Source organism: Ursus arctos, unplaced genomic scaffold, assembly GCF_023065955.2.
Source record: "Ursus arctos isolate Adak ecotype North America unplaced genomic scaffold, UrsArc2.0 scaffold_14, whole genome shotgun sequence".
Classification (NCBI taxonomy): Eukaryota; Metazoa; Chordata; class Mammalia; order Carnivora; family Ursidae; genus Ursus; species Ursus arctos.
The window spans coordinates 11,554,895-11,622,719 of record NW_026622808.1 but is presented as its reverse complement, the minus strand read 5'-3'; the positions used below and the strand labels follow the sequence as shown (position 1 = coordinate 11,622,719).

Below are 67,825 nucleotides of genomic sequence, written 5' to 3'. Positions count from 1 at the left end.
CTTCAGCGGCCCCATTGGTAGACGAGGTGAATGAAGCTGGCTCGGAAGCCTGTGTTCTAAGGGGACACGGTAGGGTTGGCCACAGCAGTCGTGCGTGGTGTCCGTGGCATTGGCGCGTACCCTTGCTGCTTAAAGAAGGACATGTCTTATTACTCGGTAAGATGGGCCAAAACAAAACATGACTGAAATAACGAGCTGCTGCAAACACAGGTGGAATCACACCTCAGCAAGATCCCACCTTCAGTTCTTCAGCCGACAGCCGACAGCGGGCGGGTGTGCTTGTGCCCAGGCTGTGTTTTCTCCAACCTGTACTTTGGCAAATGTGGAGGAGCGGGAATCAGATTAATGATCCAGGCACCACCCAGGCAAGCCGGGCCGGTTTCTCACACCGCGATGTTCGGCCAGGGAGCAGAAGTTTCCGAGTGCCCTCTCTGGGGGTGGGGGGAGTGGGCAGGAAGCAGGAAGGGGGAAGTATCCACCGAGAGGGGTGTTGTGTGTTTATGCAAGATTGTTTCTGTCCCGTTACAGCGGGGTACAGTGACATCCGTCATTCTAACATCTACCACCGACATGTATTCGTATCTATCTTAGGCAGAAAGCTTGGCTCTTGAGAACTCGGCCTCACGCAGCCGCGTCTCTAAGCTACACAGTGAACGGAGGTTTTCACTGATTCTTCCCAGCTCTCTGCTTCACACACTTGTAGGGTCGACTGCAATCTCCTTGCCGCGGGAGATGGTCAGCGGAGATGACGAGAGCGGCTGTGGACTCAGGCTGGCTTTGACACGCTTGCTTCCCGCACTTCTGAGCCACTGACCTTGGGCGGGTTCACCTTGCTAAGCCCCGTTTGCTTAGCGCTGAAAGAGGGGTGACAGTCTCCACCTGCCAGAGCCGATGTGAGCTTTCAGGGAGGCTGTGCCCAACACCCCGCACGCACGGAGCGCTCAGCCAGCCGCCACTTCCGTGGACCCTGCCACGAACCCTGCCACGTCAGCGCTGGGGCAGGAGGAAGGGTCCCACGTGCTGAACCAGGGACTGTGGCGTGGGCTCTGCTAACCCGCGGAAAGCCGCCCGCTTTTCTGAGTCTGTTTCCTCATTAAACAACACAAAAGCCAACATCTATGAAACACCCAGGGAAGGTTTATGCACAGAGGAACACATATTAAATTCCCATTCCCCACGACGGACTCCGTGGGGCCTGTGGTCCCTTCTCCACGTGCAACAGAGAAGCTGGCGCCCAGGGAGGCGGAGACGCGCCCAAGTGACAAATGCGGTCGTGGACACTTAGGTTTAGGGTCTGGGACCCTGTCCCAGCTTTATTTGTGTGTTAGGGACCTTAGCAACTAAGTCCTGAATGGGGTGCAGAACTCGGGGTCACAGCAGTCGGCGTGGTTTCTGGACCCTTCAGACCAGAGAGTTGAAGGCCCCTCTCTGACAGTCTTTTGAAAAACAAAAACTGCCCGTTGGTTGTAACCTTGCCTGTGGGCAGTGGTGTGGCGCCTCCGGGAACCGCGGCCCCGCTCTCCTCACCCGGCTGGAAATTCAGAGGCAGTGGCCCCCATCACTGTCCCCAGGGCTGCTTCCCCTCCCCCAGCAGCCGAGAGGAGGCACCAGTGCGTCAGAACGCGTGTCCCGCTCATCCACAGGGTCAAGGGCATGCCGAGGTTCTGTGTGTTTCCGCGCAGAACCGGGTGCTCTTTGCAGACCCACAGCCGGGCGGGGCTCCTGGGAGACGGACGGGCATGGACAAGAGTCTGTGGCCCACGGAGGTCACAAGTCTGGCCATCTTCATCTACCACTGGGTTTACAGACCTCGTGTGTACGGCGTTTTCCCAGGGGATTCGCCTGCACTGGGTCCTGCTTCCGCTCCCCTGTTGGGGGAGTCTCCGTGTCCTCCAGACCTGTGGTCAGGGGATCCACGAGTCAAACTATTTTAACAATACCAAGACATCACGTGGGTTTTCACTCCTCTGGAGTTTTCCGGAGGCTACACGGTGTGCGACCCTGGAACGGACCACAGAAGCACGGAGTTCCGCTATCCAGCCAGACCTGAGGTTGTCAACACCAAACACTGAGCCCACACTTTTACGGAAAGCACATCGGTAAAATGTTGACATGCTTTCTGTGAGAGAGTCTGCTACACTCAGATTCCGCGTTTGGAGATGAAACTAACCAGAACTGGTCCACGCCAAGAAGAAATCCTACCAATCAGTCCATCAGCCAACCAACCAGTGTCCCAGGTGGTCTGCATTCCAGCTGAGGCTCCCCCTCCCCTCAGCGGGCACATGCCTCTCTGGCTGCCGAGGCCCTTACCACGCCTGCGCACCACCTGGGAGCTCCCCACGGGGGGACCCCATCCCCTCACCCATGTTGGTCTGTCCTGAATGCCAGTGAGACAGGAACCACAGGCCCCGACAGTGTGCAGGGCGTTCCCATGAGGCCGTGCACGTGCTGGGAGCTGGGAGCACTGGCTGAACAGAGACTCCGATGGAGGCCCAAAGCACTGAGCGTAAGCGCGGACGCAGCATACAAACCAAGTCTGCAATGAGACGCTTGTCAAAGGTATTCTGAAGTTTCGTTCATTTAGGTCTATTGAAAAACCCCTGTTTGCAACTATGTGCACCGAACTCTCCAAAGACCCCGAGCGACCCACGTGCTCTGTGGGCGCGGGCCCGAAAATTCGTAATTACCTCTCATTTAAAGCAGGGGATTCCCTCCCCACCCTGATGATAAAAACAACACATAAAGCGTAAACAGGAAAGGAGAAACCGTCACCCGGAGACAAGGGTTAGCGTGTTTGGTGGAGCCCTTTGTGCTTCCAGACAAGCCCACAAATGTGTTCTACGTGGTTGATGTCACGCCAGCTACGTGGTTTTGTGTCCTGCTCTCTTCACTGAACGCTGCTTTAGGGACACGTCCCCAGCACGCTGATTCTTCCTAAACGGGAGCGGAGGGCTCAGGGCAGGCAGAGCACAGCACCCACCATGGGGACGGGGAAGGGAGGGGCATGAGAAAAGCAGGTGTGCGCGCTGGGCGACCACCTCGCGGTAGATGGGCGCTCCTTCCAGCTGGGAGCAGGCTGTGTTCACCGCGGGAGCGTCCCGCCTCCTGGAGGACCCGTGGGCATGCTTCCACCTGGGAGCGGAGCGGGCGGGTGGGCGACACCAGCGCCGGGGGCTCCCGCGGGTCACCAGGCTGTGTGCCAGGAGTCGGGGTGGGTGAGGGATGACTCCCAGCGCCTGCAGGAGGCTGTCAAAGAGCAAAGCCACGCGACAAAGGAGAGACCAGCCCGGGGTCGTTGGTAAAGATAGCACTTTAAAGTCCCACCACCAGCGGTCCTGCCTTTGCGGGACGTCAGCTGGGGTGGCACTGGCAAAAAGGAGCCGGGAGGACGGGGGAGGGGTGGGGCGCCGGGGGCTCCCTCGGAGAGCGCTGCTACATCATGGGGTACGCGATGACGAAGTAGTTGAGCTCTGCGTCGATGAGCTTTCTGTATTTCCTGTGAATCTCGCGCAGAGTCCTGTCCTCGTCGTTGGTCTCATATCTGTTCGTGTAAATTCTCACCTGCACCGGCACAGAGATACGCCGCGCGTTAGGCAGGGCAACACCGCGCCCATCCCTGCCTGGTACACGCTTGGCCCGGCAAAGCCCAAATCCAGCTGCTGAAGAAAGCAGCTCCGGGTTCCCATCCATGAAGCAAACCCCCAGGGGATGCGCCGCCCGCCTGCCCGCCCAGCCGCACGCCTGACCCCGGCGGGAGCGCACACACCGCCGGCCACCTGCCCCAAGCCCGGGAGCCGGGGGCCCTACCTTGAGAGTGCGCAGGGAGCACTGCCCCTCCTCCTGACTCTTCAGGATCCGCTCCACAAACTTCACGTCCAGGAAAGCCCAGATCTTGAAGTAGAACAGCTTCCTGCAGGACAAGACGAGGAGGTGCAGCTCCTCGTCCAGGGACTCGTGGTTGTTGTTGAACTCAAACGTCAGTTTCTGGAAAAGCACCAGAGGGGAGACGGAGGTAGGCGGAGATGCTGGGACCGGCTGGTCATTCCGCCCCAGCCCCAGGGCCTGGCTGACGGTGGCCCCAAGGCCGCAGGGAAGAGACGGGGACATGCGGGTGAGTTCACCCGACTTTGCAAGATGCATCTGGGGTTCAGAGACCCAGCCCCGCGGCCAACTGGCCAGCCACCACCCCTCCAGCCCCTCGGTAGCACAGAAGGACAGCAAGGGCCGAGGTGAGGAGCCCTTGTGCTGCCGGTGGAATTTATACCCATTGATATCATGCAGCCTTCTGTGCGGCCCTTGCGAGGGACAAATGATCCTGATTTTACAGCTGGGGAGGCTGGCGGGTTAGAGAACAGCCCAGTGACTCAGTGAGTCGGTCTGGTTTGGACCCACTGTTTCCTGTGCTGCTGGGAGGTGGGGAGGACCAGCCGTCCCCCGTGGAGGCCCCTTCTTGCTCAGAGAGGGCACAGACGGGCTTGGCAGCCAGCCAGAGAATCCCTTGTGTTCCACGTGGACAAGTGAGCCGCTGTCCCCCGCTGTGATCTTGGGAGGCCAGGGGCTGGTCGTGAGTCTGGTAGCATTTCCCGGGACCTCCGTCTGAGACCAGCGCGTGCCAGCCCCCGCCGGGAGCAGGCCGAAGTGGCCTCTCCGCTGGGGAAGCCGGTGACCTGAGCAGCCCTCGAGTCCCACCCACCTGCAGAGTGTGCCGGAAGGTGGGTAGGAGATCCGTGAGCGTGGGCCTCATGGACCAGTCGGGGTCGCTGAAGTAGCAGCTCCGCAGACTGAGGCTCCGGACCGGGACCTCCTGCAGGAGGATCCGGGCCAGGCGCTCGTACTTCATGACCCGCTCGAAGAAGAAGTTCACTTTCAGGTTGGTGGCGTGCCTGGCCAGCTTGGCCCAGGACATGCCCCAGATGACCTGCCCGTGGGGGTCGTGGGTGTGGCACTTGATGTTCATGGTCCAGAGGGTCCCGGCGTTGTTCTCGCACAGGTTCTCGAGCAGCTCGTCCGAGAGGCAGTTGTAGTTGAGGGTCAGGGAGGCCAGGCTGCGGAACGTGGCCATGGTCTTGTTGAACTGGGCGCTGCTGTACACGGCGAGGTGGTGGCTGAAGTAGTCCTCGATGTTGAGCTGCGACACCACGCTCTCGCTCCGCAGGTGGCTCAGCGAGTTGAGCACCGCGCAGCCCTGCTCCACGGTCAGCCTGGCCCCCTTCAGGTTCAGGTAGTCCAGGCGCCTGCCCACCTTCTTCAAGAAGAAGCTCAGGCTTCTGATGAAGGAGCTGCGGATGCTCTTCCTCCAGACCAGGCGGTCCAGCTCCAGGTGCTGGATGGACAGAGATCTTAGACGGTGGTTGCTCTTGCCCAGACAGGACAGGAGGCCGCGCATGGTGACCTGGAACTTCTTGGTCAGAACGGCGTTGTAAGGGTTCAGGAATTTGATCTCCAGGTGCTCCAGATAACGACCAAACTTCTTGACGTACCAAAGAGCGGACTCGAATTCGGACGCATGCACCCTGGAGGGCCTGCCGCTGAACGTGATGGTCCTGTATCGCCAGAGGTCAGCCGAGAACATCATCTCGTTCCACTTTCTGCAGACCAGTGCGGCTCTGGACCTGTCCCTGTCTCCCAGCCACCAGAAAACACGACGCAGGCACACATCGGGCAGACTGGCCCAGCAGCTCTGCTCTTGGGGCTGGATCGGTTGGCTGTCTTCGTCCATTGAGGAACCGCGATGTCCAGAGCAGCTGGGTGGTAGGCAGGGCTTCCAAAAATGAGGAGAGAAAAGCAGTCGCTCGTTTTCTGTGGGGAGTAGAAAGGAAGAACTGTTACCTACCAGACGGAAATGAGACCCAGTTGAAAGAACTCGCCCTCCGCGTGGGTAGCTGGCCCTGTACTGGAGCGGGCGGGGACAGGCACAGATCTGCCTTGCGGGCACGCCTGCCAGGACTCTGTCCGCCGGGGCCTCCCGGGGTCACACCCAGGACTCAGTTACAGCACAGCGGGTGGAGTGAGAAGGCTTGGGCATGTGTGCGGTGCTGGGAGCACAAACGGGGTGATTCTGACTGGGGAAGGAGGAGGTAGATGGGGCTGCTCAGAGGAGGTGGCCCCCGAGTGGGGCTTTGCAGGGTGAGTAAGAGCTGCGAGGACGGCCAGCTTGGCCTGGTGGTGGTGGAGGAGGAACCCGTGCACTGTGGACAGAGGGAACCATAGGCACAAAGCCGCGGAACTGGGGCCATTTGGGGTGTGTGCACATGCAGGGAGCTAGAAATTGTTTGGGGCTTAACTTGTAAGGGTCAGGAGTTTGGGAGCTGGAGCAGGGGGAGGTGCCGGGTCAAGGGGCACCAGGGGTTCCCCAAGACTTTGAAATTCTGACACATGGGCCCCCCTCTCTGGATGGGAATCACTGGTTCCCCGATGGCTGTGTTTGTGTTCAAAAGGGCAGTGGCAGGTCTAGGATCAAGGCTGGAGAGCCTCAGCTGAGGCCACCAGGGGCCAGGCAAGGTCAAAGGGTCACCTGTCCGGAAGCGATGTGGTCAGTCTTGAGGCATAGAAAGGGCCTTCCAGGGAAGAGGAAGAAGGATGGCCCAGAGCCGAGTTCAGGCTCTGAGCCTGGGGCTAGGGCAGTGTGACTAAGGGAATGGGTGGGGTTGTGAGTTCTTCGAAGGACACGATTTGGTAACTGGATAACGAGCTGGGGAGCACCAGAAGGTCTCTGAGCTGGCTGCTGGACTGCACGTGGGCCTCTACCAGGCTAGGGAGGCCCGGGCAGAGCCAGGTCACAGCCTGCCTGAAGCACCGAGCCCTCGCACTTTCTGTAGCCATAGCTGGTCTTCACGAGCTGCCTTCAGTGTGCCCCTGGCCTGAAAACTCTCCTCCTTCCCTTTACCGCTCCCAAAGCACCGTCTTCAAGGTGCAAGCCCTACCACTCCATAATGCTTTTAGGGGCTGTTTTACCAAGTGGCCCAAGATTATCGTAGCTCATAAAAACGCAGGGCTGAAGAAGCCCCGAGAATCATTTCTTTACAGATGGAAACCGAGGCCCAGAGAGCTGAAGGGGCTTGCCTATGGTCACATGGCAAGTTGGTGACAGGCCTCAGGAGCTGAGGGACACGTTAAGCATAGTTCTCAGCTCAGGACAGACATTTGTGTAAGCGCGCTCTTGGGTTTTACTCCCTTGGTGCCCTTGCCCACATGCACCGACCCATTCCGACGTGCTGATGTGGGTCTGTGCCCGTCCTGGCCAAACGTGTGCTTAATGCTGGTAAGCATCAGCTTGTTGCCGGTCTCCCCGTGACGGACTCCCCGACGCCCCCAGCTCCCACCACCACCTCAGGGGCCATGAAAGCCCTCAAGCTCCTGTGTGGTGGTGGGGTGGTTCTCTGGGGTCTTTGCCAGTGCCTCGTCCTCACCACCCCACACTTCCCCTCCATGCCCGCAAGACAGTCACCAGCCTCCAGCTGGCTCTCTCACCTCCAGATCCAGACAGACTTCCCCGCGGGCTGTGGCAGCGGCCTGTCCCCCCAACCAGGACACGGCGTCCACGGGGTCCCAGAGCCACTGCCTGCCCTGCCGCCTTCCCCTTCCCCTCGCGCCCATCCCTCAGCATAATCTTCGTCCCAGTCTGTGTCACCCCTGAGACGAGGGACAGCCTCATTCTTCTCCTGAGCAGTCCTTCCACATTTAACAAAGGAAGAGGTAGGGTTGTGGCTTCATCCACAGAAGCCGCCCACGGCTAGGGGCCCCTCAGCGCCTCGTGTGAAGCAAGGTGCTCAAGAGAAGCCAAACCGATTCCCCAGCTCAACAGAAGACTTTGCCTGGCTGTCACTGGTTGGAGGAATCCTCGGACATGATAAGCCACAGGGTGGTGTCAGAAGAACATATTTGGTAGGCTGGGGAAGCTGTGGCCGGCGGTTCACAAGTCCCAGCCCTTTCTGGCCACGTCGCCGCTCCCCACCTAAACCACCTGGCCAGCCAGAGCGCCAGAGCCTAGCGGGCTGGACCCCACTTCTGTCAGCTGCTATGTATGACCTTAGGCAAGTTAATTTTCCTTGTGCCTCAGTTCCCACACCTGCAAACCAGGGATGAAAATGGTGCCCCTGTCAGTGTTGGGAGGCGTAAATGAGCCTGATATGTGGAAAGTGCCAGAATAGCACCTGGTTCATAGCAGATGTTGCACCAGTGCTCGCTGCCCCGGGGTAAGCTGATGCCAAGGTGCTCTGCAAGGCGCGCCCAGTTTGCAAATGGGGAAACAAAGAAAGTGAGGAAGGCTCCCAGCCAACCCCTGATAAGTGGGGAAGTGGGATTCAGACCCACCCCGAGAGTGCGCAGGCCGAGTCCTGTCCACCTGCCCCAGAGCCCCAACCCGGGAAGGAAATCTAACGGAGTCCCACCACCCACAGCCCAGAGGTGCCTGAGGACGCGTCCTTCCAGGAGAAGGCGAAGGGGCCCATTACCCGCTCGCCGCGCCCCGCTCGCTGCGCCCCGTTTGGGCTGCGGGGACCGCGAGCCGCCTGCCTGCTCCACCCGCGCCGCCTGCGCTCCGACGCCGACTCCGCGCCCTCCGGGACGCGCGCCCTCGCGGGGCATGAGCTCCAAGGGCGGCCGCCTTTGTGACGCGCCGCCATCCGCCATCCGCCGGGCTCCGCTCATCCTCCCGCGGCGCGGGGCGCGGGGTCCCAAACCTGGGGTCGTCAGAGCCAGCGACCTTGCGCGGAGAGGGCAGGACCGACCCGGCGCGGAGTCTCCCAGAAGGCTCGTGGGCCAGGGGCCGAGGAGCGGAGTGTCGGGGCACCTGGTCCCGGGGTCCCAGGAGGTTGGGGTGTCGGGGGGCCGGGGGCCCATGAAGGATCTGGACACCAGTGTGTGTGCCTGTGCGTGCGCGCGCTCGCGCGCGCCCGAGTATCTGAATATAGGAAAGGAGGTTCCGGCATAGCAGGGCGCTGGGGGGTTGGGGTGGGGGGTGACTTGGGTCCGGATGTCCAGAATCCAGGGGTCCGTGGAGGGGGGGCACTGGGGATGGGGAGGAGTAGGTTCGGGCACCAGGGAGAGTGGGGAGACCAAGGACGACGGGGTGGGTGGAGCTAGGGAGGGGACGGAGGCCAGGGTCCAGGGGGCTGGGGCTGGGGAGCCAGGACACCAGGGCTACCGTGGCGGGATGCAGGGTCTGGGACTCTGGAGCCGGGGTTCTGGAGGGCCGGGGGTCTGGCGGGCGGTAGGCAGGGGTGCTTCTGGACCTGGGTGCAGGGGTCCGTGGTACCGTAGGCAGGGGTGCCTGGGGCCAGGCGCTGGGGGTCCATGGGGGATCCCGGCACGGGGGCAAGCGTGTCCGGGGATGGGGGGAGGATGGGGCACGGGGTGGGGGGCTGGGGTGGGTATGACTGGGGGCCGAGAGTCCAGGGTCCCCGGGGTGGGAGCGGGGATGGAGGTAGGAGTGCAGTTCCGGGAAGCCGGGAGACAGGATGGGGCACCAGGGGGAGCAGGGGGGAGTGTGTGATAGGGCCTGGGGCAGCTGGGGTTTGGTGTCCAGGGAGCCAGGAGATGGGTAAGGGGGGGCTGGGGTGAGAGTGCGGCTGGGCTGGGGGCTGCAGCCGGGGGGTGTGGGATCCCGGAGGGCCGGAGGTCGGAGGTCGGGGGCAGAGAGTGGGGGCTGGGCAGGGGCAGGTGGTATGGGCGGGGTCTGGGGCAAGGGGTCTGCTCAGGTGGGGCTGGGGACCGCCTTGACCCTCCCCCCTCCCCTCCCCCGCAGCCCTAAGGGGTCTCCACAAAGGGCAGGCAGGAGGGGGGGATGCGGGGTTGCCCAGTGGGGAGCCTGCATCCTGGGCGCGCAGGCCTCTGGCCGACAGCTCCAGGTCTCCCTCTGCGCCTGTAGTGAGCGGGCAGCCTCCTCTGTCCCCCTCTCTGTTTCTGCCTTTCTGTGGCCCAGTTTCCCTGTGTCCTGCCTTGACCTCTGCCTCACCTGCTGCAGTCTCTAACAGGGAAAGACCAGCGAGGAATCTAAAGAAAGGTGGACAGCCTTCAGGGAGGGTATTTTTATTCCCCAGGGACAAGCCTGGGTCCCCCAAGGTGTCCAGACTGGGGGGCCCAGATGTTTGATCCAAGTGCCCGACGACTGGGGTTCTCCTGCAGAAGGGCTAGAGCCCTTTCTTCTCCTGGTTTGTCCGTAGTTTTGGACATACCTACATCTCTGTTCAAAAGAAGGAAAGTAGTTAAAATCCAACCTTCTAAAAGGAAGACACCTGAAGTAAGAAAACCCGTCTCTTCTCACGAGTGAAGACTGCTGCAGAGAGATGCAGGAAGACCCGTGTAACGTGACATCTTCTCATCGGTAGTACCTGTCTGTTCCAGGTTAGCTGGAGTTTCTCGTGTGGTTTCCTTTCCGGGAAGCTAGCCACCAGCATCTCTCCTAAAGAAATGGGTATAGAAAAGTCTGGTGTGTTTAGAGTGAAGGAGATAGTTCCTGGGCGGTCTCTGCACATCGCTGTCCCCAGCTCCCAGAGCACAAACCCTGAGCCACAGATGGCACCCATGAGGCACCGGGGGGGGGGGGTTCTTCTGGGGGCTTGGGACGGTGTTAGAGGCCTGTCTTCATGGGGGGGGGGCAGATTAGAGAACACCCACGCCATATGCCCTGTTGAAGAGCCCATCATTTGGCTTGGAGACTTGTCCCTGGGTATTTTGGACCAGAACATTAAGGTACCAAGAAATGTGTATAATCAGACTCCCAGTGTGTATGTTTGTGTTTGTATAATAGGGCTGCCGGATGAAATGGGGACGCCCAGTTAAAGTTCAGTTTCAGAGAAACTTTTTTTTAGCATAAGTATATCCCATGCAATTATTTTGTTAACTGTTGTTGTCCCAAGTAATGCATTTTTTTTTTGCTAAATCTGGCAACCTCGTTATATAAGGGCAGAGGAAAGTATGGAAAGAAATGACGAATTGTGGATGGGAAGGGTGTGTGGCACCAATACCCCCAAGGTGAAGCTCGCCCATCTGTGTAAAGTGGTAGGCTCGTGTGCCTTTGGAGACACCTACAGAGAGTAGACAAAAAGATTTAGGTCTGCTCCTTCGTGAGGGATGCGTGTCATATACTAACGGCAGCGTAACGAGCACAGTAAGATAGTATATGGGGAATGAGAAACAATTTCACCCCCCATAAACTCGTTCAGCTCTGTGTTAGCAAGTGCCGCGCTGCGAGAGGACACCCCCCACCTGCTGGCCCTGGCGCCTTGGGGCCCGGGGTGGTGGAGGGGGAGGGTTAGCTTCTGTTGCTGTGTACGGTGTTCTATCAGCTGATGGCCACCAAGTCTAGCACTTCTATATTTTGAAAAACAACAAAGAACGTTTGGGTTTTTTGTTTTTTAAATGAGACATCCCTGTGGAGCTGCATAAGCTTTGGAGCTCAGTTCCTGCTGGATTCCACCGCTCTCTCATTGTGTCATCCCGCGGAAGCTCCTTGTCCACGCTGCCTAGTCTCCCGGTCTGTGAGACAGGAGTAAGACACCTGCCTGTTGTTCCATAAGGAAGAGTAACCGGTGCTGTCCCCACGCACTACGGTTAGGGACCTCTAACGCCAGTGCGTATTATTACTAGCAAATACTTGAGGTTGTAAAAGGTCGGGTATTGAGGGAAATGGCTATAAACCCTGGTCTGCTGGAGGCAGGCCACCGATCGCTCAGGATCTCGACCAAGACTCTCCTGATGTCTGGGCTGCCGTGGCTTTATCTACCGCGGGAGGGCTGCGCTGGGGACCCTGCTCCCCTCCTTCAACTCCACAGTTTTCTAGCACTCGTGGCGTCATTCCCCACGCTGGGAGCTGGAGGCACGAAGCTGAGAGAGCCAGCTCTGCCTCCAAGGTGGCCCAGTCTCTGCGAGACTGTGCAAATAAACCAGGCCTCACGTAAGGGGAGTTCGTTTGGGCGCACAGAGAAAGAGGAGCTGGAGAAGGGCCTAGTGGCAGTGTCTGCAAACGTCCTGTAAGTCTTGAGTTTTTAAAAGCACTGGCTGAGTAAGGAGAGAACAGAGGCTGGGTACCTGGTGTTGATTTAAGATGGGCAGGGGAAGCAGGATACCACACAGAGAACACCGCCTCAGAACGTCATAGGCCGCCTCGTGTCGGGCAGCGGAGGGGCCCCTCCGCTTGTGCTCAGGCTTCAAAGGCAGAGTCAAGGTTGGGTTTGTGCCGCATGCTGCTTGCTTGGTTGAATTTTCTGAAGGCGGAGGAAATCTGTGTCTATTGTTCATCTTTGGGCGGATGTCCTTTGTGTAGCAGGTCTGATCGCTAGTGGTTGGAGTGGGGAGGGGCGCAGGAGGGGTTCTTGGCTTTCCAGTTGGAAAACGTTTCACGGGCTCTGGGACTGAGCAGCATTTGTCCTGCGGTTGTGAGTAAAGTGGCAAATCAAAAAAATAACTTTGGCTTTCATGGCTGGACAATACAGTAAACCAGAGAACCTGAAAGCCCCCACTACACACACGGAGAAATGTTGAATAAAAGATGACAAGCATTCATTTGAGTCGACGGCTGACTTTGCAAGAAACTTTAAGTCTCCATGTTCCAGGAATGAAAGCCTAACCTTACGGACACTTTGGGAGGAGACGTGGGGTCGGTCTTGTAACTGAGGGCTTGGAAGAGAGAAAAGTCCCATCCACACAAAGTGTGTGTGTGTATTCGGGAAAGGGGGTTGGAAGTAAGCTTTCCCTCCCCCTGCGTAAAGCTGGGAACTTGAAGGTAAACTGGTGGCTGAGAGAAAAGAACCAGCTCCCCAGAAAAGGAAAGTGGCCAGTCAGCGTGTCTACCTTGGGCTGGGATCTGAGCACGGGGAACAGAAACTCCATCTCCTGAGAACTCAAAATCACAGGCCCAGGCCATTCTTATCCTTGGTGTTCAGATTTGCATTAGCCTCGTGGTCGGGAACCACCCAATCATAAACATTAACATAAAAATTGGGAAGTCTGGCAGAAGCAATCACAAAATCCCTCTGGAGGGCGTACAACCTCAAACTGGGTCATTCTCACAGGTGGAGACCTACCAAATGGAAACGCGTGGTTCAGACTTACACCCGAGGAAGCACTCTCCCTTGAGTAAGACAAGAGGCATAAGCAATAGCAGGAGGGCCAGTCTCCAGAAACTTCAGAAAAATAGAAATATAGGAGAGAGACTGTAAACTAAACTAATTGGAAATGATTAAAACAAGAGAAAAGAATAAGATCCTATGGAAAAAGAATGGGCAAGTTGGAAAGAGAGATAAAAAGAATTTCGAGAAGTGAAAAACACAGACATTGAACCTTGGTGGATGGGTCAAACCCAGCAGATTAGATTTGATTAAGAAAGAATGAACTTGCAGGTAGATTTGAAGAAATTACCCAGAACATAGGAGAGGAAAATGGAAAATGTTAAAGACGTGAACTAGAATGGGAAGGCTTAAATTGTATCCCACGTGCTCCACAGAAGAGTCTGGAGAACATGTGAGAGGGAGGGAGGATTGGGTATTTAAGGAGATTATCGATGAGGATTTCCTAGGACTGATTAAAGACATAAATCTTTAGATTTGGGCAGGAGAAATCCTGAGGGAGAGAGAGAAACAGGTTTGAGCTCATTGTTCTGAGCAGGGTGAGTAAAACATAAATCTTTTAGTTACGTACAGTGAAACCACAGATCAAAAGCAAAGAGGATCTTGAAATCAAAGAAAAAAAGCATCTACACAGGGTGACAGTAACGTGGAGAGGGGACTGGTCAGCAGCGATGGCGGAGGAGGGAAGTGGGGGCAGCCTTCAACATGCCCGGAGAGAATAATGGGTAACCCAACTACCACTCAAGATTGCAGGAAAAAGGGGCACCTGTGTGGCTCAGTCGGTTAAGCATCTGACTCATGATTTCGGCCCAGGTCATGATCTCGGGGTTGTGAGATTGAGCCCAATCAGGCTCCATGCTCAGTGGGGAATCTGCTTGAGATTCTCTCTCTCCAGCTCCCTCTGCTCCTCCCCCACTCTCTCTCTCTCAAATAAATAAATCTTTTTAAAATTTTTGCCTTTTGTGCTTTCTTTCTTAAGAAACTATTTGAAGATATGCTCTCCCAAAGAAGGGGTAAAACAAGAAAGAGATGACCTGAACCTGAAATTTGGGAAAAGAACTCCAACTCTGGAGAGAGTAGAGGAAATTCCCAGAATGACAGCTATTCACCATGTCTGAGGAGCACTGTGTCCCCAAAATGAAATGCATAGAATACTACTCTGTTTGATTATACCAAGGGAAAAAATTTCAGGTCCAGTAGAAAATTTTAGGAATGATTTAATGATAGGTACCTAGAAAGTGAAGCAAATGAAAAATTGAAGCAATGATTAACTCCAGGGAAAACCAAAAGTTATAGAAGAAAGTAAATGTAATCATAATTTGTGTGGCATAGTCATTCATAATATTTACATGGTCATATTAATGTAATGTTGAATATTGATTTAACCAAAATAGGAGGGTAGAGAGAAGGAGGTGTGTATAGAATAGGAAGTGTAAGAAAGAGAAATCCATATCCCTAAATCCTCATGGATTAATAGATAATATCTAAAATTTTTAAAAAATAGCAGAATAAGAAGGTGCTTGAGAAATATGGAACTAAATACCAGAAGAAGCAGCTAAAAGGGTGAGAAAGTAGAGTATTTCTCTCTGGGGAGAGGGTAGCATTAAGGGAGTGGTGGAGTTTGTTTAACTGGGCCACAATACGTAAGTAAATTACATAAAGTTAGAAGTTGATAAATGCCATAGAAAAGAAAACAGTAGAGAAAGGTAAGAGGTGGGGAATGTGGGGTGGAGAAGGGAGCTGCAATTTTAAATGTGTTGTTAATGGTCGTCTCCACAAGGAGTTGCCATTTGAGCAAAGACTTGAAGGAGGCCAGCGTTAGCTTTGGGAATGTAGTGGTGGGGGGTGGCTTCCAGGCAGAGGGAGCAGCCAGTGAAAAGGCCCCAGGGCACAGTGTGCTCAAGGAACAACCAGAAGCCTGGGGAGCTGGAGCAGCCAATGAGATCAGAGAGGTGACAGGTGGGAGGGGAGGCACAGATGATGTTGGTTCAAAGGCCATTGTAAGCATCCTGACTCTGATGAAACGGGGCAGGAGCCAGTGCAGAGTTGAGAGCAGAGCAGAGCACAATCTGACCTCTGTTTTTAAAGGGTCATGTTGAGGGCTATGGTGCGAACAGACCATCGGGGCAAGGTTCGAAGCTGGGGACGCGTTAGGAGGCCACAGAGACGGGGGCTGGAGGTGACAGTAACTGTGCAGGGTGTGAACAGTGGAGGCAGGAAAGAGTGTTTCCTAATGGACTGGATGTGGCGTTTGAGGGAGAGAAGAGTCAGGATGAACTTGAGGTTTTGGCCTGAACGACTAGAAGGGCAGAGTTGCCATCAACTGAGCTGGGAAAAGCTGTGGCAGAGAGGATCCCAGTTGTTGCATTTAAGGTGTTTATAAAACATTGGGTGACGATGCTGAGTAAGCGGTGACATTACGAGCCTGGAGATGGGGAGGAAAGTCCAGAAAGAGGTATAAATTTGGGAGTGTCTGCCTACACAAGGCATTTTTTTAAGTCATAAGAGTGGATGAAATTATTGAGACAAGGCTCCCCAAAATTTAGAGGTTGGGGAGCCAGAGAGGGAGAGATCAGTAAGGAAATTGGAAGCCAGGGAGAGTATGGATTTCTGGAAGCCAAGAAAGTGAGCTGAGGAAAGGAGGCGATGAGGACCTCCCAAACGGAGGACTGAGAACTGACTGTTGAATTTAGCAAAGTGAAGGCCGTCGATGACTTTGACAAGGGCAGCTGTGCACATGGATGCTGGTACCGCGGCGCGTCTGGTGGCAAGTGCTCACTTCTCACCAAGACAGATCATCAACCCCGTTTTCCTCAAAAGAAGAGAGAGGCTCCGGGAAGCGACACGGCCAGTAAATATCAGAGCAAAACCGAAACCACAGAGTTCCCTGTTGATGAGAGCCCCCCCCCCCCCCGCCCAAGCAAGTGTGTGGGTGACCTCGACTGCCAGAGTGGACGTTTTGACCCGGAGGAGTCAGCTACACTTTTGTGTTCGTGCTCACCACGTATCTTCTGATTCCAACACAAGACCACATACGGGATGGAGTAAGGATCGGTAGTGAGGGGAACAAATCCATAGGCGAACCGATGAGCGCCGAGCCCGGCACCTGCGTGGCCAGGGCGGCGCTTCTCAGGCTTGCAACGCCAGGGATCTCATGGACCTGAGAGTCTCGGGGGGCCTCTCCTGGAGGAAGGCCTGAGCGTCTGCATTTCCAACGAACCCCCGAGTGATCCCACGATGCTGGTCCACGGACCACGCCCCAGAAAGCCAGCGCTGAAGGGCAACAGCAGCGCAAATGCCGGTCGACAGATGAACGGACAGTGTGGTAAGACTGTAACAAGGCCACAAAAGGGATGAAGTCCTGACACGGGCCACGGCGTGGGCGAACCTGGAAAGCGTTCCGCTCCACGAAAGAAGCTGGTCACGTAAGACTGCGAATCCGACGATTCCGTTCGGACAAAGTGTCCAGAACGGGCAAATGCACAGAAACAGCAGATCCATGGTCATCACGGGCTGGGGAGGGAGGCGATGGGAGTGTCCCTTGAGCGTGGGGTTCCTTTGTGGGGACCCCTCAATAGAAATGTTCTGGAACAGATAGCAGCGATTTTGTATTTTACCGCAGTAAGAAGAGACCTCGACCACCGTACGGTCTCTTCAGCTCCGGTATTCTCCAAAGTGAAGGTGACGAGAGGATGAACTGCTCTCCACACAAGACAGAAGCCTTAGAAAATTTCCCCAGAGGAAAAGTGCCCCATTCTGCAGGAGAGGTGAGTGACGCGCACAGCTGATGTGTGAAGACGGCTCAGAGCCAAAGAGGGAGGAGAGCGAGAGTGCTCCCTGCCCACTGCTCCATCCCATCAGGGAACCTCTCCTGAGCCCCCTTTTTTGCACGGGGCCCTGGTAACAGCTTCCCTGTGGGAAGATGGAGAAAATTGCTCATCTCTGCCCGGGAGCGCACAGTCTAACAGACAAGACCGACCCGGAACCCAGAACCGAAAAGGCTAAGACAGGTCCTACTGGGGACAAAGCGCCACGTCTGGGTGGTGAAGGCTGAGGGTGTCCCCAGGAGGTCGGGGGCTCCGGGAGGGACCGGTACCAGCCCTGTATGCTCAATCAGCCGAGAGCGACCCTCGGACACCCTCTTGGAGCAAAGCAGAAGGAAGTATGGGAACCTCTAATATCCACGCTCTGTAGCACTGGGCCCCGGATCGGCCTTTCATAACGCATTTCTGGCGTACAGACTAGCGACTGGTACTGCAGGAAGTGACTAGCTGCTACTCACCATGTGATGGAAAAACTGCTTTTGGGGGATCATCTGGTTGCAATAAAGACAGTAGATTCTGCTTTTAGGAGCTGGAAACTTCTTCCCTGCATAAGCACAGAAGCAAGACCGTGAGTGACTTCCCATGGCAGTGGCTAGGCCAGCTCCCCTGCAGCTCCGTCCATGGCCTTTGTCCACGGCGGCCATGAGTACAAACAGTCCCAGGCCTGCCCCACACTGCTGGCGACCTCGGCCACAAGGTAACCCTTGGCCGAATCGCCCATGGGATCCCCTCTATGGCCACAGACACACGATGGTGACGAGGAGACAGTTTCCTGGAGCGGGACTGGCTTCTGAGGAGGCCATGGTGCCCGCTGTGCAGCCTCTGGCTGCTCTCTGTCCCGGGACTTCTGAGCTCTGGCAGCAAGCTGGGGGTGCTGTGCGTGTCTGCGCCGGGGGTGTGGAAGCTCTGCTCAAGGATGCGGGACATGGACCCGAGTCTCAAGCATTCCGGTTTTCCACTTGCCGGGTTTGACCTTGGCCAGATCGTTTAGCAGGAAAGGCTTAGGGCACCGGGGGTTTTAGGCTCCACACGTGTTCCCCTGTGACCACGCAGCCGGTGAGGTCAACAGGAGATCTGTCCTCGGTGGCTGGTGTCCTCCGCAAGCACACCTCATAAGGAGCCCGCCGGGTCCGGGGAGCCCGCATGCTGGCAAAGGTTGGGAGTTGCAGCTAGTTCCCTCTGACCGCTGCTGATGGGGGGACTGGCTTGGGAGTCTTGCCTGTCCAGTCTTATTTCTGTCTCTAGCAAGCCCCGGCTGGCTCTGTGCACCCGTGAAGGGTGCAGGTGCATCTCTATCCGGTTGGGGTTGTCCTGGAGGAGCTCGAGTGAAGCCTCCCAGTCTGTAGGGCCCTGCCGCCTCTGCACCCGTCTGCCGGCTCCCGGGCTCCACCCCCGGCTTCTCGGTCTCCCTGGACGAGTCCCGTGAAGACTGCGATAGACAACACGGGGGGCCTCTCTAGGATGTGGTTGAGAGCTAGAACAGCCAGACAGATCAGAGACAGGTGCCCCTGTCACCTGTCCTGCTGAGACCCCACCTGCCTCGTGTCCCACCCAGGAGAGGCTCCCTTTCCCGGAAGCCCCCCTTTCCTCCCCAGCCTGTGCTGCTCACCTGTCCTGCGCTGGGCCGGTTCGCCCTCACATACTTCTCTGTGCTGGGCCAGCACCTGGCGCCTGACGGGCTGGCTGTGGTCTGGGCGGAGCCCCGTCCGGCCTCCACAGCGGTGCCCGTGCACCTCCAGCTGGTTGAGGCGCACGGCCAGCTCACAGAACTCATGCTCGGCAGGGCGCTCCTGCTGTTCTGTGGCCTGCGGGGAGACAGGGAGAGTGGGCACGGTCGCCAGCGTACGGGCACTGCAGCCTGGCTGGGGATATGGGCTGGTTTCCCTGGGGGACTGAAGCCCCGAAGAAACCAGGCAGGAAGGGCCAGAGGGGGCCTCTCCCTGGGCACGCTGGCCGTGCTGGGCTCAGGGGCCTCGGCAGGCCCTTCTGACCAGCATCTGGGGCCCCGCGTCCCTGTGGTGAGCTAGTTCTCCGCTGTCGCTCAAGCCGACGTCGGGGAGGAGGCAGAGGTGTCAGCCTGCCCTGTGCCCCTGTCCCCCCGGGTTGGTGGTAAAGAAGTCACACTTGACTCTGATGTCCTGGAAGTGAGTCTGGCGCACACACACACACACACACACACACACACACACACACACGAGGGTCCCACCCAACCCCCGCAGCCTTTCCCTGCATCTGCCTTGGCTGATGTGTGTTAGGCTTGGGTCTGGGGGCCCCGGGGGCCGGGAACAAGGTGGGGCTGCAGGTCTCCCTACAACACCAGCCCCGTGCTCAAGAAATTCGTGTGGGACCCACCGAGTTAAAGGAAAGGCCAGAGCCTGAGGGTCTGGAGGGAGGTGGAGCAGGAGGGACTGACGTGAAGAAGAAGGAAAGAAAGTTAGCCTTCAGCCTTGGCCCCGCTATTTTCTAGAACTTTCCTTGCTGACTTCTCCTCTTCGGCAGTCTCAGATCCTCCAACCTTTGCTGAGACAGGGACTCCTTGCCTCGGACTGTGGGGACATGGTGGGGAAGGGGAACCATCTCACAGCTGCGCTGGCCGCCCCGCCCCTCCCCCTTCTGCCTCTGCACCTGCTGGCGCCCGTCCTGCCACCACTCTTCCATCCTCGCCTGCGGACGGGCTCCCTGCCCTCGGGCTCGGGACTGGGACAGCCCGCGTTGGGCCTCACGGTCGGACAGGTGGGCAGAGGCCATGCTTCTTTTGCTGCAGGATCAAGGGGGAGAAAAATGGGCTGTTTTGGTGGCATAATATGCGGAGCCATATTTCACACCCAGGGCCAGGGCATTAAGACCTTTCTGGGCCTCAAGCGCGGCGCATGACGGTGACACCACCTGCGTCCCTACCGGTGTTGGCCCCAAGTCAGAACAAAGCAAAATCATCAAATACGTGTGAGTTTGCTCTGCAAGAAGGGGAGAGTGAGGCCCCGAGGAGCCGGGGGTGGGAATGGTCCTGGGGGGATCTCCGTGGGGCTCGCTCTTTCCAAGGCTGCTGTGAGGACCACATGATCAGAGCAGCGCTACAGGACATTCGGCCGGGCTACGGGCTTTGGGACCATCCCAGAGAGTCAAAACGGCCCTGGGGGTGGGTGGCTGACCCCCTCCCCGCTCCTCCTCCTCTGGGCTTCCACGGAGTTGCACCCTTCCTGCCGTTCCAGGTGCTCTCACGCCCTGGCCTTCCTTGCTCCTGAGTCAGCCTTGCCCGCGCCCCTCCAGCCAGCCCCAGAGGGAGCCCCATCTCACCCGCACACCTCCGCAGCCTTTCCTCTGTGAGTTTCATTTCTTGCGGACAGAGAAACAAAACCGAAAGAGTCCCAGCAACCAGATCCTCTGCTCCGGGGCGGGAGGAGGTTCCCCAAATCTCAGCCTGGGCTGCTCCAAGGTTGCTGGGTGGGCGCCCCCAGGACGCCCCTCGTCACTGGCTTCTGACCTAGGCCAGGCCTGCCCCGTAGCAGCCCCGCCCCTGCTCAGGCCAGCTTCACCACCCCTGGGCCTCATGTCCCCTCTGCAGGGGACAGCGGCCTGGGCCCCGGCGCTTCCTGCCCCTGCACTGGTCCCGAATGGACTTGGAGAGCAGGGTGGTGTGTGCCAAGATGCAGGGCTCAGAAGCACGTTCCTGAGGGCTTGCTGATGAAGGGCGACATCAGGCCCTTCTCCCCCCGTGGCTCTTTCCTCACTTGGGAATCACGACAGGTGCGCCTGCTTCCCTGAGCTTCGCGGTTGCTGTGCTGTTTATAGAGCTGTTCACAGCACGTCTGCCCGCACTGTGTATCCAGCCGCGTTTGCTCAGTGCCTGCCTCTGGGTCACATTTCGGTAATTCCCTCACTCTTTCAGACTTTTCATTCTTATGTTTTTGAAGTGATGGGGTCTGTGACCAGTGATCAGGACTTGGTAAACCTCGGAGGATGGCCAGCGGGTTTCAGCTAGCTTCACCCGGAGAGAAGGGGAGGCGGCCTGCGGGACGGGGTCCTCGGGGAGGCAGGTGGGCAGGACGTGAGGCTGCCCACATTCCCCCACGCTCACTCGGGAGACCTCTCCTCGTGCGTACCCCTGGGATCTCAGAGCTGTCCCCAGCCCCGAGCAATGGCACCAGCGGGCCAGGAGGGGTCTGATGGGTCTGCAGACGGGCCGGGAGCGGCCGCTGTGAGGAGGGTGACCGGATGGGACTCCAGCCTCCTGCCAGCCTCTTCAATCCGGGCACCAGACCAGCCACGAACACCGGCATGTCTTCCACGGCCCCGGCTCAACCATGCATCTGTCATCCAGCTGCTCTGCCGTAAGGGTGAAAGCCCATTTCGCAGCTGCAGAAACCGAGACACAGAGAGGTTGTGCAATTTACCCGAGGTCTCCCAGTGACTGTCAGAGCTGGCGTTCAAACAAGGTCGATGGGACTCCGGGGCCTAGGTGCCTAAGCAAGACACGACCTGCCTTACTGGACACAGGGCAGGGGCTCCGGGCCAGGAGAGACCGGTTGGCCTCCTGGTTCCTTCCACGTCAGTCCCTTTGACCATGCAGCTCACTCCCGTCTGTCTCTGGGCCACTGGTGGAGACCGACGATAGGAAGAAGCTGGGCTTTCACACCGTCTCGGGTCTCCTGCTGGGACCTCTGCAGTAGAGGGGCGTCTGGGATGGAAACGAGGGAGACCCGGGGAGGCCTCCGGAGGGCAAGGGTCAGTGGGGCTGGGCTGACCTGGAAAGGACCACGAGCTTTCTGGTCTACATCCTCATTTTCTTCCAGGATGTTCCCTCTTTGCAGACTGTCCCACCCCCGCACCGTCCCTTCCCTTCCGGAACGACTCTATGTTAACAGCTGGTTGAGCACCGACGTCCTTTGCCCCTAGCTGCTGGTCTGTCTGCGCGAGCAGCTGGGGGTTCACCGCCTCTTCCATCGGGCTGCCCATCAGTCCCTTCTGCCAGAGGGACCCGCGTGCGGGGCCCGGGAGGCCGTGGAGCCATCGTGGTGCGGTGGCAGCCGGTCAGGCATTGGCCAGCCTGAACGGACACGCAGGGTCCATGTCCAAGGTAATTAGAGCAGAAGTTAGGAGCCCCTCCTGGAACCCAGCAGCAGCGCCGTTTTCCTCTGATTTTAAACAAAACTGATAATTCTATCACTAAGGCACAAACATGCCAAGTTTGTTTTTGGCCACCGTGCCATCGCTGTTTTTACGCTGAGCGTGGAAGGGGGCGCACTCTGGTCGGCACCGGAGCTTGTCCCCCCTCCCACCACGACGGGAGCCCGTGCTGTGGGCACACATGATTTCATCGTTCCGCCAGCCGCCCTTGGCTGGGCCCCAACCCTCCGCAGTCCCATCCCATAAAACCCTCGATGAGAAATGCCCTATGTGAGCTCAGAACTCCTCTCCAGGCCACTGTGGCTACCCGCTTGGCCGCTGTCCCGCCGCCCGGGATTGGAGGGGGTCGGGGCTGTCCCGGGAGCCAGGCCTTGGAGACGTACCTTTCCCTGGGAGGAGGGAAAGGGGGAGCGCAAACTCGGGGCTGGTCTGCGGATGGGAATGACAACACGTACCCTGATGCCTGGTTTTGAGGGTGAAACAAGACTGCGTGTGAAAGGTGTCCAAGGTCCCGGAGAAGGGAGGGGACGCCCTGAGGAGAGGACTGTCTCAGCCGGGCGTTGTCCTCTCAAGGGATGGCTTCGCTCAGGACAATGATGTCACGGCAGAGGTATTTCTCTTCCCAGACAGAAATTACACGGTGCAGTTGTGCATACTTCTCGGTGGTGCCTTTGGAAGGATCCTGTGGTCACAGTGGACCTGAGCCCTGGGAGACATGATCATTGAGATTGCTGTGTGTTTGGGTGGGAGTTTGTTGTTCAGAGACCACATGCAACTGCTTCAAATGAGTAGTCTCTGGATGGAATTCAAGGCCCGGAATATCTGTGTTTGTGTTTGGGGCAGACTCTGGGCCCGGCTGGGCGGCAAAGTCGGGGGATGCCCCGCTGGCTCCTGCTTGGCTGGCGTGCACAGGAGGGCAAGCTTGTCATTAAGCTCCCGGGTGAGAGGCAGTGGCTCCAGGCCCTGTCTGCACGGTGGCCCCCGCACCTTCCCCTTCCCGTCCTTCCGTCTGAGGTCCGTTTTCACACACTCATTAAAGCACCTGCTTGCCCGCCTCCCCCGGCCCAATCAGCAATCACAGCTCCCCTCCTTGTCCCCAGACGGACGTTTTCCCGGAGCCCCAAAGGGGGCATCTCAGGGTCAGTGTCCGGGGGCCTTTGATCTCAATCACAGAATGGCCACTTTAGCGGCTGCCAAATGCTGGGTCACGGGACACGGGACAAATGACCACACACATCAAATCTTTTGTTGTCACTTGTCTGGGGGTGAAAGAGGAAAAATTCGTATCCTGAGCATCTCTCAACCCTCCGAAGTAGGGCTCCCTTACTGTGCATGAGCTCAACGTCGGGAGGAAAACAAGGGGCCCCACGCCGCGGTGCCAGGACGTTACTTCCAGAGCAGAGGGCCCAGTCGGCGGTGAGTTATTCCCCAGCCCAGTTTGCTCTACAAGATAGAGTAGACAAGGGATAGGCCACTGTATTCCCCACGTTATTTTACTTCCTAATTCCTTTGACAGCCAAATGGCCTATCAGCTCGCGGTGCAGGACGATTCTCTCAGGGAAAACCGGTCTCTGCTCTGAGCGCGCAGGCTACAGACGCGAACCTAAAGGAAAGGAACGCGCTTTGTGAATAGCAAGATATGATCTCACCGTGGACGTGAGCAGGGGTGTGACCCGCGTCAACGGGGTGTCAGGTCAGACTGACCCGGTCAGGTGTGTGCGCATGTGCACACGGGCACACTGGGGGGTGCTGGGTGGCCGCAGGCTGGAGGCGGGGTGTGTGGGGAGGGGAAGGGGACAGGGCGCTCGGGCAGACCCACGCCAGCTGGGAAACACCGCCCGTGGCAGGTGGGTCTGTGTCGGGGACGAGAGTGAGGCTCGCACAGGTGCGAGGGCTTTTGCAAATGTGAAGGACAAGAGCTCGGAGATAGCAGATGGTCCTGGGTCCGGGGAGGGACGTGGCTACAGGCAGTCACAGGTGTTCCTGAGAGATTCGGTGAGATGGCGGGAGAGGGGAAGGTGACGTGCTGACCAAGGAGAGAGATTCGGAGGTGCCGCTGCTGGAGCTCGGTGCAGCTCTGGGGACAGGGCGAGGCGGGGACAGGACGAGGCAGGGACACGGCCCCCCGGAGCCCCCAGGGGAGCAGCCCGCTCACACTTCTGCCTCCGGAATGGAGGAGAACAAGTGTTATGTCATTTGCAGGACGAATTCTCCCGTGACTCGTTGCAGCACCTACAGGGAACTGATACGGTATAATACAGATTTTTGATTCTCCTTGGACTAGTTACGGTTGACACTGTGTCACCTCACGTAAAAAGCAGAAACCGTGCAGCACGGTGGGACCGTGCGCTGTCCCTGCCTCCTGTCCTGCGTCCCCAACTTGTCACAGCATCACACCTACAGACGCCGTGAACCCTACCTGGCTCGGTGTACGTGGGCTGCCGTGACAAGTACCAGACAGGCGGCTGGAGCAACGGAAATTTGTTTTCTCAGCGGTGTGGAGGGTGGAATGCCGGCTCAGTGGGGTCCTTGCTGGGGGCTCGGGTGGCCTTTTCTCAGTGTGTGTGGGGAGAGAGCTCGCTCTTCCTCTTCTTAAGAGGCCGCGGTGCTGGATTAGGACCCCACCCGCACGACCTCATGTAACCTTAATTATCTCCTAAAATCCCCTTCTCCGAATACTGCCTCATCGGGGGCTAGGGCTTCAACCCACGAATTTGGGAGGACACAGTCCAATGCAGAGCCCCACCTGACGGCGTCGTAAATTCTGCTTCGATGGCCGTATGAAATTGGCATTTATCACACGCGGCGTGACCCTGGCACTAACGTCTGGGGCTGCATCAGATCTCGCGGGTTAAAGGCACCACCCCACAAGACTGACCCCACCCCAGGCAGCAGCTGCAAGTCAGGGACTCCCAAACCACCCCGCTTCTGACTCGCTAAAGCACCGGGGTTCCAACAAGCCCCGAGGACACCAGCCACATGCTTGGGGGTCCCCGGGGTCCCCACATTCTGATCAGCTGGCTACAGACCTGGGGGCTCCCACGACCCCCTTAGGTACCGGAGCTCAGTGGGGTGACTCGGGATTCAGGAAAGTTCTGTGCTTGTGGGACTCCCGGGGCGAGTCCTCAGGGATGTGCCACTGTCCTGCATGCGGATGTCCCGCCACCGACCAGGGAGACCATCCCAGGCTCAGCGCCCAAAGTTCTTAACTGAAGATCTGACTTTCCACTGTGACCATTCCCTTCAACCTAGAGCATTTTATGTATTTCGTAGTGCTTGTCTCGTAGCGCGAACTCCTTCAGTTTTCTTTTATCTGAAAGTGTCTTCACTTTGTCTCAATTCTTTTTTTTAAAGATTTATTTATTTGAGAGAGAGAGAGTGGGCGGGGGGAGAGAAGCTCCAGCAGACTCCCTGCTGAGTGCAGAGCCATACATGGGGCTCGATCCTACGACCCTGAGATCATAACCTGAGCTGAAATCGAGAGTCGGACCTTCCACCGACTGTGCTGCCTCGGTGCCCTATCTTGATTCTCGAAGGATATTTCCATCGCACGTTGACTTCTGGGTTGACGGGTGTTTTTTCTTGCAGTGCATTGAAAATGATGTCTTCCCTGCACAGAATCTGGTAAGAGGTACAAGGTCATTTGCGTTGTTGATCCCCGTCTGCCGTCTGCCACTTCCCTCTGACTCCTAGCCGGAGTTTTTCCTTATCTGTGTTTTCAGCTATTTGAGCATTATGCCCAGGTATCGTTTTCTTCATATTTATCCTGTTTGGGGTTTGCCGAGCTTCTCGTATCTTTACATCTATGTGTTTTGCCAGTTCTGGAACCTTTCAGTCATTTTTGACAATTTTTTTCCTACCCCATTCTTTCTTCTTTAAGTTCTCTGATTAAATGTTTGTTAGCTACACCCCCACCCCCCGCCAAGTCCCCGGGCTTCTGTTCTCCCCTCTCCCCCTCTGGTTTTCAGATTGGATGATTTCTATGCTCTGGCTTCAAGTTCTCGGACTACTCCCTCTGCATCTTCTGTCTGCTGTTAATTTTTAATTTCAGACATTGAATTTCTCGATTTTTAGAATTTTCACTTATTTTAAAATAGTTTTTATTTATCTGCTGAGATTTCCTATCTGTTTTTCCATTACGTACATTTTTCCTTTATGTGGTTAAGCATGGCTGCAATAGCCGTTTTCAAATCCTCTACTGGTTATGTTTGGGTCGTCTTGCTGTTGGACTCTACTGATGTGCTTTCCTCGGAGAGCAGGTCCCACCTGCCAGCGTCTCCGCTCATCGAGCAACTTGGGATTCAATCTAGGTTTGGAGATTCTGGATTCGGTGATATTGTCTGAAAAGCACACGTGGTGGTGGTGGTGGTTTTTTTTTTTTTAAAGCAGGCAATTAACTGATTGGCTTCGAACGCAGACTGTGAATCTCAAATCCCAGTTCAGATGTTCACGTGTGGTCGTTTAAATGCCCCTCATGTGGGCAGCTCAGGGCCATCCAGGGATCTGGGCAGAGTTTATCTGAAGAACGTAAGGCTCCCTCGCCCACACTCTGCTCTCAAAGAGTCCCCGTCACCTTCCAGCTGGAGTGGCTGTTCTCGGGTCCCTTGGGCCAGAACGCTGTGAACATGGAAACCCCCTCATTCTCTTCTGCCGGGGCTCACGGATGTCGGGCTCCATCTGAGTGTTGGGTGGTGCTACTGTTCCTTTCCCTTCAGTGCCTTCAGGTAGGCTTTCAAACAATTATTATTTTTTGTTTTCCCCAGAATCTGTAGTTAATACATGTGGGAACGGCCATCCCATTGATCACTCGGCCGCATTGGATGTGGGAATTCCCTTGCTTCTGTCTTGAGGTCTCCACAAGTGTTGTCTCGTTCCCTTTTAAAATTAATAATTTCATGTGTTTATTATTATTTTTTGTTTGTTTTCGTTGAAGTGTAGTTGACACACGGCGTGACGCACAATTAGTATCAGACGCACAACATGGTGACGGGACCCGTCTGTAGGTTATACCACACGCGCCCCAGCTTGGCTGACACCTGCCGTCACGCGACGCTGTTACCATACCGTCGGCTGTAATCCCTACGCTGTGCCTTTCACTCCCACAACGTATTCGTTCCATAACGGGAAGCCTGGACCCCCCATCTACTCCCCCCCCTCCCGGCAACCAGCAGTTTGTTCTCTGTATTTACAAGTCTGATTCTGCTTTTTGTTTGTTTGTTCATTTGTTTTGTGTTTGAGATTCCACATGAGTGAAATCCTACGGTATTTGCTCTCTGATGACTTACTCACTCAGCACCGTACCCTCGAGCTCCATCCGCGTTGCTGCAAATGGCAAATCCGTTCCGTTTTGTGGCTGCGTGGTACCCCCTGTGTCTATGCCCCGCCATGTCTTTTTCATCCACTCAACTATCCACGGACCCTGGGGTCACGTCCATATCTTGGCTGATGTAGTTAACGCCCCAGTAAACACAGGGCTGCAGATATTTTTTTCGAGTTAGCGTTTTGTTTCCTTTCGGTGAATACCCAGGAGTGGGGTTGCTGGATCACGAGGCAGCTCTATTTTTAAGTTTTTGAGGAACCTCCGTGCCATTGTCTGCAGCGGCTGGGGCAGTGTGCATCCCCACCGACGGTGCACAAGGCTTCCTTTTTCTCCGCGTCCTCGCCCGAGTGCTGTTCCTTGTTCATAGCCCACGGCTGCCCCGCTCCCCGCCACTGCTCCAGCCGCACAGACCTGCCGGCTGTTGGGTGAAGGATTGACGCTGCTGCCGTGACAGGAGGCCGCTCACTCTGCCTGGAAGCCGCCTTCCCCCGGAATTTGCACGGCCGGCTCCTTCAATCTGTCATCAAGCAGACTGCAGCTCCACGAGCGAAGGTATTTTCTCTGTCTCTCCCTCTTAGTCCGCAGCGACGGGGGCATCACGTGCGACGTATCAGGCTCTCGGTAAAAACTGACAGCGTGAACGCACGTTCCCACCCGCACCCCACACGCAAGCACGTCTGTCTCTGGCGAGTCAGCTACGCCTCTGACGTTCGAAACTGCCTTGTGTTCTCGTCTCCTCCCCTCTTGGCACTTGTGGGCTCGTACTATCTTTTTAATCTTATTTCTATCACTTTAATAGGATTTGAGGAGGGTGCAGAATTAAACGCCTGTAGTTCAAGCCACCATATTGAACAAGAAATCCAAGTGATTCACCCCATTTCTTTTACATAGTGTTTTTCTTAGCTCATGTGGAAACATTGCATTCTCCTAATAATTAGAATATGATTTAACCGAAATGCTGACGTACTGTATCGACAAGATACGGGGAAGGAGAAGAGGAATGGTGGGCGCAACGTGGCAGGGCTGGTGTTGGGCTGAACACTCCTTTATGACAGAAAGCCAGTAAATAGTTCCTGGAACCGGGAAGTCACAAAGGGAAATACGGAGGGAAAGACTGGGGGAAAGTTCTGGAACGGCCGTCGTGCATGCCGCTGGGGAGCGGGCAGAGGCTCATGGAGGGCGCTGGCTTGTTGTGTGGAAATCACCAACTTTGTGCTGGTGAGCGTGTGCCTCTAGTTCCTTCCTGGGGGTCTCTCTGCCCTCCGTGGTGGTACGAGGGCCCGGGAGAGCAGGAGAGGCGGCCCGCAGCTGCAGGGACGGCCACGAGGATGCCCGGGAATGGCCAGTGTGGAAATGTCAGTAGGAGAGTAAACTCTGTCATCTTGCGTTCTGGGGACACTTGCAGGGCCGTTGGGCCGATGACGGGGAAAGTAAGGCAATGCAGATCAGACCACCCTGCCTTGGTTTCCCTCAACAGTGGCCTCGTGGGTGGGAAGGAAAACCAGATGTTCAGAGGGACCAAGAAATCCGGGGGTGTGTGGTGAGACCACACTCACGCTGTTACACCGCGAGCTCCAGCGCGCTGCTGTGTCTCCCTCTAGCCACACTCCCCGCACAGGCGGACGGTACCACACAGCCGGCTTCCAGATGGGGTCCCTACACCCGCCCTCGTGTTAGCGTGCTAGGAACACTGCCCCTGCCAGCTCCCCTTCCTTTGCTGTTCCTTTCTCATTGTATTTTTTATGATTATGTTCTGGGCACTGTCCCTTTTTGGTTAAAATTAAGCAAAACTAAATTATTTAATTACTCACATCCTGTGAATGACAGCTTGGGTTTTGTTGATATCTTCTCTGCTGTCCTTATATTTTATTTTATTTTATTTTATTTTATTTTATTTTATTTTATTTTATTTTATTTTATTTTATTTTATTTTACTAACTTCTCTAAGCAGAGGCTTGACCTTCCAGGTTACCTTTTGATTTTAAATAAAATACGGTCTTTCTAGGGGCACCTGGCTCCCTCAGTTGGTGGGACATGTGACTCTTTTAAATAAATTTTTTATTTAAATTCAATTAAGTAACATATAATATTTATTATTTTCAGAGGTAGAGGTCAGTGACTCATCAGCCATAGTATATAACGCCAGTATATTACATCAAGTCCCCTCATTAATGCCCATCACCCAGTTACCCCATCCCTCCACCACCCTCCCTTCCAGCAGCCCTCAGTTTGTTCCCTGTGATTAAGAGCCTCTTATGGTTTGTCTCCCTCCCTGATTTTGTCTAATTTTATTTTTCCCTCCTTTCCTCCATGGTCCTCTGTTTTGTTTCTTAAATTCCACATATGAGAGAGATCATATGATAATGGTCTTTCTGATGGACTTATTTCACTCAGCATAATACCCTCTAGTTCCATCCATGTCATTGCAAATGGCAAGATTTCATTCTTTTTGATGGCTGCATAATATTCCACGACAGATATACTCACATCTTCTTTATCCATTCATCTGTCCATGGACATCCAGGCTCCCTCCACAGTTTGGCTGTTGTGGACTTTGCTGCTATGAACCCTGGGGTGCAGGTGCCCCTTCTGATCACTATGTTTGCATCCTTTAGGTAAACACCCAGTAGTGCAATTGCTGGGTCATAGGGCAGCTCTATTTTTAACGTCTTGAGGAACCTCCATACTGTTCTCCACAGTGGCTGCACCAGCTCGCACTCCCACCAACAGTAGGAGGGTCCCCTTTCTCCACATCCGCACCAACATCTGTTGTTTCCTGACTTGTTAATTTTAGCCATTCTGACCGGTGTGAGGTGTATCTCGTGGTTTTGATTTGTATTCCCCTGATGCCGAGTGATGTGGAGCATTTTTTCACGTGACTGTTGGCCATTTGTATGTCTTCTTGGGAGAAGTGTCTGTTCGTGAGTCTGCTCATTTCTTAACTGGATTATTTGTTCTTTGGGTTCACTCCCTTTAATTTCTGAAAGATACCTAATTGTATGGCTATGCCTCAAGCTGTTAATTCATTCTCCGGGGAATTAGGATTTAGGACTTCCCTTTTTTTTTGTCATGGGAAACAGTGTCATAATGAAACGTCTTCAAAAGAACGAGATTTTTGCAAAGATACTTTCTGAAACAAGAAGGGAACACTATAACAAAAGACTATTTCCAGAATAGAAACGCATTCTTGGAAATTAAAAATGTGATAGTAGAAATAAAAAACTACTCAATAGAAAACTTGGAAGGTAAAGCGGAGGAAAGCACAAAGGAAGAAACAATCAAAGAAATAATGTTTTTAAATTTTTAAAACCTTTTATTTATTTTTTAAAGATTTTATTTATTTATTTATTCGACAGAGATAGAGACAGCCAGCGAGAGAGGGAACACAAGCAGGGGGAGTGGGAGAGGAAGAAGCAGGCTCATAGCGGAAGAGCCTGATGTGGGGCTCGATCCCGTACCGCCGGGATCATGCCCTGAGCCGAAGGCAGACGCCCAACCGCTGTGCCACCCAGGCGCCCCTAAAACCTTTTATTTATTAATTTATTTATTTGAGAGAGAGAGAGAGAGAGCACAACTGGGGGGAGAGGGAGAAGCAGACTCCCAGCTGAGCAGGGAGCCCAACGCAGGGCTCGATCCCAGGATCCTGAGATCATGACCTGAGCTGAAGGCAGACGCTTAACTGACTGAGCCACCCAAGTGCCCTTCAAAGGAATAATTTAACGAAAACTTGCAGAACAGAAGGACATCAGTTTGCCAAGCTTCCGAGTGCTCAACACACACACACTACAGACCAGAAGGCATTTGGTGTGAGACTTCAGAGCACCGGGGACGGGAAGAAGCTCCTGTTGGTTTCCAGAGAGGAAAAATACAGCAGGTTTCCTAAAAATAATCAAGAGCAAGAATGTTTTTAGACTTTTTGGTAAAAACACTGGAAATTAAAAGGCAGAGGAGAAAATTCTTTAGCATTTCCGAGGGAAAGTGGCTTTTGGCGTGGAATTCTTCGTTGGCCCGAACTGCTCATTAAGGCTGGGTGTCGCCCAAAGACGTTGGATTTGGCATTAAGTTCACCTGCGTGCCCGGCCTGCGCTCCTCCTTTTACGGACCGCCCTTGTCTGGACTTGGCCTTGACGTTAGGTCAGCCTCCTGTTTTCAGGAGCGATGTATGCAAGACGGGGCTCACCTCTTCTTCCCACTTTGGACCATCTGTGGGGTCAGAGGTCAGAGCAGCAGTTACCTCAGGTGGGAGAGGTTCACACCCCCCACCGTGACCCCCCGTCTCAGCAGCTGACACTGCCACCCACCAGTCACCCACGCCGGAAAGCTGGAAGTCACACTGGCTTTTCCCTCCCCCTCCCTCCTTCATTCATTCAGCCGAGGTTGGTTGAGCACCTACTATGTGCGAGGCAACGGTGGGCACAGCAGTTGCGTTCTAGTCAGGGAGGGAGGGCGACCCCGTCCAGAGTAAAGCCATACCTTGTCTGGTGGTGGGAAGAGTTGTGAAAATAAACCAAGCACAGAGGGGGTTGTGAATGTGCCTGGAGATGCTATTTGATGGAGGGTGGAGGGGAAAGGTCCTCTTACGGGGCGTGGGGCGGGGGCATGGATCCAGGGTCTGGAGGAAGGAAGGAGCCGCTCCGTGGATCGACACGCAGGGAAGTGTTCCAGGATGAAGGAGCAGCGTATGCAAAGATCTTGAGGTGGGAGCAGGTGCATTCTGCTGGAGGGACAGGAAGGGGAGCCACTGGGAGAGGCAGAGCAGGGTCACGGAGAGGACCTAGGAGCTGGACACCAGGTCACAGGACGCCGTGAGCATTTCCAGGCGTTGACTTCACAGTGAGCTAGGTGGAAAGTTGAGGGATTTTCATCAGAGGAGTGAGCTGGCTTACGTTGTCTAGGGGCCGTGCTGGGGATGCACGCAGGAGAGGGGGGAGGGGAGCAGGGAGCCTGGTGCACATCTGGGGCTGGGGGCTGGCGGCTGGGATGGATCGTGCCCGTGCACGTGAGAACAGGGAGGCCCTCCAGCTACAGTTAGAAGGTAGAGCCCGCGGGACTCCATGCACTAAGATGGGAACACCCAGAAGAGTTTGTGCCAGGAAGGGAATTCCGGAGTTACCTGCACATTTCACGGGTGGGATGCCAGTAAGGAATTCCAACAGGGCCACCCAGTAGGTGACTGGAGATGTGAACCTGGAGCTCAGGAGGGGCTGGGTGAACTGGGGAAGGAATTCAGTCCTGGGGCTCCTGGAAGGTCGCAGCTTCCCAAGAATTAGCAGCAGAGCCCAAGGACAAGCCACCAGGGGGGTGAGAGGAAGGCCAGAGAATGGGGCATCCCGGAGGTGGGGAGATGGTCTGTAGGACAGACCGGTAATGTCAGGTGCTACCAGGAGCGTGTCGAGCCCCGGGCGGAGGGCTGGCCACCGGAGCGGGCGACGTGAGGTTACTGGTCACTTTGTCTCAGCGTAGTTATGGCAACAGGAGCTGCACTGGCCTGGGTCTGAGAGTGGGAGGGGAGCCTGCAGGCAGCAAGTGTAGACGGCTGGGTCTAGTTCTGTGTTCCGAGGAGGCAGGAGTGCAGCAGTCCCTCTTGGAAGGTGGAGAAAAGCAGGCTCTTTGCAGGGACAGGGGTGGTACCCAGCACACTGGAGAGGGAAAGTTTGTCCTGGGCAGCGTCCAAATATCTCACACTCCTCCAGTCCCACTATGCATGTCCCACTTGGGATCCTAAACGGCTTTCTTTATGGAGAGAACTCTGTATGGCGTCTTCAGCCCTGAAATGCAACACAGACATGTTCACATTTTCCGATGAAAGGTACTGCCCCCCTCACATCTTTCCCATTGCCTGCCATATCTGAAAGAGAAGAAGACGACGACTCAGGAAAAGAATTATACGCCATTCAGCAAGAAAGGAACTGACTAATTAGAGCAAAGGGGACATTTTGACCTCACGGAGCCCAGCGGGAGCTGTGATTTCAGGCTTGCCCGCCGGTCAAGGCAGCGTTTACTATTTCATGGGGCAAAACTTTGGACCCAGCATCCGTTTGGAAGAGGGATCAAAGTTCACATTTTAATTCAAACGTCACTGATGTACACAGTGATAAAAACAAAACAAAGCTTGCCTTGCTTAAAAACACACAGCCGGGCTTTTCCACCCGGAGCCGCTCTCCGCCCCCAGCAAGGCAAAGCCGGCTTCTGGGGCGGGGGGTGGGGGGGGTGGGGAGGGGGTGGGCGGGCGGTAAACTTTCAGTAAGGGAGATGGTAGCTGCCGTAGTTCTCGGAATTATCGCTTCCTTTACCTTACTCCGGGAGCCTCGCTCACGCTTTTCCAGTGCGTGTATGCAGGCCGCTTTCAAAACGTTATAAACATTTATTTTGCAACATTTAAGATTTGTGAACAAGGGCAAAGGATATTATGATAAACATCCCTGTATCCACACCCAGTGAAATAAGGAGACGTTTCAGACACAGCGGAGGCCCCTCTGAACACCGGCTGCCTTCCCACCAGGTTAGAACTCGACTCGGTTTGACGGTTACTTATCCCCGTATTCCTCATGCGTTCACTGCTTCTGCCTGGATCCCAGAGCAAACCGCAGTACGATACTGCATGTTTTAAAGGCAGTGAAGGCTATCGTGCGGTTAGAACTCTTCTGTAACTTACTGATTTCACCGAATGGTGTAAGCTCTCACCAGGTGTCTGTAAGCTTCCTTCGTATGTATGTATGTATACGTAAACCTCTAATCCCTTCTTTTTTTTTTTTTTATTACTGCATGAAGATTTGTCATGAAAATACCCCAATTTGGGGGCATCTGGGGTGCTCAGTCGGTTGAGCGTCCGACGCTTGGTTTCGGCTGAGGTCATGATCTCCGGGTGGGAGATCGAGCCCCGAGTCAGGCTCTGCACTCAGCTCAGTCTGCTGGAGATTCTCTCTCTCCCTCTGCCCCTCCCCCCCTTCAAAAAAGAAAAGAAAAAAAAGAAAAGAAAAGACCCCAATTTATTTATTCATTCTCCTGTTATTGGATGTTTTGTTTTTTCTGCTCTTGCAAACACTATCACCATAACTTAAAAAAAAAGAAAGACGTCTCCTTGTACATATGGGCGAGAGAGGCTTTTTCTCTAGGGCTGTGGTCTGTGGACTTCCCAACTCTTACAGTCCCTAAGATAGTTTCAGAAAAATTGTGTTTTTCCTCCCGCATTTTTAACCTTGGCATCTAAAATTCTTTATCATAGGTTTAAGTATTAGCTCGAATCCTATGCATTTTCCATATTTGTAGCTTGAAAATGGTGGAATTTTAACAATGTGTCACATGGTTCTAACTTCCAGTTGCAAAGAAACTCACGTCTGGTATAAATACGATCTAAAAACAAAACTGCTGGGGCGCCTGGGTAGCGCAGTCGTTGAGCGTCTGCCTTCGGCTCAGGGCGTGATCCCGGCGTTCCAGGATCGAGTCCCACATCAGGCTCCTCCGCTATGAGCCTGCTTCTTCCTCTCCCACTCTCCCTGCTGTGTTCCCTCTCTCGCTGGCTGTCTCTCTGTCACATAAATAAATAAAATCTTTAAAAAAAAATAAAAACAAAATAAAAACAAAACTGCTGCTTTGCGTTCACTTTTCAAGGTGTACCCAATGGGCTCTAAATATCATAGTAATTTAATACTTGCTATGATCCACTTTAAAAATACTCCAATAAACTCTTCCTTGGTAAACCAAAATTTTATGTAGGTATTTTTTCTTGTTTGTCTTGTATTTCCATTCCACTTAGCTCATGAAAATTCCGCTAAGGTACTTTTCATTCGGAGTCTTCTATGGTTCTCCCAGTTGTATATTTTCTGCAACAAAAATACGTGCGTAAACTGAAATGTTAACGTTTTCAGGTTCCTTATGACAGGAAGGTTCTAGGTGTTACCACTGTCTTCTGCGTTGGGTCATGACGGCAACAATTATTAGTGGACATTTGACCAAAGCCACATAAACGTCATGAAGATTTTGATAAGTACTTATTATATGTAAGAAGTGGGATTTGAGGGCGTCTGGGGGCTCAGTCGGTGAAGCGTCTGCCTTCGGCTCTGGTCTTGATCCCGGGGTCCTCGGATCAAGTCCCGTGTCGGGTGCTTCTCCCTTTCCCTCTGCCACTCCCCCTGCTTGTGCTCGCTTTCTCTCTCTGTCAAATAAATAAATAAAATAAAATAAAAAAAAGAAGAAGTGGGATTTGATTAGAACGGCTGCACAATAAGGTTGATGGGGCTTCTTTCGTGTCAGGTTAGAAAACGGATGAAGGCTACTTCTGATTTGGAGGAGTCTGGATTCGACGTCCATTGTATCCTTCTTCTTTGTCCTGGACGTGAGCCCTGAGCAGCTCCGCTGGTGTGAATGGATAGATGGGACTAGAGCGTTTCTGACAGCGGCGTCTCTGAATTCTACGAACTTTCCCCAAGTTACACCGAATGTGCCGCAGATCAGGGAGTGATCTATCACAGAAAGTTGTTTTCGGTGCTGCCTCTGTCGACACTTTGGCTGGGTTCTTGTCCAACTGTGCGGACAGCAAAGAACTGGAAATGACCCAGCTTCGTCTTTGGAGTCCTTTTCTTGTTCAGTTTGGAGAAGTCTTCCAAAGGCTCTCTTAGGGTTTTCAACGGATGATTAAACATCACTTCCCATAGAGCCATCTCCCGAGACTTCCTATACCGTAAAGATTCGGGGAAATGACAGCATCGTCGATTTCGAGCCGTCGATAGGATAGACAATGATTTCCCGTTATCGCTGGTGTCGAAATGTCGGCGCTACAGATCGAACCCACTGAGCTTACGGGAAGCATCACGCATACAACCTAATTGGCAAGGTCAGTCTTTATTGTCAAATTAATCATCCAAGTCACACTTAACGTTCGGTCACAGACAGGTCTGACCTCCTTTTCTTTTGAACAGCTACGTTACCTTGCATCCCTCCAACAAACGGCCCCCTTCTGAGTTCACGGAACTCTTGTGACAGAGCTCATGTGACTCACGGAAGTTGATCCCGTTTCCACACACAACGCTATTAAAAGGTGTAAGTGTAACCCCCTGGATTTGATAACATCTGTCATGTGTGGTGGGTCGGATTACCTGTTCACAATTATTATCATTCATTTCCTCCCCCTTGGCCACGCTCCCCTGCAGACAGAGTACGTTCCCTGCCCCCGACTCTGGACTTGGCTGAGCCTTGCTCTGGCTCCTTGGGGGGAGGAAGGTGTGTGACGGGCTGCCCCTGCTGCAGCCCCCAGTCCTCGTTGTCCTGTTCTCTGCCACGAGGGCAGCACGTCCCCGGGGGTGTCTGCTTCCTCAGCCGGGTCTCGGAACGGGAGAGCATGCCACACGGACCCACCGTCCAGAACGAGAAGGGTGTGGAGCCGCCGGCCGCCGGGAGCGGAGCTGCGAGACCACAGCCAGCCAGCCGCGCTGCAGCCCTGGAGTAAATATTTGTTGTTGCAAACCTAACCTGGGGGAAGTTGACCAACACTCTGTTCTAAGGGCCACACCCAACATTCTGAGCAAACCAGGCCCTGGCTTTTTAGCAACCGAAGTGTGTTTGCAAATAAAACAATGTTCCTAAGTTAGTGTGTGGAAACAAGTAGCACCTGTTCTTGTGACCAGTCATCGGAGAAGCCCCACTCCTAGAAATGTCACGTACTGTGCCCAGATATGTGCAAATAGACCCAAATGGAAATATCCAAAGTCTAAGAAAAGCTGCTCTCCCGCTGCTTCCCCAGGCATGTCCCAGTCTCGCCGGCAACGCCATTTCTCCACTGCCGTATCGGCCGTAAACTATGAACTGGGAGGGATTGGATGCATCAATCTCCAGCATGTTTTTTATTTACTGCAATTTTAAAAAGATTTTTTTAAACTTCAAAATAGTTTGATTCATAAGGACTTGCAAAAAATCATCCGGAGGCTTCCCCAGTGCCATCCTCCAGATGGGCCCTGTGGCGGCCACGCACGCGCGGCCGGGGTCGTGTTAGAAGCGGGAAATTGGCGCTGGCGGAACACCAGGGGCTCAGCCACAGATGGCGCTTGGACGTGATGATTTCTACACGTGCAACGTGTGTGTGCATGTGTGTGCCAGCGAGGCTTCCGCTCACGTGCACACTCGTGTGTCCGTCACAATTAGGGTAGAGAAGGTTCGGTCACCTTTCCAGAACCACACCCTCCCCCACCCCAGTTCCTGGCAACCACGGGTCGGTTCGGCCTCCCTCCCAACATTTTTATCTGTAGCGTGTTCACGGAGCAGCACTGCACGTAGCCTTTGAGATGGGTGTGGGTTTCTTTCCACTCGGCAGAATCCCTTGAGATCCATCCGGCTCTTGTTCGTGAGCGCGCGCGGTTTTCCACTGTTGGGGGGGACGGCAGGCTGCTCCCCGCTCGTCTGCGGAGGGACAGGGCGATGGTTTCCCGCTTGCGGGTTTTATTCACCGAATTGCTGGGAACACTTACAGTCAGGCTGTGTGTGCATGTTTTCGTTTCTCCGGGATAGATCTGCAGGACCGTGATGCGGGGTCTTACCGTAAGTGTACGACTTGACAAGAGACCGCCCAACTCTTTCTCAGAGCGTCGGCGCTATCAACCCCCCCCCACCCCTCCCCGCCATGTGAGAGGAGACCCGGGAGCCTGGCCCTGCACCTGTTTCTCATCCTTATTTCATCTAAAGCCAGCGTTTGTTGTCTTGGTCACAAACAAGTGGGTTTGAAATCACACCAGACCCACACGCGACAGCCACCCCGTGCTTTCAAACCCCTCCCACACTCATTACTACTAAGGGCAGAATGCCCGGGATAATCTCGGCGGACAAAAATATCAGTCCAACCTGTGAGCCTATGTCACTTACGATCTCAGTCACGAACAGAAGCATTTTTACTTGACACGTTCTTCTAACGGCCAGTGTAAACAACCATATTCTTCGTATTATCAATACAAGCGAACAGAGAACTCCAACACGGCCCCATATCCAGTCGCCAAACCGCGAAAACCTGCCCTCACAAGCCGCTCCGTTTGACTCCTTGGCAAATGTACTTGGAAGCAAGTATGGCCCGTCACGAAGCTCGGGGGCACCGGCTCGCTCAGCACCGGCGAGCCCCTGTCCGACTGCCCTGACCCCACAGTTCGAGGCTGCTACGACTTCAGGAAATGCATGTCTCTGTTCTCTTTTCAAATCCTGCAACGCTATTTTGACTTTATTAGTCCCATCTTCCAAATGTTCCGTTATGCGTCTTAACGATTTACATTAAACAGATCAGTTTTGGAAGGTTCACTGTGACATGCGTATTTTCGGTTACTAATAGTTCCTACCGGCCGCGGATAACACCCCTTCCCGCCTACGGTCGGATTCCTCACCTGTTCGGTTTTGACACATCCCGCCGTGTTTCTCCCGACTCCGGTAGGTCACGGTGAGGTCTGGCTTGAGCGTACGCGATCCCGGTCCCGTGTCCCGTGGCTCACGCAGCGGTTGAGGAGGGCATGCGGCTGTGGGGAGAGGCAGCTGAACCATACGTATAGCCACGGTCCAGCGGCCATAAAGGTATTGTGGTTGCATTCCACCAACCCGCGCTCAGGAAGGTGTTTACCTTCCGTCCTAGGGTGACCTGTGGGATCCTCCCTCCCTGCTGATATCGGGGAGCCACAGGAGGGTGGAAAGCCAATGTTGTTTCCTCCTTCAGCCGCGTGTCCCCCTCACAGCTGCCCATGGAGTCAGAACCGTGAGCAGGGTCTGTACCCGCTTGACGTCTGCTGGGCTGACGTGTCACCGCAGACCACTGGTGCCGAGACGGTCACTGTGCTGAGACGTTCCCACGTCTCAGCCGATCTCAGCTGCGACAACTAACAATCTACAGTTAGAGAAAGACTTTTAAGTCATTCTTCAGTATTTTGTGATTTTTCGCGTTTTCTCCGACGGCTTCGTGTCAGATTTCCATTGCTCTATTTGCTTCTGTTGGAAATTCACTGACGCTTTGTAATACACTGCTGATTATCACTGTCTGTGGGCCCAACAGTAACGGAGCCGCCCCCCGGATGTGTGTTAAATTTCTGGTTTCAGAAATTTTACACTTGAATTTATTTGAATGGATTTGGAATCGTGCAACAGTGGCGATGAGGGTTTGCTCCCCGTTCGGGAATGTTTCCGGCCCAGGCTGTCAACGGCATTAACAAAGGTGGATAAAACAGCCTGCTTCGGGGACCTGGACCCGTCCCGAAAGTCCTGCGTGTTGTCCTTCAAGCCCTAGGCTCCTGCTGTGGGTTCCAATGTGACCAGGAGAGGTTTTCTCGGCAGAGGTCCCCATATCGTTGGGGCAGAGAGATGGAATCTGTGGCGTGAGATAGAAGTCGCGTGGATACAGCGAGGACCGTGCTCTGTGTTATGTGCTGGGTTTCCCACGTGTCCTCCACACGCCTCACCAGGCGTCCCTATTCTTTTGAAGTCGGACATACAGTCCTTGAGTCCATTGTTCATTCTCTAACCGGCCGAGAGGGATTACACAGGTTAAGTTGGGAGTAAATAATCAATTTCTGGCCTGTTTATATCCAAAAAAGCCAACGTCCATTCTGTGTATTCAGTATCGGCTCTTCTACAAAATGTTAGACCACCAAGTACGTTGGGCATTAATGGGGGGTATCGTAATGGTCTCTGCCATGTGTCCGTCGCTGCTCCCAGTTCAGTAAGATACGGTAGGACGGTCCCGAATTCAGACCCGGTTGTCCTGGTAGACACGCTGCGTTACGATGCCACGAGCCAGCGGGTGCTTCAGGCCGACCTCATCCTCCAGGTTGGGGTGTGCGAGGTGGCATGGTTCAGGATCCTCGTTGGTCCTCGTGGGGAGTCAAGGGAGTTTCCACGGCGGCATCAGCTTCCCGGAGAATCCGGCTTCCGCTGTGATCGGCGCTTTCCCAGGGAGCAGAGGGTGCTGACCGCGGAGGGTGGGGGCTGGGCTTGGTGACGCCGGTGACCAGGCTGGCAATCCGTGCGGCAAGTAGCCATGCCGCAGACAGTGGGGCTGCGTCTGGACAGAGGGTGGCCTCCCGCTTCGGAGGGCGGGCAGCCCGAGGCCGTCGGCAGAGCGCCCACAGTGGCTCGCACATGTGCCGTCCTCCCTGTCCCTGCCTCGGTCTGCCGGGGCACCCAGACCCACCCCAGACACCTGAGCGGCCGCCTTCCTCAGTGTTGTTTATTTTAGCCATCGCGATAGGTGTGCAAATATACTGCCACTTTTTAAAAAAGAGATTTTATTTATTTATTAGAGAGAGAGAGCACAAGCAGGGGGAGCGGCAGGCAGAGGGAGAAGCAGACTCCCCACTGAGTAGGGATCCCGACGTGGGACTCGATCCCAGGACCCCGGGATCATGACCCGAGCCGAAGGCAGACGCCTAACCGACTGAGTCACCCAGGCGCCCCCATATGTCGCTTCTGACAGAATTTGCTGATCAATGACGTCTGCCTCTTCGCTCCCCGTGCAGAGCGCAGTGGTGTCTGGCAAGGAGGCAAATTGAGCTGAAAAATGAACTTGGGTTCAGCGGTGTGTCCGCTGTGAATATTGGAAGAGCATTCGAGCGATGCTGATTTGTACAAGCGTCCCAGAGCTCCCAGTGATGACCCTGTGCAAACACGAAGCTTGCTCCCCGTTCTCATTAACACTCTCACGTTTTCACATGCACAACAAACAGGCGTACTTCCAGAGGCTGCTTCGCAAATCGCTTTTGCTCAGTAGACGGGTGTGTCAACCGACGACTTTGCTCGACAGGTGGCGTGAACTCAGCACGGCACCAATGTTCTGCTTTAAGTTCTCACAAGGTTGTACCTGGATTGCGTGGGGTTGAACAACTGTTACTGTATCTGTATAGCCTCTGGAGTCCGCTCTTACGAGAAATTGCACCTGCCACCGTAGTGTGTCTCAGAGAATTCTCATCTCTATTTCATCAACATCCCCATTTCGGCTTATTAGAAATTCACCCATAGGTTGGTAGATTTTCAAATTTAAGTTGCACGCAATACCAATTAATTCCGATCAGAAAGTAACAACTGCAAATTGAAACTGAGATCAAACTGATGGAACACACCTAATTAAACGAAGTTATGCGGATAAGTGGACTTTTTACTACCTCGGTTTAAAGACTAAGATTCTGGGGCGCCTGGGTGGCTCAGTCGTTAGGCGTCTGCCTTCGGCTCAGGGCGTGATCCCGGCGTTATGGGATCGAGCCCCACATCAGGCTCCTCCACTATGAGCCTGCTTCTTCCTCTCCCACTCCCCCTGCTTGTGTTCCCTCTCTCGCTGGCTGTCTCTATCTCTGTCAAATAAATAAATAAAATCTTTAAAAAAAATAAAATAAAATAAAGACTAAAATTCTATTAAATTATTCAGATGGGGATAAAAGTTGCATTATGCAATTATGGACGATATATCACTATGACTAAATATTCCAAAATAATTTTAATTTTGTGTATATCGGTAACGATATGTTTTTAGTTAGGGAACTATTTATTTTTATGTTCAAGAAATAAATTCTAATGTTTGAATTCATATTTTGAGGAACATTATTTAAAAAAAAAACCCAACTAAAAAAACAGAACACATCCTGATGATGGATACTCAAAACAGCCACATCGTGATACAATGTTTAATGCCTAATATAATTAATCCACTTATTGATAAATGATCAATGACAGATATAAATCGATACTCTCTTTTTCATTACTTCATTTGTTACCATGCAAGAGGCCAAAAGTATGTTTTTTGTAAGTGGGAGTTTGATAAAAAAAAAAAATAGAGTATTCTTTGGTAAATACATTTGCATTTGAAAATTGAACCTTAGGGGCCCCTGGGTGGCTCAGTTGGTTAAGCGTCTGCCTTTGGCTCGGGTCATGAGCTCCAGGTCCTGGGATCCAGTCCCATGTCGGGCTCCCTGCTCAGCAGGGAGTCTGCTTCTCCCTCTCCTACCCCCTTCCCTCACCGCTGGTGCTCTCGCTCTCAAATAAATAAAATCTTTTAAAAAAATCAAAACTTTATGTTCAGCTGTTGAGAATAACTAAATAAAACTCGTGAATAAAAAATGAGAAATAATTTTATTCCTTTATTAGATATTATCATCAAACTGTTCTTACGTGTTTTTCACATTTAGTGAAGGAAATTCTCTCTACTGCGGAAACTACTGGGTCTAGGCTCTGAGTGCCCACACTGCACCAGGCACCAGGCAAGTTGCTGGCTGGGTGGGTAGAGCAGAGAGGAGCAGTGCTGGGGAGGAAGGAAACCCTGGGTAACATATGCTGGCAGGAGGGGTCTGGGGACCTCCTTGGGTGGGGGTCACGGGAAAAGTCATGCACTTGACGTAGAAGGTGTTGTCTTGGGTCCCGGGGCACATTCAGGCTGGGAAAGGTTGGAACAGCAGGGAGCTGGGGCTCCAGCATCAGGGTGGTGCCCACGAAGGAGCAGTCAGGGGTTCAGTCACAAGCTGGGCACGACTCGCCAGCAGAGAGCTGCAGAATGAGACAGACCGGGGAAGGCAGAGGAGAAGGGAGGGAAGAAAAAGTGACAGCGGAAGTGTTGTCTGCATCCCTGCATCTCCAGCACCCAGACTCGGGTTGGCACAGAATAGGAGCCCAGTACCTGTTCCGCGGCGGCTCCCCAAATGAATGGACAAACGACGCTGTCAGTGCAGCCGTGGTCAAGTCCCTTCCTCTGTGGACCCCTGTTTCCCTCTGCAAAATGGCAATAGCAGCCTGGGTCAGGCGGGCGGGCGGGCTGCTGGTGTCCGCTGGAGGGCGAAAGGCGCTCAGCCTGAGGACGACCGCAGCCTGGCCCCCTCTGCATCGCTGGAGAGCGCTCGGGGTGCTCGGGGCGGGAGGGGGCGCGCGGGGGTAAGGGGTCCTGAGCCCACAGCAGCGCGCGAATGCGGCTGGGAAGCCGGGGTGGCCAGCGGGCGCAGGGCCTGGGGCGCGGGGGGCGCGGAGGGCGCGGGGCGCAGTCATCCTCTCTGCCAGGGACCCCTCCGGGATGCGGGAGGTAGGGGCGGGTGTAACACGGGAAAAGGAGGGAGAGGCTGCGGAGATAGTTCTGAGAGACGCAGGGGCCGGCGGAGACTTTCGAATGGGACCCCTGCAGAGCCCGGGAAGCGGCAGGTGCGGCTGCTGATGGGGGCGCACGCCAAAGCCCGCACAAAGAACCGCCGATCCCCGCCCCCCCGCCCCAGATCCGCGTCCAAGGCGGCGAAGGAAAGGCTTGGAGAGTCAGGAGGTGCCGTGCTCAGGACGCTCCTGGAGCGCCGGTCCCAGGCGCTGGAGTCCGCAGGCGCCTCCCGCCGCCGCCGGGTGGCGGAGTTGGGGGCTGGCGCGCCCCACCGACCCCAAGGGGTGGCCCCGCCCCGTGACCGCGGGGAGGCCCCACGGTGGGGGGCGGAGTTGGCACTGCCCCCCAATGCGCGGCCGGCGGCCCCTTCTTAAGTCCGCGGAGCTTCTCACTGCCCCTCACTCGCCTCTCCCGTCGGTCTCCCTCCCGCGCTATGGCCTCGGCGCTGAGCTATGTCTCCAAGTTCAAGTCCTTCGTGATCTTGTTCATCACCCCGTTACTGCTGCTGCCACTCGTCATTCTGATGCCCGCCAAGGTCAGTCGCATCTCCGCGGACCCCGGGCGCCTTGTGCCAGCAGCGGGCGCCAACCCAGGAGCCCTGAGCTGGAGCGCTGAGCTGGGCGCCCACTCGGGAGCTCCGGGTGCCAGATGGGAGGTGCCGGCAAAGCATTTCAAGGGGCACGGAGACCCGGGGGCGCACAGACCTTGGGGCTCACAGATCCCAGGGCGAAAGAACCCTCCGGGTGAGCACTGGAACCTAGAAGGTAGCGCAGATCTTGGCCACACAGCCCATCCATAGGCTCAGCCCCGGCTCAGAATCTCCCCCAAGTGAACCACCGCATCCCTCCCCTTCACCCCCAAAATGTCACCAGTGCCCACAGGGAGACTGGGCGCCTGTTTTTCCTTCCTTCTGCCTCCTGGCTCTCCCTTAAGCCAGGAAGGACTTCACAGCTGTAGGGGGCTTCCAAGGTCAGCCAGGGACCCATACGAAAAGATCACCACCTAAGTGGATCCCACTTTGAGCCTCAGTTTCCCCATGCGTGATCCACGTTTCTTCCCTGCTCCCAAGCCCTGGAAGCCACAGCTGAGTCCAGATCCTCTCCTGGCTGAAAGGCGGATCGGAGTTGGCCTTCTCCGCCTGCGGCCTGTAGCGGCTGGGCAAGAGGCAGACGCGTTCCCAGGCTCGCGCCTTGGGTGGCACGACCCAGGGCTGCAGGGGAAGCCGCGTCCCTCGCCCGGGCTGCCCAGCGCTCCCGGGAGGGAGGCCGAGGATGAATGGCCTTGGCCGCAGGGCGGGGGCGGGGCCGGGAGTCCAGGCCCCGCTGGGTGCGCTGGGCTGCGCGGGGCTGTGGAAGCCTGTTTGGCAGAGGCCCGAGCCCTTTGAAGCCTTTTGTGGCTGCTGGCTGCTCCTTCCTCCTTCCCTCTTTCAGCGCCTTCTCTCGGAGCCCAGACAGGAAACCTCCAGTACCACCCCCACCCCCAGGCAGTTTGGGAAACAGAGGAGCTCTTGAGGGGATGCTGTGTGGGCAGTCCTGGGGGAGGGGGAGTTGGGCGGGGGCGAGGAGGCGTGTCAGGAAGCCCACCTGCATGAGAAGTGTACTTCCAGCATTCACTCATCTTTGTGACCTCAGACACCACCCTGTGCTTTCTGGGCCTTGGTGTTCTCATCTGTACAATGGGCAAGGAGGTTTGGCTCCGACGGTATGACTTTGGATGCCAAAAGCGATGATGCCAGTTCCTAGGATGGGGGAGGGAGGCTGGGAGGTCCCTTGGATGGGCTGAGCATAACCCTGGTGGGGCCACAGACAGCAGATCCAGCTGTGGGTCCTCCCCTCCCCGTGCCGCCCCGACTGGGAACAGCCCTATTTCCTCTGCAGAAAGGGTGGGAGCCCGGCAGGAAAGTGGACTTTAGCTGTGCTGGTGGGGAGTGAGGTCCCCTGGGATGATGACGGTAGCTTGGCTGAGCCCCTGCTCAGGGGGAGTGTGACCGAGACCCCAGTCCCACCCTGACACACACACCCCTGTACACACCTGTGTGCATGCACGCAGGTGGGTCCTGAGTAGGGACCCTCTTCTCAGGGTGTGTATGCGGGTCAGGAACCTGCCCTGGGAGTGAGGGTCAGGCCAGGGAAGGAGAGACAGCGGCGGCTGGGGGGGGAAGGGGGGGGAGTCGTTCTAAAGGTGGCCTTCAGGTGCTTTCCCTCTGGGGGATCAGGCGCCTGGACCCCCGCGTTCTTGTGTTCTCAGCTTTGTGCCTCCTGTGTCGGTCCCCATGCAAGTGCTCCCCACCCCCATCCCCATGGTGGCAACGTTGTGCACGGAAACGCAGAGGTGCTGGGCACGGGGCAGGGCTTCTGGGAAGCCAGCAGGCTCTTGGCAGCGTGGGCGGCCCCGACCGAGTGGAGCAGCGGCTCCCAGTGCGGCCACACTCCGCTGGTGCGGGGCCCCTCCCGGCTTTCCTCCTAGTCCACCTTGCTCCCCCCCCACTCCCCACTCCCCCCACTTCATCTCTGCCCCACTTTTCCGCTTTTCTCTGGGTCCTTTCTTTAAAAGATGGCTTTTAAATAAGACAGACAAGACATTCATTGTGTTGTTTGTTTTATTGAAATTATTTAAAAATTCTTGTTTTCAAGGTCTGTAAAGTGTAGAGTAGAAATGAAAACACCCTCAAAGGCCGTAACTCACACCCACACACAGATATGCTCCCTTACCTACATTTTCCCGAAGCACCGTGTGCTGGACTCCCTTGCGTGTTAATAATTACACAAATAATGAGCCACGGTTTTATTCAGCTGTGCATCGAACATATAGCTGTTGAGCCCACTAGGAGCTGGGGCTGCCCTGTAAACCCCACTGTCCACCTTCCTCTCGGCACTAAGCGCTCTTCCAGGCACTGACCCCGCCGGTTCCACGCAGCGCCTCCAGGAACAGTGCCATGAAAACTGGGGACACGTGCCACTGTTTCTGAGTTTAGACGGTAAAGGCCAGCAAGCACTTTCTGCACGCGGGACGCTAATGGGTACCCTCGAGGGAACAAGGCGAGAGGGGGCTGGGGCTGGGGTGGGGGTTGTAGTTTATCAGTGCTGTTGTTGAGAATTGCGACGGCACAATGACGATAAAGAGGAGAATTTGTGGACTGTGTTGCTGGGTTTTGTGGGTTTTTTAAAGGTTTTATTTATTTATTTGTGAGAGAGAGAGAGAGCATGAGTGGGAAGGAGGGGCAGAAGCAGAGGGAGAAGCAGACTCCCCGCTGAGCAGGGATTCCCGACGTGGGACTCGATCCCAGGACGCTGGGATCATGACCTGAGCTGAAGGCAGACGCTTCACTGACTGAGCCTCCCAGGCGCCCCTGTTTCTAAGTTCTCTATAATGCACCCCCTTATTGGCTGCCCCTGGAGGGCATCACTCCTACTTCCCCCCGCCCCCCCGCCAGCACCAAGGTCCAGAGACATCTGGGACGCTGAAGGCCAGACAATGGCAGACAGTGGACATGGCTCAGGTGCGTGTGGTGGCGAAGCCTGGGCTTCTAGCTGCACCACGGTCCTGCCCGGAATCCCGTGGCTCGGACCAGCATTGACCCCTGCGAACCCTGTGCAGGTCTGGAGACGCTTGGTACGGTCACAACGGGGGAGGGCTCTCCGGCGTCTCGTGGGGCAGGGCCACGGATGGGGCACCCAGCACCGCTCTGGCTGGCTCCCACCCACCCCCGCTCCACCCCCGCAGAACCAGCAGTGCCAACCCATCGGCTTCGGACAGTAGGCAGGTGCCCTGGGCGCTCCTGGGCGGCTGAAGCGGTGTTTCTGTTTTGTGGCTGATAACGCAATCCAGATGAAGAACTTCCGGGTCTTTGTGCGATGTTCCGTCCACGCAGTAGGTGCTCTGGTGGGTGGCAGGAGAGCGAGGTGCACAGGTGCGCTTGCCGTCAGGGTGACAGCTTGGCTCGGCCGGCCGGCTGCCCTCATAAGCGCTGGGGCAGTGTCTCCGGAGTGTCAGGCCCATGCTGCGTGCTGAGGACAGAGCGGATCCACCAACGTGGGTTCTCTCTGGTGGCGCACTGTTGGGTGTGTGTTCTGGGTGGGGGCCAGACAGGGGCAGCCCAGGGTGGGAAGTGCTGGGGGCACAGAGCCAGGCCGTGGCGGGCGGGGTGGGGGAAGGCGCCCGAGGAGACGTGGAGCTGGGCGGCCCACGCTGCCTCCAGGCCAGGGGTAGCGTGAGCCAAAGTGTGGGTGACGGAGAGCCCTGCCTCAGCACTGCCATGGGGGTGGGGGACTCGGGTGCCAGTGGGCAGGGAGTGGGGCTGGACGGGTCTGCATGGCCTGCTCCTCCCAGAGGGCCTCCCAGGTCATGCTGAGGCATTTGGGGTTTGTCCTGAGGGCAACAGAAGCCTTTTTAAGGATTCCCTGAACAGATTTGCAGGTTGAAAGAGGGATCCATGTGGTGCTGGGCGTGGGGAGGTCAGATTGGGAGGACCCAGGTGGGAGATGCGGCAGGTGCGGTGAAGATGCAAGGGGAAGGTGCTGGAGAGCCAGGGGTAGGAGCTCTGGGTGTTGGCCGCTGATTTGGTGGGGTGGGGGGGGGGCTGGGAGGAGGGAGAGGCTGGTCTGGGTGGGCATTGATGCTGGCATTGAACAAGCTGGTGCCCAGGGAGACGGGTGGTATTATCCACATCCCCAGAGGTGATGAGATTCAGGACCAAAGAACTTACACCACGCACGCAAAGTCCCACAGCTCGCAAGGGGCCAGCCGCGGGCTCACACGGGGACCAGGTCCGCCTCACTGCAAAGCCAAGGTCCCAGTGGCTCCGTGGCCACAGGGCAGGGAGAGGCAGCTCACCCAAGATGGAACACCAGGAGGAGAGCTCGAGGCCTTTGCAAGGAGAGATGCAGTGAGAACACCGTGTACCGTCCTCTCCGTGGTAATAAAAAACACCCCTGAAAACACCGGGTTGGCAGTTTGCGGAATGAGCCGGTTTGCAGGGACTCAGGGCAGCCTTTTCAGAAGGAACTGAGGAGTAGAAGCAGGTGCTGGGGCATTGTGGGGCGACTTGAAATAGGCGAGCGGAGAAAGTGGGTGCCCCCAGCCCCAGGGACGGCGGCGAAGGCACATTACCTCCACCGCAGGAGGCCAGAGGGGAAGGAGAAGCACCTGTCAAATCTGGAGCGTTCGCAGCTGTAAGGCTGACCCAGGTGTGATTAAAAACGGTGCAGACCTTCCTCGACTTCAGGCAGGGCTGCGTCCCGGGAAACCCACCGTGCACGCAGCACGGCTCCGCCCGGCCCGCAGCACCCAGGACACTCAGCACACGAGCCTCCACACGGGGGAGTCCTGACCGAGAGCACCAAACAGAAGGGCCGTGTGGGTGCTGTTGGCCCGGAGAGCGCGCAGCCGCCCAGCGCCACGAGGACACTGCCCCACGTGCCGAGAGCCCAGGGAAACGCAGACTCCGAATTCTAAGCAGGGCTCCTACCGCATCCGTAACCGGCTTCGGAACCACTGCCGGGTGGGAGAACGGCCCAGGGGAGCGGTGGGAAGTGGGGGAGCTCTGCGTTAATCTCCTCCCCTCTCTCTCACACCCTCTCTCCTACCCCTTCCTGGGGCGCTGGGGGGGCTTGCTGAGCACGGCAGCTGGGGGGCAGGGGCAGGAGGCCCTCGTCGGTGGGGCCTGGCCCTCCCTCAGGGTTCTGGGCCACGAGGCTGTGCTGGCGGGGCCGCCCGCGGGCCTTTCCTCTGATGCTGCCACGCTGTTCCAGTGACCCGTGCCGGCTGCCTCCCTGGCTCACTGGGGTGGGAAGCGGGGCGCCCACCCGCGGAGGCCTCAGGCTGTCTCTTCAGTTCGTCAGGTGCGCCTATGTCATCATCCTCATGGCCGTCTACTGGTGCACGGAAGTCATCCCCCTGGCTGTCACCTCCCTCATGCCCGCCTTGCTCTTCCCGCTCTTAAAGATTCTGGACTCCAAGCAGGTGAGCAGCCCCGGGCGGCTTCCCGCATCCCCGCCTTGGCTCACCCTCCTGGCCCCCTCAGAGCTGCCTGGGCCGCGGGGGACCCCCGCGTCTGGCGCAGAGACAGACCGCGTGACCGCCCATCCCCACTCTGAGTGGACCCTGGAGTCGGCCCCTGGTCTGCGTACCTGGCTCGGGGCCCGGGGGGCCCAGGGCCGCCCTGACAGGCCCTGTGCTGTCCTCCAGGTGTGTGTCCAGTACATGAAGGACACGAACATGCTGTTTCTGGGCGGCCTCATTATGGCGGTGGCTGTGGAGCGTTGGAATCTGCACAAGAGGATAGCCCTGCGCACGCTGCTCTGGGTGGGGGCCAAGCCTGCGCAGTGAGCATGCTTTCTCTCTCTGGGACGGGGCGGGGGGCACAGACCAGATCACCCACAGGCCCGCGCTGGCCACGGGCTTCCCTGGGCTTGGCAGGCAGGTGGCCCCCTGGCTGATCACGTGACGGTCAGCTGGGTGACCAGAGGGGCGTGTGAGCAGCAGTGGGCAAGGGCTCTTTGAATGCAGGGCAGACTGGGCACCGAAGGCCCCTCGCATGGATGCAAGCCTTCCTGGGGGTAGGGCTGCGCCTTCCCCAGGAAACAAGGCATTGGAGGCTGGATCAAGCCCTGCCTGAAACCCCAGTTGAGCCCCCGTGGGGCCATGAAACACCATATCATTCATTCGTTCCTGCAAACTCTGGCCCTCGTCCTGGCCTGGGTCCCAGCATTCGATCTTATGGGTCCATGAGGCCCGCTGGCTCGGACAGCAGCTTGGACCTTGGTGCAGTGCACAGCCCTGGACCCCTTCCTCAGGCCGATCGGTGACCAGGGCAGGCACCTGGCCCAGACAGGCATGGAGACCATAGGCAGCTGAGTCCCATTCTGCCAGGCCCCACGAACGCCTTCTGTTCCTGGCCCTGGAGGCACGGAGCAGAATCAGCCCCTTCCCCAGCTCACGGTGGAAGGAGGGAGCAGATGTGGAAACAGTTTGGGAGTCCAGCCGGGGACGTATGTCCGAGGGAGGATGGAGGGTTGTGCTCAGCCCTAGCTGCCGGGCGCGGGGAGGGAGGCCACGGGGAAGGGAGGTCGGGGGACAGGTTCTGCAGGCCACGAGGAGTTCGTCTCTCGTGGGTGACAAGGTAGACACTGGGGGAACACGGGGTGTTGCAAGTGAAGGGAGCATGTTTCCCGAACGGTTTGTGGACCTGGTCCCCCGCCGCGTGGAGGGGGCATGGAGAGAGGTGGGGTCAGCCCGGAGGGAAGTCTGGCTTCCCCAGGCCCCTTCCGTGGCTTCCTGCTCTGCACCGGGGCCAGTTCTCCTTTGCGAGGTGGGAGCCGCTCACGGCCGTGACTGGCTGTCAGGCCTCTCGGTGCCGAGGAGCCAGCGGGGACCTCGGTAATGTTGCCCCACGGTTGTGCTCCCCGCCCCCTACACCATCCTGTCTTGAACTGGCTCTGGCCCCTGGCTTCCCCGCAGGGGGACCTAGCCCCCCGTGGCTCCCTGGGGCTGGGGGCGGAGGGGCTGGGGGTCCTCCAGCTCTCCCCCCGTCCCTCCTCTGCAGGTTGATGCTGGGCTTCATGGGCGTCACGGCCTTTCTGTCCATGTGGATCAGCAACACGGCCACCACGGCCATGATGGTGCCCATCGTGGAGGCCATGCTGCAGCAGATGGAGGCCACCAATGCAGCCGCCGAGGCCAGCCTGGGGGCCCTGGAGCTGGCGGAGAAGGGCAAGGCGGGCGAGCTGCCAGGTGAGCCCCTGGCCCGGGTGCCGCGGGGCCCACGAGGGCCGCTCTCCTCTCTGCCACCTGGAGCCCTCCCTCAAACAGGAGGAACACTTAGAAAAGGCTGCTTTTGTAAGTTTTAGGAACGTGACCGTTGCATAAAAGGTAGACCCTGTGGGAGATCCCATGCATGCTTTCTGCCAGCCACACAAGTCGGCGCCGTCATCGGATTACTCACCAGGGCATCTTTCAAGCACCTCCTGGGTGCCCCCACCCCTTCTATGCCTGCTCCTGCTCGGGGGGGCCCTCTGCTCTCTGCTCCCACAGGTGTTGGGGTGGGGGCCCCACGCTGGCTTCCCAATCAGGCCCCCGAGCTCGGGGAGGTCGGAGAGCACCTGTTTTGTTCTCCACCACATTCGCGCCCCATGCCCAGGGCTGCGCTCCCCCCGCGGGTTCCAGCTACAGAGATGCAGCGGGCTGGGGACCGTGGAGCCCAGTAGGCCGGGGCCAGAGGCCCCTGGCACAGCTCATCTGACTCGGGGATGCCTTACCAGACACTGGGGGTGCGAGGAAAGGGACAGGACTCGCTGGGGGAGAGGGCCGGTGAGGTGGATCTGGACCCCCGCCCCATCCCCCAGTGGAGGGAACAGCAGGAACAGAGACAGGGTGGCAGGAGGGAAGGGCGTGTGTCTGAGCTGCCGGCTGTGTGCGGAGCCCCGCATCCCGGAGAAGGAGGCGGGCGCACACCGCGGGGGGCTGGGGGCTGACCTGTGGGAGCACTGGCGGGAGAGCCCGTCCCATCCTCAGGGCAGGGCAGGGTCAGGCGCCGGAGCGGGCGGCCCGCACTGGCTCAGCCCACGTTGTGCCCCCACAGGGAGCCAAGTGACCTTCGAAGGCCCTCCCGAGGGGCGGCAGGCGGACCGAGACAGGAGGAGCCTGTGTAAGGCCATGACTCTGTGCGTGTGCTATGCGGCCAGCATCGGGGGCACCGCCACGCTGACGGGGACGGGACCCAACGTGGTGCTTCTGGGCCAGATGCACGAGTGAGTCGTGGGCATGCCTCCCGGGGAGGTGAGGAGGGCCTGGGGCACCTCCACCTTTCCTTCCTGCCGCAGCCCCGCACCTGCCCGGGACCCCATGGGGTGGGGGCTGCTGTCCACAGTCCCGGTTGCCTTCTGCCCTGGGGCGAGTCCTGCCTTTCTTCCACGACGCTCGCTCAGACAGGGAGTGTGCTCTGAGCACTGAGCTAGAGTCGTGGGAAATGACAGCGTGGGGCCAGACGCGGGTCCTGGGTCACAACTTGCAGAAAACAGACGCCCCCTCACAGCTGGCTCGCTGACCTTGGCTGTGAACGGTGGTGTCAGCGAAGGGTTAGGGGTCAGGTTACTTGTTGCCTCCAAGTGCCCTTGGGGGCCCCAGGTGGACCGCAGGGCTGGTAGGGCTGGGATCGCAGGGAGGCCAGCCCTACCCGTGAGGCCCTGAGGGTCAGTGGACGGCAGCTGATGCGGAGTCCTGGGCAGGTGCACGAGGGTTCCCGCGCAGACGGGAGCCCTGGACCAGGCAGGCGGGGCCGCTGGGAGGTGGGAAGGAGCCCAGCCCGCAGACACTTGAGGCCCAACACGCAGGCGGTTTTGATCTTGAGAGGACTTTCTGTAATGATAGCCTAGGGTTCTCCCTGACGTCCGCTGGGGCAGTGTGGGGAAGGCTGTGTCTGCTTCCACACCCGCGGGCTGGCCGAGGGAGCCGCGCCTGGGGCTGGAGGGCAGGGCTGCAGCTCAAGGGACCCCTTGCCAGCCCCAGGGAAGGTCCCCCCAACCCCATGCCGCCCTGGGGAGCTCTGGAGAGTCACTTCCCTCCAGGAGTGGGCTCTGAGGGGGGCCTGGGGAGCCCCGAAACTCTCACCCAGCTTCCGTGTGCACGGAAGTGCGTTATTTTGGAGGGATGGGCCCTGACTTTTGCGAGGCCCCCAGTGGGGTCTGGACCTGCAGGCAGGGCAGTCGGCTGCTCCCCAGGCCTGTTTTGTGTGTGCCAAGGGGCTCAACTGCCATTCGGTGTCACCCGTGCCGCCCGGACGTGGAGGTGGGACCAGCGTCTCTCCCTTTGTTCAGGCTGTTTCCCGCCAGCAAGGACCTGGTGAACTTCGCCTCCTGGTTTGGGTTTGCCTTCCCCAACATGCTGGTGATGCTGCTGCTGGCCTGGCTGTGGCTCCAGTGCGTGTACCTGAGGTTCAGGTGAGCACGCGCCGTAACCACGCCCCCTCCCCCCCAGAGAGCCAGCCTCTAGCCATTACCCCCTCCCCCCCTCCCAGAGAGCCAGCCTCTAACCACGCCCCCTCCCCCTTCAGAAAGCCCAGACTTGGCCGGGGGCTGCAAGGTCCTTCCTGCCCCGCCTTGGCCATTTGTCCAGGCGCAACCTGCTAGTCTGGCCACCCCGGCCGCTCGCCTTGCCCCTGCACCTGCCGCCCTTCTTGCTGGAAGCCCGTTCCCTACCTTCCGGCCTTCCCACCTCCTCGGCCTCAAGGCCAGCTCCGATGCACCTCCCACGGCAGGGACACCGGTCCCGACTTTGCTACCCCGACTTTGCTACCCCGGCTCTGTTTCAGAAGAGCTGCTCCCTCAGTCCCGGGCCTCCCTGGGAGCTGGCCCTTGGTGCCCAAATGCTGGCACTGCCCCTCCCGTGACTCGCACGCCTGTGGCGGGCCCTGTCGGTCCCCTGCAGCCAGCCTGGCTCCTGGCCCCGGGGTGGGGGGAGCAGGTGTGGGTCGAAGCTGCTAAGAAGATGCTTGTCCCCTGTGCCCATCAGTCCCCTCGGGGCTCCAGCCTCAGGGCCTCATCTGAACCTAATTACCTACGAAGGTCTCGCCTCCTGATGCCATCACACTGGCGGGTGGGGCTTCCACCTGTGACCGTGGGGGGACACAGTTCATTCCATAAGGGTCCCCTCCTGGGGAGACGGAGGCCTGCTGCCCTTGACCGCCCTGAGGCCCAAGCACAGCATGAGGTGGGGGGCTGCCCTAAAGCCCTGAGGTCCACTGAGTTCCCTGCAGGGCGAGCAGGGGGACCTGGGCTGGCTCCAAGGCCACAGGGGCACCACCAGCGTCCGCAGTGTCACCGGCAGGAACCCCAGCAGAGCCTGCCCAGCCTGGTGTGGCCCCTGCCGGCCTTCTGATGGGGGAGTCCGCCTTAGGCCGTGTTCAGCCAGCCCGCCGCGCCAGCTCAGGGGCCCTTGATGACCTGACCTGGAGCATGGTTCGGGGGGGCAGCCCCCAGGGAGCCTTGTACAATGTGAGCATAGCAAAGATGTTCTCGGGCCCAGGCCACGCCTGCCATGTCCTGGCCCCCATGGCCCCAGCCCCCAGGCCTTGTACAGGCAGCACCTGCCTCAGCTGTGGGGACGCCCCTTCTGTCACCCTCACTTGGTCCCCCCTGGGCAACGTCAGGGTGGCTGCCTCCAGGCCTCATCCAAGAAAACTACCCTCCTGGGTTCACAGCCTCAGGGACCATGGGCCTCCCAGGACTAACGGGGCATTACCGCTGGCTTGCACCCAGCTTTGCTAACCAGGCTGGACCCCTGCCCTCCCGTGAAGTCTGTCCCAGGGCCCGGGAGGGACTCCTAGCAGGGAGGGCTCTCTCAGGACAATGCTCTTGGCCTTCAGGCTGCCTGGGGCTGGAATGCCCAGACAATCCCACAGGCCTGCATCCTGGGCACCGATGGCCCTGGCCGGCCCCTCCCCATGGCCGAGGTACCCTCAGCACCTGTCCGCAGACCCGTCCTCTGCCCCATCCCTCGTGCCAGCACGCCAGGCGAGGTCCTGCAGGGCAGCCTGGGCAGGCTGTGGGTGGCCGTGGCCACTGGTCCCCGGGGAGCCCCCAAGAGCAGGGCCACCATACACCTGTGCCCCCCACCCCCCCAATCACAAGCTCCCACCCTGCTCCTGCCTGGCCTGGGCTGCTTAGACCTGTCCTTGTTCTTTGTGTCCTCTTGAACCACCCATGTTGGGGCTTGGCATCTCAGCTCTGGGCCCCGGTGGGACCACCCCCGGTGAGGAAGACCCCCCCCCCCGCCCCGAGCTGGCTCTAGAACTTCTCCCAACCATCCCCCAGATGACGGGAGCCGCCGGTTCCCAGGTGACCAGGCACCTGCCACGGCCCCCTTACCAGGGGCGGCCCTGGCTCTGCTGATTTCTGCCTCCTTGGCCCCTGCCCGCCCCTCCCCCCTGCCCCTCGGCTTCCGCTCCTGGCTGTCCTTCTCCCGTCTTGCCTCCACTGGCCCTGAGACCCCGTTCAGCCTGGCCCCCACACCTGTGCCCTCCGACCGCCTTGGAAGCCCCCTCTGGTTCTGGGGGCACCCTGGGCTGTGCTCTGGGCACACATCACAGAGACCGTCCCTCACTGTGTTCTGCGAGGCAGGGCCAGCAGAGGTTGGAGACAGGACTGGGGAAGGGGCTCGCTCGAGGCTGCACCATGTGCCCTTCCACCCCGTCCTGCTGCCCTACGTGCAGCCTTCCATCTGACCATCCAACTGGCCCTGCGCCAGCCGGCCCGCCTCACTGGCCTCTCGTCTGTGCGCCCTCTAGTTTTAAGAAGTCCTGGGGCTGCGGGCTGGAGAGCAGGAGTCACGAGAAGGCTGCCTACGAGGTGCTGCGGGAGGAGTACAGGAAGCTGGGGCCCTTCTCCTTCGCCGAGGCCAATGTCCTGCTGTGCTTCCTCCTGCTGGTCGGCCTGTGGTTCTCCCGGGACCCTGGCTTCATGCCCGGCTGGGTGTCGCTGGCCTGGGACGAGGGCGAGACGAAGTAAGTCGCAGGCTCCCTTGTCCCGCGTTGAGTTCTGCCGCTCCCTTTCCTCACCTGGGTCTTCTCGGCAAGCCCGCAGATGTGTCCCTGCTGACCAGGCAGGGCGGCCGGGCTGTGACAGGAAGGACTTGCCGAGCCAGGATCTCTGCCGTCTTTCCTCCCTCTGAAGGCAGAGTCCGGGGTCTGGGGCCTTTGTAGAGACCTGGCGGAGAGGGCGTGGGCTGCTTCCCTCCAGGTCGGAAGGAGCGAGGTTCCTAGACGAGGCAGGCGACGTCGGCGGGGGATACCCGATGTTACACCTGTCGCGTAGGAAGGTCTGCTGGGATAGCAGCCGGGCCCTGGCAGGCACCCCGGGAACCCAGGGTTCTAGACAGTCTGAGGAGAACACGTCACGATGCTCGCCCACACAGACAGAGGGGAGCGAGCAGGTCAGGGTCGCCCCGCTGGGGGCAGAGCTGGGCCCAGACGTGACTGTCCTGGCTTCCAGCCACGGTTTCATCCGTACAGTGCTTCCGACATTGGCCCTTGGCGCTCCAGTCCTCGCGCTCAGTGCGCCCTTGGACACAGACTAGGTTTGAGGAGTGGGGGCCCTGAAGCTAGCTGGGCACGTCCTATGCGCTCTCCCCTATAGGTATGTGTCTGACGCCACCGTGGCCATCTTCGTGGCCACCTTGCTGTTTGTCATGCCTTCGCAGAGGCCCCAGTTCAACTTCCGCGGCCAGACTGAGGAGGGTAAGGCTCTGTCCTGGCCTCGCGCTCATCAGGGTGCCCCCCACCACCGAGAGAGGGAGCCCCGCCCTGTCGGAGAGGCCTGGCTAGACTGCCACGTCCAGGCAGGGGGCATTCGTCAGCCCTCCCCGGGACTGTTCAGTGCAAACTCTCTTCTCTTGTGCCCTTTACACATTGGAAATCTTATCAGTATCACATCAGGACAGAAGAATGTTCCCGATTTCCCTCAATGCCAGCAGTGTATTTTCGGTTTCTCTCTTCCCGTCTTTGCTAGGATGCGTGTGCACACGGCTGCGATCCACACACAGACACGGCTCTAATTCCGGTTCTCTGTCGTGTGGGTTTTCGTGTTTTCACGCTGTGAACACATCCTGTTAAACACACAGCCTCTGACTTTATTTTCTCTAATAACGGCATCGTATCTCTTCGAGGGGCTGTGCTGTTCTCTCAGGGAACATTCTGGCTGTTCTGAATTTTTCATTATCATAAATTAGTGTTTTCATGCGTGTAGCTTTTTCTTTGAGGGTGTTTCTTTAGGATTAATATCCAGGAGCAATGTAATTGTAAGAATATGTACGTCTTAATGGCTCTTAAAATGGGTTGCCGAACTGGTTTTCAAAAAGATTGTGCAATTTCTGCGCCAGCAGGAGTGTAACAGTTTTGCCACATCTTCACTGGCAATGGGTGTTGCGATTACTGTGAGTTTTAGCTGATTTATGGATAGGAGAAGGTGCCCATTGAGCTCATGGGCTTTTATTCCCCTTCATTCGATCTCTTCTGCTTCCCGATGCGGCTCTGGGTTTTGGATGTGTGTTTTTATGGTTTCTTCTCAGAAAGGAAAACTCCGTTTTATCCCCCTGCGCTGCTGACCTGGAAGGTGACCCAGGAGAAAGTGCCCTGGGGCATCGTGTTGTTGCTGGGAGGGGGCTTCGCGCTGGCCAAAGGATGCGAGGTAAGGCCCCCCTGCAGGCTGCCAGGGCCTCTATTGCACAAGAGGGCGTCAGAGAACTTTGTCCCTCCACCCACACCCCTGCGCTGTGCGCTCTGGTTCAATGTCTGTCTGCTCCAGAGAGCTGCAGGTGTCTTGAGGACAGGGACTCTGTCTTGTCACCAAGGATGGATAGACGGGTGGGTGGATGGATGGACAGACCTGGAATAGAGACAGTGCTCTTTGAGCAATCGTAGCGATGAGTGAATGAGTGACCAGGAGAGTAAGTCAGCCGAGAGAGGCAGAGGACTCTGTGAGGTCTCCTTTGGGGTTTGGTGACAATGACCTCGGCTTTGATTTGTTCTGGGGGGTCTCTTCCTACCACGCCATCTTGTTCTTCTACTCACTGGACTCTGCTCATATAGCTGACATTTAAACACTTTTTCTCTATCTAAAAAAATTTTTTCTATCAAGGTATATAGCAGCACAGAAGGAGCGGAACAGCTTTTGGGAGAAAACACCCCGAAATGTAATTTCCCCTTTCTCGATAGGGAAGAAATGAGGTGGGGAGAGAGATGAGCCCGCTTGGTGCTGTTGTCCTCCATCCATCCTTCCATCTGTCCATCTATCCATCCATCCCTTCATCCATCCTTCCATCTGTCCATCCATCATCCATCCATCCATCCATCCATCCATCCATTCATCCATCCAACGTTCCATCCATCCATCTGTCCATCCATCCATCCATCCATCCATCATCCATCCATCCATCCATCCATCCATCCATCCATCTGTCCATCCATCCCTTCATCTTTCCATCCATCCTTCCATCCATCCAGGAGGAGAATGTCATAGACCGACTTGGTCTATCTTGTTTCTTCTGCTCCTTCAGCATCTAAAATGGAGCCCCGTGCATAACAGGAACATAAATATCTTTTAGATGAATAAATCCATCCTTCTGGTCACCTCTCCATTCGTTCATCCATCCATCTATTGTCATTCATGCATTCATTCATTCTTGTATTCATTCATCAAACATTCCTATTATGTCCATATTAGATCAGGCCTGGGAATTACAGAGCAGGCTGATAATGTTCCTGCTCTGAGGCCTTTGCAGCCTGGAGAGGGGATCATATCTGAAAAGCATGTCAGGAAGGAGCGATCCCTGAAGGAAGGAGTAAGCATGCAGTGTTGAGCTCAGGAGCAGCAGAAGATGAGGCTGGTGTGGCTCGAAGAAGCCACTTCACCGAGAGTCAAGATAGGGGGTGTGGACTTTATTCCGTGGGCAAGCCCTGAAGGGTTGAGTCCAGAGTGACTCGGTCCGATCTGCACGTGGGGAAACACGCTGATGTGGGGAGTGGAGACCCAGGCAGGGAACGGCTGTGGGAAAGCCAGTCGGGGCTCAGTACCTCATCTGACCCAGTCTCGGAGCGTGAGGCTCCGTGAGCGTTCAGTCCGCCCTCAGACTCGCTCCTCCTCCAAATCCTTGATTTCCGGCCCGGGTCCCTCTCCTGAGCGTCAGGAGCTGCAGGGGCCTGAGCCGTGGGGAGATGTTCGGGGTGACTGGGTGGCCGAGTGGGCATAACAGTGCCCACAGGGTGGCACCCAGCCCCCCAGGTTGGACAGCAGGTGGACGGGGAGCCCCAGGGAGCAGATCCAGGGCCAGAGAGGATGACTTCAGGCTGGGACGTGTTGAGTGTGACTCTGAGCCGAAATTCGGTTAGTAGGCTGGCTGGGCTGGAAACAGATTTAGGAGACATCGAGGTGGGGATGGGGAGAGTCAGGGCGCAGGAGGGGCCGAGCTCCCTGGGGAAGGACCAGGGTCGCTCCCGGCCCTCGGTGACCGCCCTCCCCTGCTTCCCAGGCCTCGGGGCTGTCTGAATGGATGGGGAAGCAGATGGAGCCCTTGCACTCCGTGCCCCCTGCAGCCATCACCTTGATCCTCTCCCTGCTTGTTGCTGTGTTCACGGAGTGCACAAGCAACGTGGCCACCACCACCCTGTTCCTGCCCATCTTCGCCTCCATGGTAAGTGACCTGCTGGGGAGATGACCCTTAGCCATCGTGGCACAGGAGGCCGTCAACCCGTGACCGTGTCCTGGGTCCTTAGCGGGACGGTGAGGTCGGGGGCCAGAGCCCAACCTCGCTTCCGAGGTCCTTCTTCGTATCCCGCATGTGCCCCGAAATGTAAAGCAAGAACCGACCACTCAAAAGTCATTTATAAATGTGGCCGGTTATTTCTCAAGCTGAGGAGACAGGGTTTGCAGCAAGGAGGAGCGGGCCAGGGCCATGGGGGTGATGGGGCATCTGGCGTATGTAGGGGTGTGTGGAAGGGCGGCAGGTTGGCCGGAGCCCACCAGGAAGAAATCCTGGGGAACTGGGTCTTGGGGATGGTGGGAGGCAGAGGACGTTCAGGGAGGTTGGAGTGGCCCAGGCGCTGGGCGCAGAGGGAGTGGGTGGGGTGGAGGGGGCCGAGTGCCAGGCTAGAGTTCTGTGCTTTGGGCAAGCATGTATGCGAGCTGGGACCGAGGATGAGTAGGGCTTGGAGGAAGAGCAGCTGTGATCTTCTCTTGCATTTCCATCCGCCACTCACTGCTCGGCGGTCCCGACCTCAGGGTGCTGCAGCGGGAGCCCCGGGCTGGGGGTCAGAGGACCTGAGTCCAAGCTGTGGGGTCCTCAAACGCGGCACCTCAGTTCTTACCTGTGCTGAGGGCGCAGTAAGAGGAGGGCCATGGGAATCCTCCGTGAGCAACAGCACAAGCCTGGGAGGGGCCGTGGTTGCCGCTCCGGGGTTGGGAGCCAGACTCAAGTCAGTAGATTTTCCCTCGGCCGCCCCGCATCCACATGTGTGGAAGTGAAACCCAATGGTTTTCTCCTTCCATTCTGAGTGGAGATGGACGTGGTGGAGCTCTGCCTCCCCTAAGCAGACTGCTGGGCAAGCGGTGGTGGGCCCCTGCCCCCAAGGAAGGCCTGGCTTGCTCACCTCCAGCCTAGAGCCAGACAAATGGGGGTTTTCACCTGAAGGCGTGGCCAGGCTTTTCTCGAGCCAGAAGCCCACAGCTTCATCTGAGGCCCCTGGAGCTCCTCCCTCAGCATCCACCTGTGGGGGAGGGGCAAGTGGTGACCCCCCACCCCGGCTGGGTCACAGAAGCACATGGGGTGCAAATGCCATGCACTCAGGGCCAGGACAAGAGGGGGTTCAGGACACAGGCGGGGCTGCCTGGGCCTCTCAGCCACTCCCCGCCTTTCAGAGACTGTTTACCCACAGGAACCATGAGCCGAAGCCGCTCGTGCACTTGAACTCAGCAATTTCATGTCTGGGAACGTGTCTTAGGAAGACGGTCAGAGGTGCTCACAAGCCTCTATTACAGAGAAAGCACATCCCAGAACGTTTGCTGCCCAGGTGTTTTCATAGCAGGAGGGGACTGGCGAGAGGAGACAGAGACCTATGACACAGTATCAGCCTCGGGGGGAATCACAGTTTTGAAGGGTACTTAAAGTTGAAAGCATCGCAGGTACACATGGTTAGTAAGTGACCAAGAACCCCGGAGGGTACACAGACGCCGGCCCTCCAGCCTCCTCCCCAGAGACAGCTTCTGCCATGAATGTCTTGGGTATCTTTCGGGATGTATCGCTCTCTCTCTCTCTTTAAACAAATGGTATCATTCTGTGGTCCCGTTCTTTTCCTCTACCATCTATCAGGGATCTTCCTGTGCTGGTGGGTCAGACGCAGCCGCGAGCGGCCCTGTCATGTTTATGTTTATGTTTCATCTAACCACCTGCTTCTGTGGCGTACGGATGAGTCTGTCTCCTGAGCGTGTCGCTGATACAAAGTCGTGCATGTGTCTGTCCTCATGTGCGCGCACGTCTGCACGATGGATTGTGAATTTTGATAGAGGTCGGAACATACTGTGAATTATATCGTTCATTCACTCAACATTCATTAATGAACGTCTGCTCTGCCCCAGGTGCTGTTAGATGTGGCTGAATTTTAAGCCGTAGAGTAAAAAAGACGGGTCCCAAATTCCATATGCAAAACAATCCCGTGTGTATAAAAACATGTGCATCACAGGCAAGAAGATGCGGGCCTTCGAGGTCTGGGGCAGGACAGACAGACGGGTGCTCACGTGGGCCGCAAGGGCACCCCAAGGTTCGGTGCAGTCTGAGCGCCCAGCATGGTCTCTGGCACATGGTGGCCAAGAGACATACACTGAATGAATGGGGGTTCAGAAAGGCCTCCCGGGAGGCGGCTCTGAGTTGGGCCCCTTATTGTGCAGACCCATGGACAAGGGCCCGGGGCTGGGGCTGCACACGGGGCGTTAGGGGAGCACCCTTCGGGAGCTTTCATCCTGTGCACCCGTGACCTCGCGGCGCTGTGTTCCCCCAGTCACGTTCCATCGGCCTCAACCCACTGTACGTCATGCTACCCTGCACGCTGAGCGCCTCCTTCGCCTTCATGCTGCCTGTGGCCACCCCGCCAAACGCCATCGTGTTTGCCTACGGACACCTCAAGGTTTCTGACATGGTAACGCAGCCCTTATTGCTCCCGTGGGCCGTGACGTTCCGTCCTGAGGGGTGGACGCCCCTGTGTTAATGGCACGTGATGTCACACGGTGTGTCCAGTCCTGTGCTCCTTATTTGCATTTATATGCAGCTTTGCTTCTCTTTTGAAATGATCTCAAATTTCGTAGACCGTTCTGTCTCCCAGAGCTGAGAGGTGGGTTCTGGAAGCTCCCAGCTGGGAAACCCTCGCCGAGCCCTTGGAAGGCGTGGGGGTGGGGGTCCCACATGGCCAGGACGGGCTTTGCAAACTAGTGACGCCAGGCGGGAGGGGCACGGCTGAGACGCAGGAGCAGGAGGGGGAGGAGGGGGGAGAGACCGCTGTCTGGGAGCAGGTGGTCTCTTGGGAACAAAGGCAGACAAAGGGGTCCCCTCCCTTCTGCTGTGGCTGGTCGCCGTGACAGGAGGGGGAGATGGAAATGAAGGCTTTAGTTACTGTAGAACCCGGGCTGGGTGTCTCTGGGACTCCCGGGGACCCTGGGGCCCGTGCCTCAAGCCACCTCCCTGGACTGCTTCCAAGTGCTCACACGGGCCTAGAGGACCCAGCGGTCCCGCCCATTTCCCAGAGGCGGTCTGGGCAGTGATGGCACCTGCTGACCCGAACTGGCTCTGCCTGGAGGTGGGGTGAGCGTGGAGCACGGGCCCAAGGACGGGAGGCCCAGCAAGCCAGACTGGGCCCCCTTCTCCGAGAGCACTGGCCCCCAGTGTCCTGTCTCCTTCGTGCTGACAGCCCGGCCCACCCGGGGGGTGCTGACTCTGACCCTGTTTCTCCCCAGGTGAAAACAGGACTCATGATGAACATAATTGGCGTCTTCTGTGTATTTCTGGCCGTCAACACCTGGGGACGGGTCATATTTGACTTGGATCACTTCCCTGACTGGGCTAACGTGACGAATATCGAGACTTAGGGACAGCCGCACGGCCGAGCACACCGCCCCGCCCTCCTGAGGACCCCCGAGCCTTCCAGCACACCTTGCAACAGAGTTTTGGGGTTCACTCCCTGAAGTGATCCAGTGATGCCCACACCCCCCCGGAGACCCAGCCGATGGGCCAGCTCCTCCTCCAGGCCCTGGTTCAGAGCTGGGGACGGGCAGCTGCTGCACAGAAAGGGAGGGAGGCTCCGGAGATGCTGGGGCGTCTGTTTCTCCTGGGGGACCTGCCATCGCTTCTGGGACAGGTAGGCTGCAGAGGGACCGGGACGCGGGCCACCAGCTGGCCCCAAGCTGGGCTCTGGTGTCCACTTGCTTAGTCCCAGGGGCATTGAGGGGGTGATCAGATCCCAGCTTGGGAAGCAAGAGAGCCGGTGCCTCCCGCCGCTCGCCTTGGGCGGCCTCCGGGCTCCCCTGTTACTTGAAAGGGACAGCCCCATCCAGGGACACCCGGGGACAGGATGTCTGGTCCGGGGCGGCTTCCCACCGGGAACCATGGGGAGTACTGTGCCAGCACCGAAGGGTGAGGAATTTGGGCTGAGAACTTCCGGCCACCGCCGCCCACAGCACACCGCTGGCTGACCTCCCGTCCTTGCCTCGCTCCATTTTGGTGGACAGTTTGGACCCCTTCGCTGTCCTCCCACGCACCCCCTCTGTCACCTGGGCCGACGTAGCTTGGACCCCGTGGCTGGGACCCTCCAGCACACCCGTTTCTGCCGGGCAGCTCAGCTGTTCCTGCCACCCCACGCAGCTGGGGTCACACTCCAAGTATGGGCAGCCATGGCCACCAGTGGGTATCCAGGTCCTGTCCCACCTGCGGGCTCAGAGCGGACACAGCTGTTAGCGGCCAGGAGCAGGGGCCCGTCAGAGCTGGTCGTGGCGGAGCGTGAGCGCCCCTTCGCGGACTGGCCTTTGCAGTCGCGCCTGGCGGCCGCAGAGCACAACCCAAACGAAACCGTGCTCGGCGGCCCCTGAGCAGACAGCATCCGAAATTGCTGGGGCGAAGCTCGCAGCGTGGCCACGGGGGACCCTCAGACCCCAGCGACAGACATGGCCGACACCCGCCCCTGCCCACCAAGCTCCTCTCTTTCCTCCTTGGGCGGCTCTGGAAGAGAAGCAGGAGCGTGTTAGGTTCGCTGATGGCATTTTCAGGACAGGAGAGTCGGGAGCTCCAGGAAACGCCCTTGAGGACCAGGGTCGTGTCTGGTTGCTGGCGCCCCGTTGTCTCCCCGGGCAGGCGGCTGGCTCCGGCTTTCCTCGCCGTGCGGAGGCAGTGGCAGGAGCCTGAGTGAACGCTGCTGGCGCCCACCTCCTGTCCCTGTGGCTCCCGTGGGCTCTCTCCCTGGTCCTCGCGGCAGCCCGTGAATAGGCTGCTGTTGTCACCCTCCGTTGTCTTCCCAGGACACTGAGGTGCCACGGGGCCACGTCACATGTCCAGAGTTGTGTATGGAATTAGCGGCAGTTAGGTTTCCAAACGGGCCTTCCCCCTTCTGTCCACTGCTCCTCTCCCAGCCGTTAAGGGCCTTGGTCCCCGAGGGGCCTGCAGGGAGCGGTGAGCACGGCCACCCCAAGGCCGGCCCGCTCAGGGAGCGGTGTCGCACGAGCTGCCTCCTCAGGGGGGCCGAGGACAGTGTGGGGCGTCTAGCTGGGGACGGCGTGAAGCAGGCTGCCGGTCCCCTCCAAGGCGAGCTGGCCCACTCCTGCCGTGGACGATGAGGGCGCCCCGAGGGCCCCCGCGGCCTGCTGGTCCAGCGCCGGGACACCAGCTGACCCAGAGCCGGCCACCGCGGGGCGGGAAAGGAAATGAGCGATCCGAGCGGCCGGTCGGCGCCCACCCGGTGGTCGTGAGTGAGGTCACGAAGGCCGTCTGGGGTGGCCAGGCTGGGGGTGGAGGTGTGGGGCTCCACCTGGCCCGCAGCAAGCTGGCCGGGGGTTTCCGGAGAGCAGCCCTCCAGGCCGAGGACCGACCACAGCTCCTCTTGACGCCGGAGCTGCTCTGACGCTGAGGCCGGGTCGGATTGCGTCTGGCTGTGGTGACGGCAGCACGGGCCACACGGCGTTTACAGTCGACGGGACGGGAGGTCGGAGCGCCATGGCTGCTGGGGCCGCCTGAGTCACCACACCTTCAGTGCCACGCGTGGGCCTCATGCTGCACATGCCTCATGCCACACACGCGTGTGCACTGCAGGCGGCGTGCTGGTGCTGGTGCCGGCTGGGTCTTCCCCTTTCATGAGGACAGCAAACCTTTCTCAGAGGCCGGCAGTCCGCCCTCCATGTGTTACGGGCCCCGCTCGGTGGTTGACAAAGGGCAATCCCAGCATCGATGATGGTCAGCATGTCACGAGACCAAGCAGGACTCCTGTTCTGGGCTCGGGAATGGGCCTGCGTTTCCTTAAATCGGGAGACTTGCACCCACCACACAATCTGGGTTCTGGCACGAACACAGTGGGGGTGCTGTTGGGTTGGTGAGGAACGGGGTCTGGTTCTATGACCCTTTCAGGGGCTGCCCCCCCTCCAGGCTCTTCTCTGGGCCTCAGTTTCCACCAGGAAGGGGCCCCTGTGGGGCTGCTGCAGCCCGGTCCCAGGGTCCTCATGGGGCTTGGCGTGGAGTCTGTTACTCGGCCCCCCTCTGGCCTTCCCCATGTGCTGAAGTCCTCTCAGACCTCTTCCCCGTCGACATTTTGCCTCTCATATTTTGTAAAGAGGTTCTGCCCTGGACCCCTGTCCTCTGTTCTTAGCACCTGGATCGGACATCCGGGCCCGAGGTTCGCTGAGCACACAGTCCTGCCCAGGACTGTGTCTGAACGGGGCTGCCAGCGACTTATGACCCCACCAGGGTCCCGAGCCTTGCCAAGGTTCCTCATGTGCGACCCCAGAACTGGGGTGTTTCCCTGTCCCGCAGAGCTGAAACCTTCCTTAGGGAAAGATCCGAGCCCCCCGCCTCGGCAGGGCCAGTGAGCGGGTCCCTCCTCCCACCACGCCTCACACGCTGGCCGCTAACGGACAGCGAGACGTCCGCTCTGGGCCCCGAGCGGGATGGAGCTCAGCCGCCCAGAGTCCAGTCCTCAGATGAACACGGGCATGTCCTTGCTCGTAGAAATGAAGACCCTGTGTGGGACTGTCTGGGTAAGGCTGCACGTGGCAGTCCTGTTCTTGGCTCCAAACCCCGTCTTCCACGTGCTCCCTCCCTCTGGTCCCACAGCCTCGTAAAAGCCGTGTCACCCAACCCACCAAGAAGCTTCTTTTCAGGATAAAAATTAAGATAAAGTTCCTCCAGGATCACTCATTCACATCGCGGGAAGGGTTTCCACGTCTTCCGTGGAAATCTTGTTGGGGGCTGAAACCCTTGTGCTCGGATATTCGGTTTTATTTCCTTCGATGTCTGGATTCAGGATTCAGGTTCTCGCTTCCCTGGCCCTCTTGTCCGAACCCCACGTCCACCCTTGGGGATGCAGGCTTCCCCTGGCTGGCCGCCGTCCCGCACGGCGCACGGCCCTGCTTCCAGCGCTCGAGGGTCGAGCTATACCAGAATTCAGTCCCAGAATGCTGCTCTCCAATCGGGAAAGCTTGGCTAGTTTTTGTCTGTCAAAAGTTAACATCAAACCCATATAAGAAAGCCCAACAGTGCAGAACAGCATTGAGAGGTGTCCCTCCGGCACAGACCTCCCGGCCTCCCGCCACCCCCAGGAGGGAGTTTGCCAACAGTGTCTTCCACGACCTTCCAGAAACATCCCAGATATGCCAGCCTCTTCCGTAGATGCACGTCCTCTTCAACACACGGGGGAGCGTCCCCACGTAGCCTCTGTCCTCGTTTCCACCCTTCCCCTTAATTTATTTGCAGATCATTCCATTTCAAGACGTATTAATTGTGACCGATTTAACCTTTTCATTCGATAGCCAATTTTGTCTTAAACTGAGGCAGCATGAAATTCGGCGAACTGCACAGTCATGAGCGTACCGTTCAGTGTTTGAGACAACTGTATGCACCTTGTAAGCGACACCCCCCCCCCACTATTCCCTTCTCCCTCCCCTTGCAGTACCCCACCCTCCCCCCAGGCAACCCCTGTTCCTGGAAAGCTGCCACCAGGGGCTCCTTCTGCTCCTTGAACTTCGTCCCAATGGAACCCTAACGTACATACTCGCTCGTACTCGCTCGTGTCTCGTGTACTGGCTGAACAGAACGCTTTTGATACCCATGCCTTTGGGAGTGTCGCCGAGTGGTGCCCCGTGGCGGGGATCGGCCACGGTTTGTCCACGCTCCGTGGGTGGACCTTTGGGGCGTTCCAGCTTGGGGCTGTCGTGAATAAAGTTGTTAAGCTCTCTGCACGAGTCTGTGCACGCGTGTGTTCGCTTCTCCCGGGTGTGTGGCCGGGCGCCCCACCCAGCCTTCTGGGCAGCTGGGTCGTGTTCCATCATGAGCCCAGCTGGGAAGCAAGACCCCCACCGACTGATGGGCACCCGGGTCACCGCCAGTGTCTCCCTGACACGGTAATAAACGTGTCCGTGCTCACATCTTCGTAAACCTCTGTGGGGAGAGTACTTTCCAGAAGGGTAGGCTGCGTGTATTTAAAAAACCAGGGACAGATACTCCCCGATTGCTTTCCAAAGAGGCCGTGCCACTACGACGTATTTCGAAAAACCATGCACGAGGCCTCATTCTCACACGTCTTAGCAGCTCCGTGTATGATCAACTTCTCAATCTTCACTAATCTGACGCTTGGAAAATACTATCTCATGATTCGCATCCCATTTCCTTAAATTACGTAGAACAAGTG

At 57.2% G+C, this 67,825-nt stretch overlaps 3 protein-coding genes and 1 long non-coding RNA gene across 5 annotated transcripts; 2 read left to right on the top strand and 2 right to left on the bottom strand.

The window, feature by feature from the left end:
- Positions 1 to 3,432: 3,432 nt before the first annotated feature.
- FBXO39 (F-box protein 39) lies at positions 3,433 to 5,773 on the bottom strand. The gene is made up of 3 exons (XM_026521218.3): positions 4,694 to 5,773; positions 3,808 to 3,984; positions 3,433 to 3,561 (listed from the first exon to the last, which is right to left on the bottom strand). The coding sequence occupies exons 1-3, from the start codon at positions 5,717 to 5,719 to the stop codon at positions 3,433 to 3,435; spliced, it is 1,332 nt and encodes a 443-aa protein (XP_026377003.2). The 5' UTR covers positions 5,720 to 5,773.
- A 4,244-nt stretch (positions 5,774 to 10,017) lies between these two features.
- On the bottom strand, positions 10,018 to 20,245 carry XAF1 (XIAP associated factor 1). Its single transcript, XM_048227038.2, has 7 exons — positions 20,186 to 20,245; positions 19,517 to 19,649; positions 18,501 to 18,696; positions 17,350 to 17,435; positions 12,031 to 12,369; positions 10,332 to 10,402; positions 10,018 to 10,183 (listed from the first exon to the last, which is right to left on the bottom strand). Exons 2-6 carry the CDS (start codon positions 19,637 to 19,639, stop codon positions 10,346 to 10,348), a joined length of 801 nt encoding a protein of 266 aa, XP_048082995.1. The 5' UTR covers positions 19,640 to 19,649; positions 20,186 to 20,245; the 3' UTR covers positions 10,018 to 10,183; positions 10,332 to 10,345.
- Positions 20,246 to 33,577: 13,332 nt separating this feature from the next.
- LOC123002208 (uncharacterized) lies at positions 33,578 to 36,921 on the top strand. Of its 2 annotated transcripts, XR_006411886.3 has the most exons (3): positions 33,578 to 33,837; positions 35,589 to 36,168; positions 36,254 to 36,921. It is a non-coding gene; the product is annotated as an uncharacterized LOC123002208 (long non-coding RNA). The 2 variants fall into 2 exon arrangements; XR_008959039.1 differs by having other exon boundaries at positions 35,589 to 36,921.
- Positions 36,922 to 43,797: 6,876 nt separating this feature from the next.
- Positions 43,798 to 67,372, top strand: SLC13A5 (solute carrier family 13 member 5). Its single transcript, XM_026521219.4, has 12 exons — positions 43,798 to 43,945; positions 49,243 to 49,371; positions 49,597 to 49,733; positions 50,954 to 51,141; positions 51,989 to 52,157; positions 53,223 to 53,345; positions 55,691 to 55,906; positions 56,538 to 56,638; positions 57,469 to 57,587; positions 59,428 to 59,589; positions 61,949 to 62,086; positions 62,898 to 67,372. The coding sequence occupies exons 1-12, from the start codon at positions 43,844 to 43,846 to the stop codon at positions 63,027 to 63,029; spliced, it is 1,716 nt and encodes a 571-aa protein (XP_026377004.2). The 5' UTR covers positions 43,798 to 43,843; the 3' UTR covers positions 63,030 to 67,372.
- The last annotated feature ends 453 nt before the right edge of the window (positions 67,373 to 67,825 follow it).

Bases quoted from the DNA above. Each gene is read 5' to 3' on its own strand.
- FBXO39 (XM_026521218.3), bottom strand. From the start codon at position 5,719: ATGGACGAAGACAGCCAACCGATCCAGCCCCAAGAGCAGAGCTGCTGG. The intron at 3,985-4,693 runs GTGGGTGGGACT...GTGCTTTTCCAG, and splicing joins CCTTCCGGCACACTCTGCAG to AAACTGACGTTTGAGTTCAA. The intron at 3,562-3,807 runs GTAGGGCCCCCG...GTGCCGGTGCAG, and splicing joins GCTCCCTGCGCACTCTCAAG to GTGAGAATTTACACGAACAG.
- XAF1 (XM_048227038.2), bottom strand. From the start codon at position 19,639: ATGGCCTCTGCCCACCTGTCCGACCGTGAGGCCCAACGCGGGCTGTCC. The intron at 18,697-19,516 runs GTGCAGAGGCAG...GTCTCCCCGCAG, and splicing joins GGCAGGACGGGCGCCAGCAG to GCCACAGAACAGCAGGAGCG. The intron at 10,403-12,030 runs GTACCCAGCCTC...CCATTTCTTTAG, and splicing joins CCATCTTAAATCAACACCAG to GAGAGATGCTGGTGGCTAGC.
- SLC13A5 (XM_026521219.4), top strand. From the start codon at position 43,844: ATGGCCTCGGCGCTGAGCTATGTCTCCAAGTTCAAGTCCTTCGTGATC. The intron at 49,734-50,953 runs GTGAGCATGCTT...CCTCCTCTGCAG, and splicing joins GTGGGGGCCAAGCCTGCGCA to GTTGATGCTGGGCTTCATGG. The intron at 51,142-51,988 runs GTGAGCCCCTGG...GTGCCCCCACAG, and splicing joins CAAGGCGGGCGAGCTGCCAG to GGAGCCAAGTGACCTTCGAA.